Source organism: Cyclopterus lumpus, chromosome 9 (assembly GCF_009769545.1).
Source record: "Cyclopterus lumpus isolate fCycLum1 chromosome 9, fCycLum1.pri, whole genome shotgun sequence".
Taxonomy (NCBI): Eukaryota; Metazoa; Chordata; class Actinopteri; order Perciformes; family Cyclopteridae; genus Cyclopterus; species Cyclopterus lumpus.
The window spans coordinates 26,594,807-26,666,895 of record NC_046974.1 but is presented as its reverse complement, the minus strand read 5'-3'; the positions used below and the strand labels follow the sequence as shown (position 1 = coordinate 26,666,895).

The 72,089-nt window shown below is 44.6% G+C and overlaps 1 protein-coding gene across 1 annotated transcript; it reads right to left on the bottom strand.

Moving 5' to 3' along the window:
• Positions 1-34,152: 34,152 nt before the first annotated feature.
• nsmfb (NMDA receptor synaptonuclear signaling and neuronal migration factor b) lies at positions 34,153-70,427 on the bottom strand. The gene is made up of 16 exons (XM_034541988.1): positions 70,339-70,427; positions 60,717-60,778; positions 58,836-59,588; positions 58,601-58,673; positions 56,512-56,517; positions 53,754-53,822; positions 46,943-46,995; positions 46,238-46,327; positions 45,197-45,324; positions 45,005-45,088; positions 43,494-43,527; positions 42,906-42,976; positions 41,189-41,268; positions 40,828-40,930; positions 36,765-36,840; positions 34,153-34,250 (listed from the first exon to the last, which is right to left on the bottom strand). Exons 1-16 carry the CDS (start codon positions 70,407-70,409, stop codon positions 34,153-34,155), a joined length of 1,851 nt encoding a protein of 616 aa, XP_034397879.1. The 5' UTR covers positions 70,410-70,427.
• Between the last annotated feature and the right edge of the window lie 1,662 nt (positions 70,428-72,089).

The following is a 72,089-nucleotide window of genomic DNA, read 5'->3' as shown; positions in this document are numbered from 1 at the left end:
GACCCTCCCTCGGGCTTTCTAGCCAACATACAAAAAAAAATGGTGGATTTTTTTTGGGAGGGTCTACACTGGGTGCCACAAGGGGTGCTGTTTTTAGCCAGAGAGGAGGGGGGACAGGGCCTGGTCCACCTGGCCAGCCGGACAGCCACTTTTAGAATTCAGTTTGTTAAAAAATACCTGACTAGTCCGGAGGTTTTAGTGTGGCGAGATGTGGCCAGCTGCATCCTCAGACGTGCTAACAACCTGGGGCTGGATACTGCTCTGTTTTTAATGGATTCTAGCATTTTAAAGTTAAGTGGGCTGCCTCCGTTTTATCAGGGTGTTTTTAAGTCGTGGGCCCTTTTTACTCGTGAAAGATGCCCACAGTCTAACTCTCTGTACTGGTTGCTGAGAGAACCATTGATTCACAGGGCCAAGCTGGACATCAGCAGCAGCGTCACCCCTGGACTGACGGGGGCGCTGCTGAGGTCGCGGACCCTGTGCCTGCAGCAGCTAGTGGATGCAGTGGGGCCGACGCTGAGCGACCCCCCGGCCCTGGGCGCTCTGCTGGGTCTGCATTCCGTCCGGGTGGCGAGGAGGCTCCTGGAGCTGTGGGGACAGAGGCTGACCGGGAAGGAGAGGAGCCTCCTCATGGACTACAGCCGAGGACAAGTCGAGCCGGACCCTGCAGACCCTTTCCCCGAGATCTCCCTGAGCCCGGTGCTGGGGGAACTCACCGGCCCCCTGCTTGCGACGACGTGTCCAGAAGCAATGACATTACACAAAGCGGACAAAAAGACAGTGTATTTTAATTGTGTCAAGAGCACCAACAGGTCCGGACTGTGCAACAGGCCTCCCACTGTGTGGTCAGAGAGACTTGGACATTGCGGACCTGGCCCACAGTGGAGGATTTTATATAAACCTCCCCTCAAGAAACGAACGGCCGACCTCCAGTGGAGGATTTTACACGGTGCTGTCGCCTGCAATGCTTTTATCTCCGTTATTAATCCCGCTGTCCTGAGCCGGTGCCCCTTCTGTGACCTTCGAGAGACTATCTACCATGTTTTTACTGAGTGCAAGAGACTTTCAGGTTTCTTCACTCTTTTAACATTGGTTTTTAGTCTTTTTAATGTGGTTTTTACTGAGAAGGTTTTTATCATGGGAGCTGCCTACAAAAAAGCAGAAAAGGAAAAGTGGCAGCTCCTCAACTACCTTTCTGGGGAAGCCAAAATGGCCATTTATTTAACAAGGAAAAAGCGAGTGGAGAACAGGGAGGGGCAGGAGGCCGGGGCAGTGTGGCTCTGCAACATCAGAGCCAGACTCTGGCTGGAGTTCCGGTTTTATAAACACATTGGGGACTTGGATGCTTTTAAACGACGTTGGTGTTTTAAAAACCTTGTTTGTTCTGTTGTGGAAGAGGAGCTGGTGTTTGCGGAGTTTTTTATCAGATGATTTATTTATTTTTTAACAAAACCTGTGATTTTTTGAAAAAAGAAAAAAACACACAAATGTAAAATTATGAATGTGTGAATAAAGGTTTTTTCAAAAATCAAAAAAAAAATCTCTCTCTCTGTCTCTCTGTCTCTCTGTCCCTCTCTCCCTCTGTCTCTCTGTCTCTCTGTCTCTCTGTCCCTCTGTCTCTCTGCATCTCTGTGTCTCTGTCCCTCTGTCTCTCTGTCCCTCTCTCCCTCTGTCTCTCTGTCCCTCTGCATCTCTGTCTCTCTGTCCCTCTGTCTCTCTATCTCTCTCTCTCTCTGTCTCTCTCTCTTTCTGTCTCTCTGTTCCTCTGTCTCTCTGTCTTTCTGTCCCTCTCTCTCTCTGTCTCTCTGTCCCTCTGTCTCTCTGTCTCTCTGCATCTCTGTCTCTCTGTCCCTCTGTCTCTCTGTCCCTCTGTCTCTCTGCATCTCTGTCTCTCTGTCCCTCTCTCTCTCTGTCTCTCTGTCCCTCTGTCTCTCTGTCTCTCTGTCTATCTGTCTATCTGTCCCTCTGTCTCTCTGTCCCTCTGTCTCTCTGTCTCTCTGTCCCTCTGTCTCTCTGTCTCTCTGCATCTCTGTCTCTCTGTCCCTCTGTCTCTCTGTCTCTCTGTCTATCTGTCTATCTGTCCCTCTGTCTCTCTGTCTCTCTGTCTCTCTGTCCCTCTGTCTCTCTGTCTCTCTGTCCCTCTGTCTCTCTGTCTCTCTGTCTATCTGTCTATCTGTCCCTCTGTCTCTCTGTCTATCTGTCAATCTGTCTCTCTGTCTCTCTGCATCTCTGTCTCTCTGTCCCTCTGTCTCTCTGTCCCTCTGTCCCTCTCTCTCTCTCTCTCTCTGTCTCTCTGTCCCTCTGTCTCTCTGTCCCTCTCTCTCTCTGTCTCTCTGTCTCTCTGCATCTCTGTCCCTCTGCATCTCTGTCCCTCTGTCTCTCTGTCTCTCTGCATCTCTGTCTCTCTGTCCCTCTGTCTCTCTGTCTCTCTGTCTATCTGTCTATCTGTCCCTCTGTCTCTCTCTCTCTCTGTCTCTCTGTCTCTCTGTCCCTCTGTCTCTCTGTCTATCTGTCTCTCTGTCTCTCTGTCTCGCTGTCTCTCTCTCTCTCTGTCTCTCTGTCCCTCTGCATCTCTGTCCCTCTGTCTCTCTATCTCTCTCTCTCTCTGTCTCTCTCTCTTTCTGTCTCTCTGTTCCTCTGTCTCTCTGTCTTTCTGTCCCTCTCTCTCTCTGTCTCTCTGTCCCTCTGTCTCTCTGTCTCTCTGTCTCTCTGCATCTCTGTCCCTCTGTCTCTCTGTCCCTCTGTCTCTCTGTCTCTCTGCATCTCTGTCTCTCTGTCCCTCTGTCTCTGTCTCTCTGTCTATCTGTCTATCTGTCCCTCTGTCTCTCTGTCCCTCTGTCTCTCTGTCTCTCTGTCCCTCTGTCTCTCTGTCCCTCTGTCTCTCTGTCTCTCTGTCCCTCTCTCTCTCTGTCTCTCTGTCCCTCTGTCTCTCTGTCCCTCTCTCTCTCTGTCTCTCTGTCCCTCTGTCTATCTGTCCCTCTGTCTCTCTGCATCTCTGTCTCTCTGTCCCTCTGTCTCTCTGTCTATCTGTCTCTCTGTCTCTCTGTCTCTCTGCCTCTCTGTCTCTCTGTCCCTCTGCATCTATGTCTCTCTGTCTCTCTGTCCCTCTGTCTCTTTGTCTCTCTGCATCTCTGTCCCTCTGTCTCTCTGCATCTCTGTCTATCTGTCCCTCTGTCTCTCTGTCCCTCTGCATCTCTGTCTCTCTGTCTATCTGTCTATCTGTCCCTCTGTCTCTCTGTCTATCTGTCTCTCTGTCCCTCTGCATCTCTGTCTCTCTGCCCCTCTGTCTCTCTGTCTCTCTGTCCCTCTGTCTCTCTGTCTCTCTGTCTCTCTGTCCCTCTGCATCTCTGTCCCTCTGTCTATCTGTCTATCTGTCCCTCTGTCTCTCTGTCTCTCTGTCTCTCTGTCTATCTGTCTCTCTGTCTCTCTGTCTCTCTGCATCTCTGTCTCTCTGTCTCTCTGTCTATCTGTCTATCTGTCCCTCTGTCTCTCTGTCTCTCTGTCTATCTGTCTCTCTGTCCCTCTGCATCTCTGTCTCTCTGTCCCTCTGTCTCTCTGTCTATCTGTCTCTCTGTCCCTCTGCATCTCTGTCTCTCTGTCCCTCTGTCTCTCTGTCTCTCTGCATCTGTCTCTCTGTCCCTCTGCATCTCTGTCTCTCTGTCCCTCTGTCTCTCTGTCTCTCTGTCCCTCTGTCTCTCTGTCTATCTGTCTATCTGTCTATCTGTCTCTCTGTCTCTCTGCCCCTCTGTCTATCTGTCTATCTGTCCCTCTGTCTCTCTGCATCTCTGTCTCTCTGTCCCTCTGTCTATCTGTCCCTCTGTCCCTCTGTCTCTCTGTCCCTCTGTCTATCTGTCTCTCTGTCCCTCTGCATCTCTGTCTCTCTGTCTCTCTGCATCTCTGTCCCTCTGCATCTCTGTCTCTCTGTCTCTCTGTCCCTCTGTCTCTCTGTCTCTCTGTCTCTCTGTCCCTCTGTCTCTGCATCTCTGTCTATCTGTCCCTCTGTCTCTCTGTCCCTCTGCATCTCTGTCTCTCTGTCTCTCTGTCTCTCTGTCTATCTGTCTATCTGTCCCTCTGTCCCTCTGTCTCTCTGTCTCTCTGTCTATCTGTCTATCTGTCTCTCTGTCTCTCTGTCTCTCTGCATCTCTGTCTCTCTGTCCCTCTGCATCTCTGTCTCTCTGTCTCTCTGTCTCTCTGTGCCTCTGTCTCTCTGTCTCTCTGTCCCTCTGTCTATCTGTCTCTCTGTCCCTCTGCATCTCTGTCTCTCTGTCCCTCTGTCTCTCTGTCCCTCTGTCCCTCTGTCTCTCTGTCTCTCTGTCCCTCTGTCCCTCTGTCTCTCTGTCTCTCTGTCCCTCTGTCTCTCTGTCTCTCTGTCCCTCTGTCTCTCTGTCTTTCTGTCCCTCTGCATCTCTGTCTCTCTGTCTCTCTGTCTCTCTGTCCCTCTGTCTCTCTGTATCTCTGTCTCTCTGTCTCTCTGTCCCTCTGTCTCTCTGTATCTCTGTCTCTCTGTCTCTCTGTCTCTCTGTCCCTCTGTCTCTCTGTCTCTCTGTCCCTCTGTCGGGAAATTTTGGACCCTGGAATTGAAAAAGCCGGCCAGAGGGACGCAGCGTGGCGTCTGGTCGGTTCCCCAAAGATACACAACGAATGGCCCGCATGACTCTGTCAGATGGGGGGGGGGCATGTGAAATAGAGCATGAAGGTGTGTTCAGAGAGAGCGTTTTAGGTCAATAGTTAGGTAAAGAAAATATAGATTCTGTCAACGATCAATTAGATTAGAATGTCTTGTGATGTTGGTTTGGATGGCTAATTTATGTTTGTGTCCTTCTGCACTGAAGCGTTTCATAAGCATGAAAATAAGTGTGTGAGTATGTGTTTGTGTGACTTAACTAGGCCAAGAGGAGACTCTGCGGTCTGCAGGGAGGAGATCATCAAAGGTGACCTCATATCAAAGAATGAAACACAGATTGATTTTGGAGGAGGGATTCTGTGTCACTCCTGAGCGTTTCTTCCCACAGGAAATCTGATTGGAATCTCCACCAACTGACCATGTATACATTCCATTATTGGCTTTTAGTAACATTTTGGGGTTTTCTCTTCACTGGAATAATTTATGTTCAAATGTATCATCCATATGACAAACTTTACAAGTGAACACTAACATTACATGTGCTTGAATATCACACTGCTAGAATAACTAATACCTTTTATATTTCGCAGCTTCACATTACAATTCTTTTCAAATACGTAACTGAGGTGAAATGTGACCGATCACAGGAACATAAATAAACATGAATGCTTTTCCTGTTTGCAACTAACAACACGTTCTCACTTCCAAGCTTGCTCCTCGGCCCTTCGGCTTCAAAGTGTCTTTTCAAAATAAACCTCTGTGTTAACAGAAGGGTACAGATTCCACTTGTTAGGTGCATACAGGTTGTGGTTTGGATTAGAAAAGGAACGTTTGTTGTGTGAAATCCAGAAAGGAACTTTCATCGAGTGTTGATTTTGGCGCTCCCTTTGGACCAAAGTGGTATTGATTCCAAGCACCAGTTTCTCTTTAGAAAACCTCTCATTATACCGCAGCAGTCTGCATTGTGCAGTCCTGGTCCTGGTTCTGCTGGTTCTCTGGTTCCTCAAAGGGAGTAAAACAAAACAAAAAACTGCTACGTTGTAAAGCAGGTGAGTTTTGGTCTTGGGGGATAAATGGGGCCACACAAAGAGATGAGGCACATTTGTAACGACACCATTTAATAAACCTTCAAAGCAATATAGATACAATATAGATACAATCCTCACAAGCGTAATGCTGTAGGAGTGAATTACAGTTGCAGCTTACACATGTCCTAATTAGTTGGTTGGCAGTCATTACATTTTGGAATTAAAGACCATGGTATTCGATCTGCCAATACAACAACTTTGGATCTTGGAATGTTGATCAGAAGAGAAAAAGTTGAATTTGCCTCGTGAGTTACTTTAAAATCAAATATGACCATCTGTAGAACTCGTTCCAGCCACTCGGTAGCCAGGAACTGTCCGCTCATCAGTTATTTGCATGAACTCCATAAAGTAAGTCATGTGGAGGAACTGACCGACTGCTGATGTCGAGCCCCTCAGCAGACCAGCCATTCAGCTAACGGCTGGGGGGCCCCTTGAGGACCCACGCTATTCATTTGTCTCCCTGACCCTCAAAGTGCTGAGCGAGCTGAACGCCAAAGCAAACATGACTGACGGAAGGCGTGTCCATTAATGGAGATATATATAAAGTGCACAACAGTGTAAGGGAGGGCAAAGATGGAGTCCGGACAACCGCAGAGGTTGTAGAGTACAGATGACACCGCCAGCTCCCCCATGAAGCTCTCCCCCAAAGAGCTTAATCCGTATTCTGGGAGAGCTCTCAGTAGGTGTAAACGGGCTCGTACATTACGGTGGTTTTCTGTAAATGGAGCACAGACTGAGGATTTACTGGTGCGCCAATAGCGGACCGCTAAAGATGGATCGGGGCCGGCAGATTGTTGTTTGGCCTCGGTGACAGAGCCGTTTGTTATCCGCTCGGCGAAGATGGCTCGATGCCGGCGCGAGGACCTCAGCAACGGAAATGTGAGCGGAGAGTGATGAGGTCACAAATTCCCCGTAAAGTTAGTTGTTATCATTCTGTTTGCTGGTTTAATTAACTCTCATGTCATTTCAGACCTGATCATCCTTCATTCCCGTCACCTGGTTCTCATTCCCGTCTCACCTGCAGCCCATCCCTTCATTAGTCAGTATTTAGGTCCCCTCACTTGCACTTATTCTCTGCCAGATTGTCTTGTGTTTTTTCGGCCAAGCGCTCCAGCCTCCAGCCTCCAGTCTTTATTCCTGATCTGCCTGTTCTGAGCCTGCCTGCCCTGACCTTTGACCCCCTGCCTGCCCCTTCTTGGACTTGTTTGCCTCACGGACTGATCTCCCGGTTTTGACCCTGCCCGTACCCAGTAAAGACGATCATCTTTGTTACCCCTGTCTCAGAGCCGTGCATTTGGGTTCCAGTTTGTTACACCTTTACAGATGAGGTGCAGGGCGGATTTTAAAATGGCTGCAGCAGGAAGAAGATGGCGGGGAGAAGGAGAGCGAGCAAGACGACCGATAAGGTGTTTTTGCAGGTTGTCAATCAGTTGTGGCCGGGGCTTGTGGATGCACTGCACAGAGATTTACTCGTTTTTCAGGCTGCTCTCTTTTCATCTGTTGTAGCTCAGGTCTAACGTGGGATGTTTAGTATCTCCATAAACAAAGAGCGACTGTGGTGATGATGTCATCCAGAGACAAATCCTGGAGCTGATCCATAGACAGGGAATTATAGGACCACTCCAGGGCCACAGAGACACTGTGAACACAGGGACCTGGTCTGACTCCGTCACTAATTCAGGAAAATCAATAAACTCAGTAAAATCTTATGTCATTGCCAGGCTTCTCTTCAAAAGGACAATTTGAAGTTGCTTAACAGTGATAACATGTACGTAATCTACTGCGACATTAAAAAATGAATAATTTATCCTGATCTCTCTTAGAAAACAAATCCTCATCAAAATGTCCTCAAATTCAAAAAAAGATGAATACTGTTGGATGTGAAGTGTGTCCCACCTCTGGACTGACCTACATTGTAATTCATAGTGGATAAAGCTAATCTTGGTCTAGCGGGAAGACATGCAGATTAATTACTGCTCAGATTTGAGAAAATATGTCAAGTCGCCTCGAAGGAATGTCGGTGAGAGGACGTGGAAGAGAATCTTTCCCCTGTTTCAGCATCAAAGAGGGGGACGTGTGGGTCAAGCACCAATTTATGGTGGAAATGTATTTATTTATGCCTCATATTACACTATCAAATACACAACGCCATATGGTTAACGTAAAGAAATATAATGGTGCCATGTTTTGTCAACATACGAAGGAATGCAAATCAAATTAATTTAAGAACTGTCGAATGTCAAAACATTTCTGCAGTCCTCAATACGCCAGCATCTCCTGTATGAATTACAATAACCTTCTAATAATTAATACAGGAAATGAGAACAAAACAAAACGATGCCGAGTTGCACGTGGAACCTGAACCTGTATTCTATCTTAAAGGAAAGCCTTTCTACTGTCCCTGGGCCACTTGTACCTATAACTGTACCTGTACCTGTACTTGTACTTGTACCTGTACTTGTACTTGTACCCGTACTTGTACTTGTCCCTGTACATGTACCTATAACTGTACTTGTACCTGTCCATGTACCTATAACTGTACTTGTACCTGTCCATGTACCTATAACTGTCCATGTCCATGTACCTATAACTGTACCTGTACTTATACCTGTCCCTGTACATGTACCTATAACTGTACTTGTACCTGTCCATGTACCTATAACTGTACCTGTACTTATACCTGTCCCTGTACATGTACCTATAACTGTACCTGTACTTATACCTGTCCATGTCCATGTACCTATAACTGTACCTGTACTTATACCTGTCCCTGTACATGTACCTATAACTGTACTTGTCCCTGTCCATGTACCTATAACTGTACCTGTACTTATACCTGTCCCTGTACATGTACCTATAACTGTACTTGTACTTGTCCCTGTCCATGTACCTATAACTGTACTTGTACTTATACCTGTCCCTGTACATGTACCTATAACTGTACTTGTACTTGTCCCTGTCCATGTACCTATAACTGTACTTGTACTTATACCTGTCCCTGTACATGTACCTATAACTGTACCTGTCCCTGTACATGTACCTATAACTGTACTTGTACTTATACCTGTCCCTGTACATGTACCTATAACTGTACTTGTACTTGTACCTGTCCCTGTCCATGTACCTATAACTGTACTTGTACTTATACCTGTCCCTGTACATGTACCTATAACTGTACTTGTACCTGTCCAGGTACATGTACCTATAACTGTACTTGTACTTGTACCTGTCCCTGTCCATGTACCTATAACTGTACTTGTACTTATACCTGTCCCTGTCCATGTACCTATAACTGTACTTGTACTTATACCTGTCCCTGTCCATGTACCTATAACTGTACTTGTACTTATACCTGTCCCTGTACATGTACCTATAACTGTACTTGTACTTGTACCTGTCCCTGTCCATGTACCTATAACTGTACTTGTACTTATACCTGTCCCTGTACATGTACCTATAACTGTACCTGTACTTATACCTGTCCCTGTACATGTACCTATAACTGTACTTGTACCTGTCCATGTACCTATAACTGTACCTGTACTTATACCTGTCCCTGTACATGTACCTATAACTGTACTTGTACCTGTCCATGTACCTATAACTGTACCTGTACTTATACCTGTCCCTGTACATGTACCTATAACTGTACTTGTACTTGTCCCTGTCCATGTACCTATAACTGTACTTGTACTTATACCTGTCCCTGTACATGTACCTATAACTGTACTTGTACTTGTCCCTGTCCATGTACCTATAACTGTACTTGTACTTATACCTGTCCCTGTACATGTACCTATAACTGTACTTGTACTTGTCCCTGTCCATGTACCTATAACTGTACTTGTACTTATACCTGTCCCTGTACATGTACCTATAACTGTACCTGTCCCTGTACATGTACCTATAACTGTACTTGTACTTATACCTGTCCCTGTACATGTACCTATAACTGTACTTGTACTTGTACCTGTCCCTGTCCATGTACCTATAACTGTACTTGTACTTATACCTGTCCCTGTACATGTACCTATAACTGTACTTGTACTTATACCTGTCCCTGTACATGTACCTATAACTGTACTTGTACCTGTCCATGTACCTATAACTGTACCTGTACTTATACCTGTCCCTGTACATGTACCTATAACTGTACTTGTACTTGTACTTGTACCTGTCCCTGTACATATACATGTACCTATAACTGTACCTGTATTTATAACTGTACCTATACTTCTACTTTTCCCTGTAATTATACTTCTAAATGTACCTGTACCTGAATTCATAACTGTCACTGTGCAACTTGTACCTGCACCTATAACTGTACCTATACTTCTACTTGCACCTGTACTAGTAACTGCACCTTTATTCAAGAGAGAGTGAGACTTGTGAAATTCTCATCAACAATATAGATCTAACTTTAACTATTACCGGCAGAAAACACTAATTGGAAGAAGTGATATAACCGAGATGATATATTGCATTTTTCAATGCCCCATTAACCTTCTGATATGAACCCAGCAATAATGACCTCACACAGTGCAGAGGAGACTCCGTGGTGGATTGATTGTTGTGGTTAAAAGGTCAAATGCTCTACATATGAAATTAAGTTATGTAACCTTCTTCTGAAATATCAATTGGGTTCTTGACCAAGCATATGCCTGATGAATAGGATGCGGATGCTGAACAAGCAGAGAGTGTCTTTACACGCGTTCTCTCTATTATTTATTTATTTATATATATATATATATATATATATATATATATATATATATATATATATATATATATATATATACAGTATATGTGTGAATAACATAATTTACATGCACAGCAATAACATGCACATTGATATTATTTCTGAGAATAAACTTACAAAAAGGATATGGCTTGCCCGGCTCACACTAAAAGCCTGTACATGAAAGGAGCTACAATATAAACCACCTGTGTACCAGCGTGTGGCGTTGAGGTCAACTCAAATAATACAAACCTGTCAAAAAAAGCCACCTCAATATCTTGTTATGTAACCTTTCTGCCAAGCTGCTCAGATACAGGTGAGTCATTTCTTTGAAGAAAAAGATCCAACTCACCAAATTAAGATAATGTATTAAAACCACACACTGTCTCGCCTGAGAAAAGAAGAGGACATTCTACAACTATTGCGGGCTATATATATATAAAGTATATATATATATACATATATTACATCTAACAAAATATCTACTTAGAGAACTCTGGGTAGCAGATTACACAATGAGGATGATACATTTTGCTTGAACAAGTTTGAGTGCCAACTTGCAGCCTCTCAGCTCCATAACTTTGTGAACTCAACTGTGAGCTAAATGAAGCATGATGCAGTAATTGCATCCATTTCTGGCCACTGTCATTTGGCCAGAAACACTTTCAAACACTCTCCAAGACAGTAACACATTTGTGTAAAGTGTCCAGGATAGCAGTAGAGATTCAACGGGTTTGGTTATAATGTGTTATTGTCTGCATTTGAGATGAGCAGAGCAAAACCAGTGTGTCAACATATCCTGTGACTTAAGATGATACAACCCAGTCAACAGTAAAAATGTTGTCATTTCTTGTTTCTGCACCAACAATATGTTTCATAAATACGCTTCATATCAGCCTCGGATCGCACAATAACACAGGGTTAACGTTGTGAAACAATGTTTAGCTTTGTTTGGACCTGAGATGGAAATAACGTTGTCTAACGTGGTACGTTCTCACCGTGAAAACACACATTTACTGTATCATTATATATTACACATGTAGAAAAAGAATGCTGAAACACAGATATTTCATATTGTGCAGGCTCTCTGAAACACTTCTAGCCTGGCGATAATGACAACGGCATGCATTTAGTTTTCTTTCATTTCAATTCATTGTGGTTTATTGGCAAAACACATTGATAATTAAGATGAAAATAACACAACATTGTTACAACATTAGTATATGATAATAATGATATATACTGTACATGAAATACAGTATTACATTTACATTTGTTGAATGATCTACACACAGTCCCTTGTGGCATGTTGATACATATTCCAGCTACATCTGCCTTGTGTCCTTTTTCAGAGGTCATTAAACTCTTTGAAAGCTGTTATTAGTTGAATCTGTCAAACTAAATGTTCCTTATTTGATGAAATGTTTTACACTGTTGGAAGAAGTCTCTCTGTCTAAGCCTCAATATAATACATAAATATATAAATATAATTAGATTCCATTTCTATTTGTAAAATCTGTTATTACTATTTCACATAAATATCTGGATGTATTCATATACCCGAAAGGCCTTAAACTGATGTGATCCGAACGGGTGATGTGTCTGAGGGCATGTCGAGCTTTCAGTCCTCTCTCCAGCCACTGTGAAACTCCCTGAACCAGGCCGGCCCCCAGGAGTACCCCCCCCCCCCCCCTCCCCCCCACACACTGTGCCCCACTGTCCACCCCCCGCCAGCCTACCTGTCCCGCCTCCAGAACAAGCAGCCTGATTAGACACACAGTGCAATCAGGACTGTGAACTGGCAAATGGACTCAGTTGGATGGGACACTGGAGACGCTGCTTCTATTATTACATTACATAACATAACATTTCATTTAGCTGACGCTTTTATCCAAAGCCACTTACAAGTGCATTCAATCATGAGTACAAACGCAGAACAACAAGAATCAAGAAAGTAACATTTCTTCAAGAAAGCCCAAACTACAAAATACCATAAGTAATACCATAAGATAAGTAATACCATAAGCAATACCATAGGTAATACCATAAGTAATATAGGTAATACCATAAGTAATACCATAGGTAATACCATAAGTAATACCATAGGTAATACCATAGGTAATACCATAAGTAATATAGGTAATACCATAAGTAATATAGGTAATACCATAAGTAATACCATAGGTAATACCATAGGTAATACCATAAGTAATACCATAGGTAATACCATAGGTAATACCATAAGTAATACCATAAGTAATACCATAGGTAATACCATAAGTAATATAGGTAATACCATAGGTAATACCATAAGTAATACCATAGGTAATACCATAAGTAATACCATAGGTAATACCATAAGTAATATAGGTAATACCATAGGTAATACCATAAGTAATACCATAGGTAATACCATAGGTAATACCATAAGTAATACCATAGGTAATACCATAGGTAATACCATAAGTAATACCATAAGTAATACCATAGGTAATACCATAGGTACTACCATAAGTAATACCATAAGTAATACCATAGGTAATACCATAAGTAAGAGAGACTTCCTGTTGTCCCCCTGAAGGAGGACTTTATGCAGTCACTGAACACAACTTGCACGTCTAGGCTCCATATACTTTAGGATAATTGGTTCATGGATATTATGGGACCTTTACTTTGGGAATTCAATCGTCTGACATAAACGTCAATGTGACTGTACGAGGTGATCTGGTGCTGGTTGTCATCACAGTGATTCCACCATGAGGTTACCAAGCGCATTACTGTCCACCTGGTTGACTAATGACCAGCCTGTGGAAGCAGGAGAGGAGTTGAAATATTGAGACTTTTTTTTGATTGCACGTTTTACAGCCAATATAGAATAATTTTACCGGAGACCATTTGTGGTGTGATTACATCAGCCGCAATGGCAAATCTGAGCAGGGGGAAATGGCCCCTCCCCCATAGACTGTGTAGAAGAAGTGGACGCAGTTGATGTGACTCATTGGGATTTGAAGTGCTCTGTTGAAACCTTGAGTTCGGCGTTTTGACCATCGCCATCTTGGATTACGGCCGTCTCCATCATTGCTTTTTGCAACCACTGTAAAGAGCGTTATGGTCTTTGTAAATAACCTCATGGAAGGTTTATTGTTTTGTTTTTATTGCCTGCATTGTATTTGCCTTATTGCCTTTGACGTATGCATAGTTATTGTATTGTTTGAAGAACATTTAGAGGCTTTATGCTACTTCCTCTCTAATAGTTAAATTTGACTTTTATTTTGAAAAGGTTAAAAGAAAACGCAGTTTTGTTTTACGTTCGAATGCGAACTTGACGGTACGACTACGGAACTTGTTACGGACCAAGAAAGTGTAAAAGTTTAATGGACCCGTATGAGGCTAAAGCTCTTACGGTGGTGATAGTTTACACGTTTAATGAAAATATTGTGACCCAGAAGAAGAAAATAAAAGTCATTTCACCAGCAGTAAGTGTCATGCCACTTCATATACGGGGATCCGTTACTGTCTTTTTGACTCTATAGGACCATAAATGACTAAATAATTGAAATTAGAGATTGAGACCATACACTCATGATTGTAATGTTTACTGAGGGAATGAATTAAGAGAGATATTGGGTCATTTTCTCATAGACTTCTGTCCTATGCGTGTCTGTCCATGACTTGACCGTCTGTCTGTGCGTCATGTCCGTCTGTGCGTGCGTGGGTGACTTGTCTGTATGTCCGTCCGCGCGTGATGTGTCCGACCGTCCGTGTCTGTGCGTGACGTGTCCGTCCGTGCGTGTCTGTGCGTGACGTGTCTGTATGTCCGTCCGCGCGTGATATGTCCGACCGTCCGTGCATGTTGTGTCTGTGCGTGACGTGTCCGACCGTCCGTGTCTGTGCGTGACGTGTCCGTCCGTGCGTGTCAGTGCGTGTCAGTGCGTGACGTGTCTGTATGTCCGTCCGCGCGTGATATGTCCGACCGTCCGTGGATGATGTGTCTGTGCGTGACGTGTCCGTCCGTGCGTGACTGTGCGTGACGTGTCTGTGTGTCCGTCCGCGCGTGATATTTCCGACCGTCCGTGGATGATGTGTCTGTGCGTGACGTGTCCGTCCGTGCGTGACTGTGCGTGACGTGTCTGTGCGTGGCGTATCTGTGCGTGACGTGTCTGTGCGTGGCGTGTCTGTGCGTGGCGTATCTGTGCGTGACGTGTCTGTGCGTGGCGTGTCCGTCCGTGCGTGACGTGTCTGTGCATGCCGTGTCCGTCCGTGCGTGACTATGCGTGACGTGTCGGTGTGTGCCATGTCTGCCATAAATGAGAACAGAAATAGAGCATCCATAATTACAAACATTACCTGTAGAAAGTATTGAGAGAGCAGAAACAACTGGGTTGACATGTAGAACTCAGGTGAAACAAAAAGATCACTTTCATCCCCTTTTTAAATAAATCATAGAAGTGCACTCAGCGCAGTTATAGAGCCACAGCAGCAACTACATGTTCTTAGTGTAAAGTGAAGTGTACCTGAAGAGCATACTTCGTGACCACCATTCCCACTGGAACCATGTTCATTAAAGATGTCTGCCCTGTACATGTTGTGCATGTATTGTGATTTATTTTTGATGTATTTTTACTCTGTGAAGCCAATGGCAGATGTGCAATATTTGAAGTATAACTTGCATCAGGGAGATGCTGAGGGGAATCAGGTTCTAAACATTGAACCTATCTCAAGAAAACCAAACAATAAGAACGATGGACTCAGCAGAGGAGTAACAGACCAGCAGCTGAGCTGATCCTTCTCCTCACACCATCGCTCTCTCTCTGTGCTCGCCAAGGTCAGATGAGGAGCAGTGTGGTCAGTGAGGAGCAGTGATGAGGAGCAGTGTGGTCAGATGAGAAGCAGTGTGGTCAGATGAGGAGCAGTGTGGTCAGATGAGGAGCAGTGATGAGGAGCAGTGTGGTCCGTGAGGAGCAGTGATGAGGAGCAGTGTGGTCAGATGAGGAGCAGTGTGGTCAGTGAGGAGCAGTGATGAGGAGCAGTGATGAGGAGCAGTGATGAGGAGCAGTGTGGTCAGTGAGGAGCAGTGTGGTCAGTGAGGAGCAGTGATGAGGAGCAGTGATAAGGAGCAGTGTGGTCAGTGAGGAGCAGTGATGAGGAGCAGTGATGAGGAGCAGTGATGAGGAGCAGTGTGGTCAGATGAGGAGCAGTGTGGTCAGTGAGGAGCAGTGATGAGGAGCAGTGTGGTCAGATGAGGAGCAGTGATGAGGAGCAGTGTGGTCAGTGAGGAGCAGTGTGGTCAGATGAGGAGCAGTGTGGTCAGTGAGGAGCAGTGATGAGGAGCAGTGATGAGGAGCAGTGATGAGGAGCAGTGTGGCCAGTGAGGAGCACTGTGGTCAGATGAGGAGCAGTGTGGTCAGTGAGGAGCAGTGATGAGGAGCAGTGTGGTCAGATGAGGAGCAGTGATGAGGAGCAGTGTGGTCAGATGAGGAGCAGTGATGAGGAGCAGTGTGGTCAGATGAGGAGCAGTGTGGTCAGATGAGGAGCAGTGTGGTCAGTGAGGAACAGTGATGAGGAGCAGTGATGAGGAGCAGTGTGGTCAGTGAGGAGCAGTGATGAGGAGCAGTGATGAGGAGCAGTGTGGTCAGTGAGGAGCAGTGATGAGGAGCAGTGTGGTCAGTGATGAGGAGCAGTGTGGTCAGTGATGAGGAGCAGTGTGGTCAGATGAGGAGCAGTGATGAGGAGCAGTGTGGTCAGTGATGAGGAGCAGTGTGGTCAGATGAGGAGCAGTGTGGTCAGATGAGGAGCAGTGATGAGGAGCAGTAATGAGGAGCAGTGTGGTCAGTGAGGAGCAGTGTGGTCAGATGAGGAGCAGTGATGAGGAGCAGTGATGAGGAGCAGTGTGGTCAGATGAGGAGCAGTATGGTCAGTGAGGAGCAGTGATGAGGAGCAGTGATGAGGAGCAGTGTGGTCAGATGAAGCACACTGAACAGCCAAAAGAACAACAGTGCTCTTTTCAGCTGGAATGCAATTTTTCGAGAGAGCAACATCTAACGAGCTGGCTTCATAAATTAAAAATTAAATGTAACTAATATTTGTATCAATGGTTAATAAACAAATCCCAACTAAATCAGGCCTTTACATGTAACGACTTTATTTTTCAGACCCCGATAGTGACTTCTGTCTGAGTATAATAAAGAATCAAACATGAATCAGTCGTACTACATTGTATTTGTATAGCACTGTTTACAAAACTGCATTTCTTGAAGAGCAGTTCACGGATTCCATCGAGGGCTGCGGCGATTCCTCGATGGAATCCACGTCATCGATTACAGAAATTCACCGTGTGAAAGACGTGCAAAAGCCATTGCCACATATTAGTATGCAGATATATGTAAATGATTCTCTCTTTAGCCCCTCCCCTCAAACCCTTCACGACAAAACTGTGATAGATGAAAGTTGAAACTGAAAACAATTCTCATTGAAAACTTGAGCGACATCCATCCATCCATCCATTATCAGCTGCTTATCCGGGGTCGGGTCGCGGTGGCAGCAGGTTCAGCAGGCCGACCCAGGCTTCCCTCTCACCCGCAGCACTTTCCAGCTCATTCTGGGGGATCCCGAGGCGTTCCAAGGCCAGCCGGGAGATATAATCCCTCCAGCGTGTCCTCGGTCTTCCCCGGGGCCTGCTACCAGTTGGACGTGCCCGGAAAACCTCTAATGGGAGGCGTCCAGGAGGCATCCTAACTAGATGCCCGAACCACCTCAGCTGACTCCTTTCGACACGAAGGAGCAGCGACTCGACTCCAAGCTCCCCCCTGATGTCCGAGCTCCTTACCCTATCTCTAAGGCTGAGCCCGGCCACCCTACGGAGGAAGCTCATTTCGGCCGCTTGTATCCGAGATCTCGTTCTTTCGGTCACGACCCAGAGTTCGTGACCATAGGTGAGGGTTGGAACGTAGACCGACCAGTAAATGGAGAGCTTTGCCTTCCGGCTCAGCTCCCTCTTCACCAAGATGGACCGGTACAGCGCCTGTTTTACTGCTGCAGCCGCACCGATCCGCCTGTCGATGTCCCGCTCCACCTTACCCTCACTCGTGAACAAGACCCCGAGATACTTGAACTCCTTCGCTTGGGGTAGGCAGTTTGCCCCAACCTGGAGGGAGCAATCCGCCGGTTTCCGGCAGAGCACCATGGCCTCAGATTTGGAGGTGCTAACTTGAGCGACATGTGGGAAAAAAATCTGATGATTATCATTGAAACACACTTTAGAATGCAAACTGATACCAAAATAAAATAAATGTAAATACCTGTGTTTTATTGTTTCAGGGCCAGTACCACTTCTTCTTCTTTCCTCCAGTCCAGTTGTTGTTGTTTCCTTTTTCAGTTCAGGCTTCGTATTCAATCCCATATTTTATTGGTGATACATTGAATGCCGCTGTCGTGGCTCCATACACACACATGCGAGAGAGGGAGAGTTCAATGGATTAGGCCGCCAGTTAATTGGAATGACTTTAACATAACATTTAACGCTGTTTCCATTTTGTTGTTCCATCAGTCCTTCCTGTGACATTGCAGTTACATCAATTCCGGTTCTACTATTGGAGAACGTTGGGAGCCATTAAATAGAGCAATACCACAAAATCTTAATAATAATACAACATTTGAAGAATTGTGAATTCATACATAGAGACACCTGGGGCTACATACTTGACATTCCTACCTGTGCAGAAAGTTGAAGACCAGCCGAGCAGGCCAACGGGGGGCAGTAATCATTCCTAGAATCCGAACAGGGCGCTGATACAGAGGCTACGTAAGCATCACAAGGTACACTCACTTGTGGCATCTTGGTCAAAAAAAGAAAGAAAAGAATGCAATATTCGGCCCTCACTCTGCAATAAAAATAACCACAGGGCTCCTTTTAGTGTGTTGCCCACCAGCATTATTCAGCATCCATCACAGTGCAGCACCCACAGAGGGCGATGCTACTGGGTGGACCTTGTTTCTGTAGCGTTTGGACCAGGTGTTCTTTGTGGGCCTTCTACTCCAATTTACAGGCCTGATGTGGCATAATGGTCTTATTACCATCCTAATGATGAGTGCCCCCTCCTCCACCCCGTCACCACCTCGTCTGGTCCAGGCTAATCCAGATGGATGCCTTTATCTGAATGACGTGCCACTAAACACCCAGCGTGATGCAAGTGTACTTTTGGTTGCAATACCCTGTTAAAATATGGAATACCTATACCATACATATAAAGACTCATGTCTGCAGTTTATTTCTCACAGTCACTCTGGTGCTTGCCACATCATCACAGAAAAACTGTAATACTGCCACATACATCTCTGGGCACATTTCATTCTCACAGCATCAGACATCCTTTTGGAATTTGGTTCCCAAAGATGTTCATTTGAAACCATAAAAGGCTTTTACCAAGCCTCGGAAACTGAGGGTCATAAATAAACTTTGGATTTCATCAATGTGGTTTTCTTGTCTTGGCCATAGACTGTACATTAGAAGTGGACGTCACCCATTGGTTATAGACTGTCGTTTTGAAGCCTTGAGTTCGGCGATTTGTCCGTCGCCATCTTGGATTTCGGACGTCGCCATGTTGTTTGTTGTTTGTTGCAACCAATATTAAGTTACCATTTGGAATGTGGAGGAGTGACGTAGTGACGTCCTATACGGCTCCGGTGAGAAGTAGGGTCAATTTCTCAAAGACTTCTATACAACCAGACTTAATTTTGCAACCGGAGGAGTCGCCCCCTGATGGTCAGTTGAAAGAATGCAAGTTTTAGGTTTGCTTCACTGAGCAGAACCGGAGGTTGGCGCCTGTTCTAGACTCATTATGAGTTTACATTGAAGTGACCAGTGGGAGTGTGTGGTTTACAGTTGGGGTTATGCACAAGAGGTCCGGCTGTGGTCAGCGATGAAGTTGAGGTTCACGCTGATGTGTCAGTGACGTCATGTCAATAATAACCTCACACACACACACACACACACACACACACACACACACACACACACACACACACACACACACACACGATGATGTAAAAGCCCTCTGATTGATCTTAACTGTATGATCTATGCCCGGGTCTCAACCCAATTAACCTTTTCACAAAGTCAAAGGTGGAGCTGAAGGAAAGCTACAGAGAGATAGATGGCTGACACGGCAAAGACGAGACCGCAGAAGATAACAAACAAGACAAAGGTTAATCAAACCCACAGTATTGATGGTTCTTCTCATGTCTTACAGTCAGACCTGCAGGGAAGTATAGCTCAGTCTGTGACTAGAACCAGGAGGGTCAGTTACACGTACCACCAGTAGCGGCTGGTGGAATTATTTTTGGTAGGCCATCCGATCAATTTCAGCAAACAAAATGACTCAATGCAAAAAAAAGAAGCAAACACGCATTACTAGTTAAATATTTATTACATTTGTTCCAACACTGACATAATAAGGACATATTATTCATACAATTCAGTATATATATATATATATATATATATATATATATATATATATATATATATATATATATATAAATTACCATTTAATGTAAATATTCAATATACATATCATACATACATTAGAATAAAATATAAATATTGTATAATATAAAACACATATATATATATATAATATATATAATAGAACATAATATTAAGATGCCCGTATGAACCTTGTTAGGGTTAAAGTAAGCCTGTTTTGATCCACCTCCTCATTGTGTTTCTTCACCTCATTGTGTCGTCCTCCAGCTGGTAGTAGTTCAGCTTGCCCAATATGGCAGCTTGAGGAGTTCTCATGTGTGTCCTGGTGTTCTCATGTTCTCATGTGTGTCCTGGTGTTCTCATGTTCTCATGTGTGTCCTGGTGTTCTCGTGTTCTCATGTGTGTCCTGGTGTTCTCATGTTCTCATGTGTGTCCTGGTGTTCTCATGCTCTCATGTGTGTCCTGGTGTTCTCATGTTCTCATGTGTGTCCTGGTGTTCTCATGCTCTCATGTGTGTCCTGGTGTTCTCATGTGTGTCCTGGTGTTCTCATGTTCTCATGTGTGTCCTGGTGTTCTCATGCTCTCATGTGTGTCCTGGTGTTCTCATGTTCTCATGTGTGTCCTGGTGTTCTCATGTGTGTCCTGGTTTTCTCGTGTTCTCATGTGTGTCCTGGTGTTCTCATGTTCTCATGTGTGTCCTGGTGTTCTCATGTGTGTCCTGGTGTTCTCATGTTCTCATGTGTGTCCTGGTGTTCTCGTGTTCTCATGTGTGTCCTGGTGTTCTCATGTGTGTCCTGGTGTTCTCGTGTTCTCATGTGTGTCCTGGTGTTCTCATATGTGTCCTGGTTTTCTCGTGTTCTCATGTGTGTCCTGGTTTCGATTCGGCCCCAGAGCAGCTGAGACATGCAGACAGGCGTGTCTCAGCTCCAAGTGGAGGACGTGGAGGAAGTGGAGGACGTGGAGGAAGTGGAGGTAGTGGAGGACGTGGAGGAAGTGGAGGACGTGGAGGAAGTGGAGGTAGTGGAGGAAGTGGAGGACGTGGAGGCCGTGGAGGAAGTGGAGGACGTGGAGGAAGTGGAGGAAGTGGAGAAAGTGGAGGAAGTGGAGGACGTGGAGGAAGTGGAGGACGTGGAGGACGTGGAGGAAGTGGAGGACGTGGAGGACGTGGAGGACGTGGAGGAAGTGGAGGACGTGGAGGACGTGGAGGAAGTGGAGGACGTGGAGGACGTGGAGGACGTGGAGTTTTGTTATATATATTTTTGTTGCTCAAGGTGGGTGGGGCCAGGCCCCTGGCCCTCTATTGGCCAGCCGACACTGTGTATCACCTATTGTATCTGAAGTATCTGGCTAAATCTCTCTCTGATTTGTTTATCTCATCTGAAAACAAACGTAACTACAAAGCAGGGCATCTCCGTCTGTCTACGTGTCTGTGTGTACTTCGTACATCTCGAGAACCGCTCATCTGATTTACTTCCTACTTGACGGGTGTATTGCTGGGGACTCCGCGGGGTGCCTTTATCCCATTTGGTGCAATTTGGACCCGCGACATATTCAATAACAGTAAACTTTGAATAAACAAGCAAGACTTCAGTGCGGCAGCAGGGGGCGGAGCTGGAAAACGGTAAAACACTCATGGATCAGTGCAACTCCAATTGTGTATGTTTTTGAAATCTCTCTTTTAACGTTTAGCATAAGAAAAAGAAATCAACTTAATAAAGCCATGCTCTATTCAATTCAATTCAGTTTATTTTGTATAGCCCAATATCACATATTACAAATTTACCTCAGAGGGCTTTACAATCTGTACACATACGACATCCCTGTCCCAGGACCTCACATCGAATGAGGAAAAACTCCCCAAAAATAACCTTTCACAGGGAAAAAAGGGAAGAAACCTTCAGGAGAGCAACAGAGGAGGATCCCTCTCCCCGGATGGACAGAAGCAATAGATGTCATGTGTACAGAATGAACAGCATTTACAAAGTTACATAAACACATTACATGAATATGACAATGTATGAATGGAACTCCAATCCATGAAACAGAAGGAGGTAGAGAGGAGGGGGCGGGGCATCAGCAGGGCCAAGGTGGGAGGCCGGCTCACCAGGCATCAGACACCTCCAGGTCCAATGGACCCTATGAGACGTGAAGTCACAACGACTCCGGGGAGGAAGCAGAGTTAATAAGGTGCAATGGAGAGATGTAAATTCATCCATAAGGAGAGAGAGAAGAGGAGATAGGTGCTCAGTGTATCCTAAAACATCCCCCAGCAGCCTATAAGCCTATAGCAGCATATCAAGGGACTCGACCAGGGCAAACCTGATTCAGCCCTAACTATAAGCACTATCAAACAGGAAAGTCTTAAGTCTATTCTTGAATGAGGTGACTGTGTCTGCCTCCCGGACTGAAAGTGGAAGCTGGTTCCATAAAAGAGGAGCTTGATAACTGAAGGCTCTTGCTCCCATCCTACTTTTTAGGACTCTAGGAACCACAAGTAGCCCCGCATTTAGTGAGCGCAGCTCTCTAGTGGGGAAATATGGTACTACAAGCTCCTTAAGATATGATGGTGCATCACCAATCAAGGCTTTGTAGATGAGGAGAAGAATTTTAAATGTGATTCTTGATTTTACAGGGAGCCAGTGCAGCGCAGCTAATACAGGAGTAATGTGATCTCTTTTCTTAGTTTTTGTAAGTACACGAGCTGCAGCATTCTGGATCAACTGGAGGGATTTAAGAGACTTATTAGGGCAGCCTGATAATAAGGAGTTGCAGTAATCTAGTCTGGAAGTAACAAACGCGTGAACCAGCTTTTCTGCATCTTTTTGGGACAAGATGTGCCTGATTTTTGAAATGTTACGTAGATGAAAAAATGCAATCCTTGAGATTTGCTTAACGTGGGAGTTAAAGGACAAGTCTCGGTCAAAGATAACGCCTAGATTCTTTACAGTGGTGTTGGATGCGAGGGAAATGCCATCTACAGAAACCACATCACCAGATAATTGATCTCTGAGGTGTTCAGGGCCCAGTAAATTAACTTCAGTTTTGTCTGAGTTTAACATCAGGAAGTTGCAGGTCATCCATGTTTTTATGTCTTTAAGACATTCTTGAATTTTAGCGAGCTGGTTGGTCTCCTCTGGTTTGATCGATAGATATAATTGAGTATCGTCTGCATAGCAATGAAAGTTTATGCAGTGTTTCCTGATAATATTGCCCAAAGGAAGCATATATAAGGTAAATAAAATTGGTCCAAGCACAGAACCTTGTGGAACTCCGTGATTAACGTTGGTGGTCATTGAGGCTTCAACGTTTACAAATACAAATTGAGATCGATCTGATAAATAGGATTTAAACCAACTTAGTGCAGTACCTGAAATGCCAATCGACTGATCCAGTCTCTGTAATAGGATGTCATGATCAATGGTGTCGAACGCAGCACTAAGGTCTAATAATACCAGTACGGAGATGAGTCCTTTATCAGCACTAAGGTCTAATAATACCAGTACAGAGATGAGTCCTTTATCTGATGCATTAGGAGGTCATTTGTAATTTTCACCAGTGCTGTCTCTGTGCTGTGGTGTTTTCTAAATCCTGACTGAAACTCCTCAAATAAACTATTCTGATGTAGGAAGTCGCACAACTGATTTGCGACTACTTTCTCAAGGATCTTAGAGAGGAAGGGAAGGTTAGAGATTGGTCTGTAGTTAGCCAACACCTCTGGATTAAGAGTGGGCTTTTTCAGGAGAGGTTTAATTACAGCTACTTTGAAGGAATGTGTTACATGGCCTGTTAGCAAAGACACATTAACAATATCCAACAGAGAGGTGCCAATTAAAGGGAACACGTCTTTAAGCAGCCTCGTTGGGATGGGGTCTAAGAGACAGGTAGACGGTTTAGAAGTAGAAACCATTGAGGACAATTGGTCTAGGTTAATGGGAGAAAAGCTATCCAAATATACACCAGGGCATACAGCCGTTTCCAAGGCCACTCCTCTTGATGACAGATCGGTAGTAGTTAAGGGCAAGAGAGCATCAATCTTGCTTCTAATAGTTAAAATCTTTTCATTGAAGAAGTTCATGAAGTCATTACTACTGAGGTCTATAGGAATACACGGCTCCACAGAGCTGTGACTCTCTGTCAGCCTGGCTACAGTGCTAAAGAGAAACCTGGGGTTGTTCTTATTTTTCTCTATTACTGATGAGTAATAGGCTGCTCTGGCATTACGGAGAGCCTTTTTATATGTTTTAAGACTATCTCGCCAAACTAAGCGTGATTCTTCCAGATTGGTGGAACGCCATATGCTTTCAAGCTTTCGTGAAGTTTGCTTTAGGTCGCGGGTCTGAGGGTTATACCAGGGAGCAAACCTCCTTTGCCTCACTGTCTTTTTCTTCAGTGGGGCTATCAAGTCTAGTGTCATTCTCAGTGAGCCTGTAGCACTATCGACAATATGATCAATCTGGGACGGACTAAAGTTAGCACAGGAGTCCTCAGTCACATTGAGACGTGGTATTGAATCAAATGCAGAAGGAATCGCTTCTATAAATTTAGCTACAGCACTGTCAGTTAGACATCTGGTGTAGAAACTTTTGACTAACAGTGTACACTCCGGGAGTATAAACTCAAAAGTTATGAGGTAATGGTCTGACAGAACAGGGTTCTGTGGGAAGACCTCCAAATGCTCAATGTCAATGCCATATGTAAGAACAAGGTCGAGGGTGTGGCCAAAGCAGTGAGTGGGTTTCTGTACTCTCTGACAGAAGCCAATCGAGTCCAACAATGAGATAAATGCAGTACTAAGGCAATCATTGTCAATATCCACATGAATATTAAAATCTCCTACAATAATAACCTTATCAGTTTTAAGGACTAAACTTGATAAACACTCAGAAAATTCAGATATAAATTCTGAATATGGACCTGGTGGCCGGTACAGTATAACAAATAGAATTGGCTGTAATGTTTTACAGGTTGGATGTGAAAGACTAAGAACAAGGCTTTCAAATGAGTTGTAGTTTAGTTTAGGTTTAGGATTCATTAATAGGCTTGAGTCCAAGATGGCTGCTACTCCACCTCCTCGGCCGGTGCCTCGAGGAATGTGAGTATTAATATGACTTGGAGGAGTTGATTCATTTAGGCTGACATATTCTTCATGGCTCAGCCAGGTTTCAGTAGGACACAATAAATCAATGTGATTGTCTGATATTAAATCATTTACTAATACAGCTTTAGATGACAGAGATCTAATATTTAGGAGTCCACATTTAATTCTCTTCTTTTGTTGCACTGTGGCAGTAGTGATGTTAACCTTTATGAGGTTATTTTGTATGACTCCTCTTCTGGTTACTTTTGATTTAATTAATTTAAGTGGCCGTGGGACAGACACAGTCTCTATAGAGTTAAGGTTAAGGGTGGGTAACTGCTCGAATGGAAGTGCAGAGAAGGGTGGAAGACTACAACTCTGCTTCTGCTTCCTGATCTGAACTCTGGGTCATGGATTAAGTCCGCTATTCAACTTCGCCATGTTCACAGAAATGAGACGCGCTCCATCCCAAGTGGGATGAATGCCGTCTCGACTCATCAGATCAGGCTTTCCCCAGAAAGTCTTCCAGTTATCTATGTAGCCCACATTGTTTGCTGGGCACCACCTGGACAACCAGCGGTTGAACGACGACATGCGGCTATACATGTCATCATTGATCAGATTGGGGAGAGGGCCAGAGAAAACTACGGTGTCCGACATTGTCTTGGCATAAGTACATACCGATTCCACATTAATTTTAGTGACCTCCGACCGCCGCAGTCGGGAGTCATTACCGCCGGCGTGTATTATAATCTTACTGTAACTATGCTCATCTTGAGCCAGCAGTTTTAAACAAGATTCAATGTCGCCCGCTCTGGCCCCCGGGATGCATATGACTTTGGTCCCTGGCTTCCCTATCTTCACGTTTCTGACTATGGAGCTACCTATAACCAGAGTGGGTTTAAATGAGAGTTGTCCGTGGAGAGGAGGGGGCCAACAGGGGGGTTGCAGTTAAGTGTGTTGCATCGGCTTCACTCTGCAGAAGTGGAGGTTGTCTGCAACCTACCTCAGAATCTGAGCCATTTATCGGGGTTCCCTGGTCATAAAATGATAAGAATATGTGCGTACTGTGGTGGGTACCTCCAAGTTTAGTGCCTTCAATCATTGCTTCAAGTGCTCTTCATCTTCATCTTAATGCACTCTGACCTCCTTGGTCATTACATTATCGCTGTAATAATGTTCTCCTCTTAAATTAAAACTGAACATATTTCAGCCTACATGACACAGTAGCTTTCATTTATGGGTAGCTAACTTAGGTCTCATTCACAATATGTTTTTCCTACTGTGACGAAGGCATCACCACCCTACGTTGTCTCTGATTGGCTTACCCTGATATTCCTAAACTTAACCAATCCAACTAATGAAAGCCACGAGTACGGTAAGACCTTGGCCGTAGAGGGTTTCTAGTTGTGCGTCCCTCTCTGCCGGAAATGCAATGGAGTCACTATGAAAAATAAGGTGAATATTGGAATAAAACATCTCTATCAGGAAATGATTTGACAGTCAACCATCATCTCTGACTATGGAGATGAGCCACACCCTCATGCTGCCTACTGTTCCTTAAAATAACTACATTCTTCCATTTATATTCATAAAGGTAAATGCTAAATGGACATGGATAGCGCTTCAACACTACATGTCACTCACCTATTCATACACTGATCAGGATGAACTAACATTCATATCCAGCCACCGCCTGCAAGCTGGTGCCTTGCTCAAGGACACATGGACATGGACAAGCGGAGCCAGGGATCAAACTTTTTAAATGGATTTGGCAGCCAATTAGTAACTATACAGCATTTCAAATGCCAGTAAATGTCATGCTGATAAATAATATAACTATTAGTGTATGCTACCTGTGGTTTTATAGAAGGCTTCTTTAGAGCAAGCGTTGACAAATGTTGAAGGAACACTAATGCTAGAACAGCCTGTGCGGTTTATATACCATATCGTTATTAATACTCAGGTTCTCTGCATCCCCCACTGAATGCATGTAGGTTCCCATGGTGATGCATACAGTTTGCCCTACTGTACTTACACGGCAATTTGCATATATGATGTTTTTTCCTCAGCTGAGACTCTGTAATGCTCATAGAACGTATTGTTCTCTAAACACTCGCATTCTTGTTTTTGGTTCTTTATGAATTGGGATAAGAGTTGTGCATTATGTACAATAAAACATGTCCATGGTCAGATCTGGTTCCAATCAGTGTGTCTGCAAATGGAAAGGTTTTGGAGAGTATGACACTTTGGGGCTGAACACGGAGATAAAAGATGGTCAGAATTCCCTCAGAAGTTTCCTCTGTTCTTGATTCTTCTCTCCTGCTCTCTGTCACACCAACTCCACTCCTAACCCTCCTCTCTCGCTTTGTTACTCATCAAACGGTCCTCGATCGCCCCTCAGCCTCCCCCGGCCCCGCTGGGTTGAGGACTACGTTTGTTTCTACGCTCTCATGGTCCAGTGTTGGTGTTTGGTCTGTACCTGTAGCCAGTCAGAGGGTTTCTGCATGACTCGAATGAATCCTCCATCTGGACGTCCTCCCAGCTGAGTGCTAACAATGCACTTTCAGCCTCTGCACATATGTTACTGCCATCTGTTTGGCTAATAATGAGACTTGATTCTCACAGTGGGCTAAAACGTGCAATAATATCTGCATATATATATATATATATATATATATATATATATATATATATATATATATATATATGGTGGTACTGCAGAAACAAGGTCCCGCCCACAGGCATGCCCCAAACCAATCGTGAGACGAGGTTTAAACATACATCATGTATTTGATGTGCACTTTGATTTTGTTGTCTGGCCCACGACCCATTCACTAACAAGGAGGGGGCGGGTTTATGACCTATAGCGCAGCCAGGGAGCTGGCTGCGCTAAAGTGGTAAGCTGTCAGTTTCATTTGATGAGTATTCTAAATATTAATGTTTTTACTCTAGACTAATCTTTTTGTGGCAAGGATATATGAACTAATCAAGTATAATTTAATGTAATCCCCTGCATGAATGGTCAGGGGGAGATTTCATACAATTTACATACATTAATAAGTTGGATAATATATTGGCTCTCATCCAAAGCGCTCTGCAGCTTCATGTGCACGTACATATTTACAAGTGTTACTGTGGATTTCCTGCCTGCTACCCACCAAGCTACATTGAGAATAGAACCTGAAGCCTTTCTACTGTGTTCATGTCATCACTCAATCAATAACACAAGGAAACATGCTGTGTAGACCTCAGGTTTAATGGGGGGGGGACCCGCTTTATTACCAACATTGTGCAATGCAACAAGATTTCTTTGTTAGTAGTTCAGACACAGTTACTTTGGATTAAAGTTCCATCTATAATGTCTATTCTAAGGAAGAACCCAAAAGCTCAGGAAAGCTACCCAAATATATTAACTTTTTTCTAGTATCAAAATCACCAGATACACAGTAATGTTAATTGCTCTTATACCTTTTATATGAACAAGACACATGGATGATCAAATGTGTTTTTGAGCGTCGGTGTAACATCTATCACTCCTACAGGCACTGCTGTGCGTTAGTCTAAGGAAGCGATTCCACAATGGAGCACTCATATGTTATATGGCCTAGGAGTTGATCCAGAGTGAAGCAGACGTTACATAAACACATTATTTTCCACTCTTCCCAAAATACAATCTCAGCCCGACTGGAGGTGTCAGGGCAATCAAAAGCGGCATCAATCCATCATCCTCATCAAACTCAATCAAGCTCCCAACTGAGTCCTGGCAATCTCCATGGGAACCGGCAAGAGCAGCGGGGTGGGCACAACAATGCCTATTAACAATTTGAAGTGTTTTTTTTTTTCCAGCTTCATTTGGAAAATAACGTGGGGGGGGGGGAGTTGGCGTTCAAAGATCAATCTCTTGATTTGTGTAATGATGTTCTCAGAAAATGGAAGTGGGGGCTCCAGTGAGCGAGCACGACAAGCCGCAAGTGTTGCTCGCTCGCTCACCTGCAGTGTGATCTACTTCATCTCTAATATGTATATATATAAGACGAGTTGTTGACTGGCTGAGGTTTGTCGGCTGTCTCAAAGTTGTCGGCCCCCAAAAAAGATTGCCAAGACTATCCTTGTGTCACCCTCTGCTCAACTCCTTTAATTTGACAAACAAACGTGATGTTAGGTCTCCTGCTTTCTCCAATGGTCATACAGTAGTTTTAAATGTGAAGTTGTCAATATTTTCACGTCAACAATAAATGGAATGACTGTGTATTGTGAAGTCTTTCATTGTGACGAAGCTTTGTGGTTCCTCTCAGATGGAAACAGCTACAAGAAGGGTGAATATTGGACTTGGGTTGCCCAAAGCTTGGAGCTACGGCTAATGTTGCTCTCTACGTCCTCTCGGCCACATCGAAGTGTTGACGCACCACCCGGTCGCCAGAAAAGTGGTTGACATTATTCATTTCAGCAAACCACGGATACATTGAACGTCGACGTTTCTGAACCAAAACTACTTTTCATATCAGCCTAAAAATCACGCTTTTAGAACATTCAATGACACATAGTTAACAATGGTTATGTTATGCAACAAAACTGCTTGGTTATGGTTGGAAAGAAGGATCATCAACGGGTTGTAACAACATAATGTGACAACCGTGAATAAATAACTGCTTTGTTTCTTGTGTGAAAGTCCTGTGTTTGTCCTTCTTTTTGCAGCATTATTATTATGCTGTACTGATGGATGAATAAAGAGATGTGGACACAGCGTTGGAGGCGAGTAATAAAATGATCTGGATCTCTCGAAGATCTTCCGCATCTAAGGGTCCACAGAGCGAGCTCAAAACTCTGTTTCAGGTTTGTTCGAATTAACGCTAGCACGAAAAAAAATTGAGGACCTAATTATTTACAAAAGGGAACCTAGTTATATTATAATTTCATGGTTTTCCTGTAAAGCCAGGTGCTCTTTTTAGACATAAACTAGTTACTAGTGATGCTTTGCGTTTCAGCACAGGAGCTAATGTCCCATGTGATCACAGTGATCACTGCACCAGATAATGGATCTCCAGTAATGTAAGTACGGTCTTTGTTTCCATTGTGATCAGAAAATCATTAGAAATCCATTACGCTTGTGTCAATTCTTTTAGCACAACTCCACTTGCACTTAACCATTGACTTGAGATGCCGTGACAAGCGCGGAGCGGCCATGTAATCAGGGTTTACTAAAGCTCACCGCAGAGGAGTCCTGTATGAGCGGGATGGGGGCAGAACATTAGAACACAAAGGAGCCGAGCAGGGAGCAGCTGTCCATCAAAAGTCATTCAAATCCATAGGTATTACAGACAATGCCTTGAACTGTGCCCCCTATCTTGTATATTTTACAACTCTAAGTAAGCATACAGTAATAATCATATTCAGCATATTGCTACAGAAGAAAGGTTTTGAGAGTAATGTTTGAACAAGTGCACATCAGCATGAAGCAAACGCATGAATGTGCAACAATTACAAAGGTGAGATCCTACAGCACCTCTCATTCAGCAAAAGACAGCAAAAGCTGTGAGGTTGAAACCAGCAGTCGGGATACAATGTTTGAGAAATGTAAGCTCAAGCAAAAAGATGAAGTTCTGTGATCTGACACAGATGGGTGATTACATTCATTTTGAGTTTGGCGAAAATACTGCGAACACGCAAGATGATCAATAAGAGTGGCAGCACATACTGGCTATTAATATAAAAAACATGCTGACTGCATGGTGTGAATTACCTGTAGTGGGACATTATGTTCATTTCCCCAGTATTAACTCCACGAGTACTAAAACAGCATTTAATTGCTTCTACCTCTACTCTGCCCCCTTTTTTTGGGGGCGCTCTTAATTAGCCGACCGTACAATGAATATGATGGATTATGCATGTTGAGCTGCTGGGAGGCTTTTGATGTGACATGTTGGTGCAGGAAGTGTGGAGTTTCACCGGCGGCAGCTTAAGCACGATAATAAAAGAAATGGACAATAAAACGGCAAAGCGGAAATCAAAGAAACAGATATTCCTGTCCAGAGTGCAATGGAAATATCCTTCATTTAGTTTCATTTTAGTGAGCACAGAAACAAATGTGTTTGTATTAATAGCAAATACAATCAACAACCAATTAGAACAGGGATACATCTTACTAAAATATGATAAGTTATAAACATGGGAAAAAAGATGTAAAGGCCTGGCTCTCTGAAGTGTTATATGTGTGTTCTCTTTCCAGCACCAACCAGGAGGAGGGTTCTATCAAACCTGTGCTGCTATTGGGGTCTGTTAGCATATTGTGAACAGTTATTTATACCCCTATTTTCTTAGTTGTCAACAGTAATTATACAAAATGATTGCAATCAATTTGTGAGGGATGTAGTGATGTACATGCTACGTTGTGTTGCGATGAGGAGACGTGGAAGCCTGTTCATGCAAAACACATTTACAGTAATACAATCATTTACAGAAGAAAGACTGCCTGTTCTTATAATGAGAAACAGATCATTAAAAAAAGAATGGGTCTCAGTCTTTCATCCACCTAAAGGGCTCCAGTCCAAAAACCTTTTCAGTCATTTTAGATAAAAGAGTTGAGCCTTTCGTGTCACCCTCTTCCCCAGCAGTGATTATTTCCCTTTGCATGAAGCAGTTATACTATCAAACAGCTGCAGTGCAAACACAAACCAACTTCATAAAGCACAATCCGAATCAAGATTTCCCTCTAACACAGTAAAGCATCAAGCTTATTAATCAAACAATAGGGTTGGATCGGTGCTCGGTACCAGGCGATCTCTAAGGCCCAGATATAGGGACCGAAGAAGTTGGATCGGTGCATCCATAGGAGTAACTAACTTCCATCACATTTAACAGCATGTTTGACATCCTCACTGGCCATAAGGAGATGTTCCAAATGCTTTACACGTCCCACCTTGGACCCAAAGCTCTTCCTCTAGAGCCCCTATACGTCCTCGTGGATGCATTAAGATCAATAACGTTGGCTCCTGAGTCCCCATCCCGATTCCTCAAGCACTCCAACGCAATGAACACTTCCTCCAGCTCGGGTTGACTTGCACGGTTCAGGAAGCAACAACAACAACAGCAGCAGCAGCAGCAACAACAACAACAACAAGACATACATGAAGACAGAAGCAGTGAAAGCGCTCAGCCAGCCGTGGTCATGACGCACACATTCACAGCGTGCAGGGAAGCTTGGATATAAAGTTAGGAAGCATATGTGGACGTATTGTATATAAACTATGCTCGAAACTCCTCCCCTGAGTCGCTCCTGAACGCTACTTCAAGGACACACACATGTACAGTGGGTTTCACCATGTATGTACAAGCAATGCAAAGGTCCCTCATCCCATCTGAGATGAACTGCAGTCACTACCGATACCAGCGAGTACACTGATCCGAATATGACGTGAGCTTTAAAAACAGCATTCTCCCCGTTAGACTTTTAACGGAGCAGGTAGTTATGTATCATTAGGGTGGATAGTGTGCAGCTGCACAGTACAATGGGGTAAAGCCCTTGCTTTGAAAAAATAGAATTACTTTTTATTAAACGGGTTAGGCCAGTAATGCAGCGTCAGGCTAATACTGGCCTTTGTTGTAAAATGGGTTACAAGTTTTAAAAGGGCACTCTACCAATTCATTTAGTGCACGTAAAGATCACCCCTGATGATGTCATAGTGGCCGATGATGTCATCTGGGCTTCCCAGGTTGGGCTTCAGGCATGTTCTATAAAAAGCCTGAGCAATAAATGATGGAGTTCCGAGTGTGAAAGACACGGTCGCACAACAGGCTGCAAGGGTAATAAAAAGATGCGATCCAGTTGCATCGTGGGAAAAGTAGATGATGTTTTAGAAATTGTACCCATAGATCGCAACGTACCGGAAGTGCAGTACTAAATTGCAGAAGTACGCTTTAAAAAAACGCTAAAATACACAAAATACACGTAATTTCAACCCTAGCAAAAGTATCCTGATGTTTAAAAATGGATATTAGAGATGAATTGACCACAGCACTGGTTTTCTAAGAATATAGTCTAACTTTAACAACAATTGGTTGGTGGAGGAGACAAAAAAAATAGCTCTGGAAAGTACCACCGATACCACTCCGTTGCTACTTTGAGTGATTCAAGTCTTACATAATACATTATTATTTACTCCGAGAAAAGTGAGTAAATCAAGAGTTGAAATAAATTGAATATACAGAATGTATGTCATCAGTATGTATCTACTAACGTGAACACACACATGCAATACAAACACGCTAACGAGGATCGGTTCAGCCGGCGGCTGAAGAAAGGACAGCTGAAAATGGCGTGAAACATGCGTGGAAACGTTTCTCAGTTCGGCTACAGTTGACTCGAAAGACTATATGAAAATATCGGAAAAAAGAACCTCCGCCCTTCACACACACGTTAAAACACGACATCCCTGACAGTCCGCTGAGGATGACTGTGTGGCTGCGAAGGCCTTGGATTCTGCTCTACAGTGTGTTGCCAACAGCGAGTACAATGCTTAGTATCAAACAAGGGATTTCACCTGAGTTAATACAACAGTCTGGACGAAATACTAGTACATTTATTCGTAAAAAAGAAAAGAAAGCTGTGTTAAATAGACAACTCTAAATTTGAATAAGTCTAGATTTTCAGCGTGGAGAGAGATGCTGTAAATCTATTCTCGAAGGCTCCAGTAAGCACTTGTTTATTTACATATGCGCTCTAATCCACTCCATCGTAAAGGAGCAGATAGGTCGGCTAAAGGCAACAACAACAAGGAAAGGAAAGGAAGAGTCTTTTCTGTTCTCTGCTGACACTCTTTCATTTAACATCCTTCCTGAACTCAGGGATCTAACTCTGAAGTTAGCATCTTCTGACACATTTAGGCTAAGATGATGAGTCCCTCGCTTCCTGCCCTTTTTCTCATCCCCTTCTCTTTCTCTTTTCTCCGAGAGATTGGCAGAAAGTGGAAAATGGATAAGGGAGAAAAGGTACACGGCTGGCTGGATCTACTGCTCCTGCTCTGCCGCAGAGCCCCGTCCAGGAGCCTCACATGGGGGGCCCCTTCAACCAAAGGCCCTGTCACCGTACAGTGGGCTCAGACGTGAGATAACCGCTCAAAAGGCATCAGAACGCGGGTCAGGTCACAGGAGGTCGTCGTAGTCCAGCAGCTTGGAGTGCTGGCGGCTCTTCCACAGGCGGAACTGACGGAAGTCAAAGTACATCTCGATCATCTCTTTGCCTGAGAAGAGATGAAGATTACACAGCGTTACCCTACTGGGAGACCCTGAGCTCAGCAAGCACCACCCATTAGACCCTATGTGATTATCCTTTGCAGATTGTTACTTTACATTTGTTAAAAGGACCATATCAGTGTTTTTGCACGAGTGATTTAGGAAGACGCTTCAGACTCGGGCCCACCTCCTCCGTTGGACCCCTTGCCAGTCCCGAGTTGGGGGAAGTAAGTAACGACTGAAACTGTGTATGCTAAAGATGTCATCAGGACACGACTGTGTTCATTAGTTTGAATAAGCCCAGCACCAATAACCTCAAGGTAAATATTTAGGTATAACTAACTTATAAAGTTAGGTAACAAGACGTTAATCAGGTTACGTTAGCCAGTTACGCTAACGTTGTTAGCACGCTAAGGTTAACGTTAATTCCCCAGCTCAAATTTCAAATAACGTTAACATTTTTGACTCAATTTCAATTATGCATAATGAAGTCTGTGGGCAATGCTATTAAAGAATCCTGATCTCAATATTGACCAGAATAATCAAGGCTTTGATTTTTGCCATGAACTTTTCTCTTTGCTGTTGTGCTAACGTTGGTGTTGGCTCGCTAACGGCAACATTAGCACAACGCACGTTATTTGCTGCTTATTGTCACAGTTACGTTGAAATATTAAGGCTGTGCCGTTCACCTTGGGGATATCGGTGAAGGTCGTGGTGCTTGATATAATGTCTCAAATATACATGAAACAATAAATAATGAAATACAGAGGCATATCAACAATATTTAGGGAACACACATGTTTTTCCACCTCAACACAATGGTAATGAAGATGAGGCTGTCGCTCTTTAGCGGGACGCCATTGGATTAGATCACAGATCATGTTTGCAGCTTATTATTAAAATACAGTTCATGTTAAAGACGTGAACCGTGCATCAGCTAGCTAACCATCCCAGCAAACCATGTGTGCTTTTTGTGTGTTGTTAAAGTCAGACCTGTTTTCTATTTAGGTTATGATGTGGGATCAATACAAAGGTGTACTCGGTGACCGTGAAATTATTGATGGAAATGTACGTGTCATCAATTTTGCTGACAATACTGTGATCGTGGCAGGAGCAGGATCTGGGTCATTGGGCTTGGGTTAATGGTCTGCCATGGCGTCATCAATCATGGCATTGGTCATTTTATAAATTAAGGACATGCTTGCTTATTTTAAGAGGTCATCCATTTGTTCAACATGAAACGATACTGCTGCTATAATTAGATTTGTATATATACTATGTATAAACTGTCATAAAAGTTGTCCTCTATGACTAGTTTAGTCATATAAATGACTATGAGATCAGAAAAGGCACTAGTACCATAGAGCAAGAAAAGAAACATAATTGAAAACAAACAAACAATGTGATACAACAATCTCAAATCCATTGAGTACAGTTCAGTGTTAAAAGATCAATATACAAATATATACAAACTTGAGGAAAAGGAAAGACTAAAAAACAAGCCTACATAATAAAGTGTGGCACAAAAAAACAACATTTGAAAACAAAGCTTCAACCATGAATACTGACAGTTTATAAGGAAAGTGAATCTTTTTAATATTTGTGATAATTTATTTAGAATTACAAGCTCCATGAGTCTAGGAAATATTTCCACTCCATGATGTCTCGCCAGACATTCATGGTTCACAGATGATGAATCCTACTGACTTTGGTGATCCCTGATGTTTCACCAGCAGGTCAACAGTTTTCTCTCATCCAGTGAAATATCTCTTGGATGAATGGTAAAAATTGGACAAATTCATAATAATGATCTCTGACCTGTAGAATTATAGATATCTTTTTTCATTTCTAATTTTATCTATTAGACTATATTTTTATTGGCTCCATGTATATAATATGATGTAATTCATTCATTATTTTACTCTAAGCCGCTCTTCTTTGGAATCGTTGGTCTGTCCAAATTCCAAAGTTTGAGTATATTTAGTTATTGCTGCTGGTGTTTATTGTGTGTCTGACACAGTTTGTAATGCTTTGCATGGAGTTGATCTCTCTATTATATGTTGCTCATTGCTGTGATTATTTTAGCTACAGCCCTTTGAGCCTGTGTGATATTGAGCTCTAATAAACTTGACCTGACCACATCCAGCACAGTGATATGAATATAAAATATACGTTGCTGATTGCTTCTTCACAGGTTGCATATGTGGAGAGAATCCGGAAGAACCTTTGCTCAATAGAAGCACGCGGAGGGCGATAATGACATTTTCATGGGAAAACAATTAGCATTGCATCGATGGGTGTCGGGAAAATGAGCGATGCCGAGTTTACACCTGTGTATTTGTTCATGTTTCCTAATGTGCTTTCTCCACGGCCCACCGCCATTGATTAATGGTCGCTATTAACATCCAGCGAGCGTACATGTGAAGCTGCATGAATGTTTCTTCTATGTGAGATAAACAGACATGTCTAAAGATGAAAGAAATCTAGCACGCAGCTTGCAACTACAGTTCAGGTGCGCTCACCCTCTGCAGACAGCTCCAGTGGGGACTTGAAGTCAACCGAGGAGGGTCTCAGCAGCCTCTTCAGAGTCTGGATCAGCTGAGTGGAGAGAGAGAGAGGGAGAGAGAAAGGGAGGGAGGGGGAGAGAGAGAGGGGAGAGAGAGGGAGGGGAGGGAGAGAGGGAGGGAGGGGGAGAGAGGGGGAGGGGGAGAGGGAGAGAGAGAGGGGGGAGGGAGAGAGGGAGGGAGGGGGAGAGAGGGAGAGAGAGGGAGAGAGAGAGGGAGGGAGAGAAAGAGGGAGGGGAGGGAGAGAGGGAGGGATGGAGGGGGAGAGAGGGGGAGAGAGAGAGGGGGAGAGAGAGGGAGGGGAGGGAGAGAGGGAGGGAGGGAGGGGGAGAGAGGGAGGGAGGGGGAGAGAGGGAGAGAGAGGGGAGAGAGAGGGAGGGGAGGGAGAGAGGGAGAGAGAGGGAGAGAGAGAGGGAGGGAGAGAAAGAGGGAGGGGAGGGAGAGAGGGAGGGAGGGAGGGGGAGAGAGGGGGAGAGAGAGAGGGAGGGGAGGGAGAGAGGGAGGGAGGGGGAGAGAGAGGGAGAGAGAGAAGGAGGGAGAGTTACAGAGGGAGAGAGAGAGAGTTACAGAGAGAGGGAGCACCAGCTTTAGCTAACCTAGCTTAGCACCAAACACTGGAAACAAGCTCTGACTAACAAGGTATCAGAATGTGCCTTCCAGCTCCGATATGTCATGTTGGTCACATGGACACTCTTATCGTCACTGTGGGGTTGCCAGGCAACCAGCCGGTCTGTATAATTTTGTATCCCTTAACATATGGAGGATGACAGATGTTTAAGCCAAAAAAAAACTGGTGGGAAGAAAAAAAGAACATTTGTGAGAGACAAAGTGTGCATCATCTGTCATATTGTAGGTGAACTGATGTTACAGCTGTGAAGGTGGACCAGGCTGATGAACACAGACCTGGAGCTCAGTAAGAAGCTGGGCCGGGAGCCTGTAGAAACCTTATGAGAGCAGTGAATCCGATCCTGTTACCCAAGGAGCCCATCTGGTGACATTTGTGATTTCTTTTCCTGCTTCGACTTCATAATATATATATATTTTCTAATAAATGTCAACAGGCGGACTCCATAGGAACCGGTTGAGGTGTACAGGAATGTCCTCATATACCTGCCACCACTGGATAATTAAGAATTATTAGGAACTATTTTCACTGGCTTCTCTAACTTATTCGGCGCTCGTTCAGCGGTCAGAAACCATCTCACATGCTCAGTCAATCAAATATGAGAATTCTAAAAAGCATTGCGGCTCGAGTGAGATTTACACACACGAGGGGAAACCGAGTAGTGGGAGAATAATACGTGAGTCAGAGAAGTTATTGAACATGTCGTTCTCCAAAAAGAGAACGACATGAAGAATGGAGATAGTTTTTAAAGTAAATTCTGCCCACTGGCAGTTTAAAACCAGTGTGTCTCATGTGTTCAGAGACCATTAAAACATGTTTAAATATTCAAGCACAAATCTGTTGAGCAAACGTATCGACTCACATCCGAAAAATTAATCTAAGAGCCCAATATGATCAGAATCCAAACACATTCATTCTCTGTTTAACAAGGATGTTAATGGAGAGCGACACAAAGTTCTCTCCTTAGAAGATAATAAAATAAAACTTTGGCTCTCTTGGTTGACATCCCTTCACACCTTAAGATGAATGAATGAGTCACTTGAGTTCATTTTTATAAAGCTGTCTGTGATGTGTTGTGTTTTTTAAATGCAGCCCTTATTTTACTTGAAATGAGAGAACATTCATGTATTATTTATAATGTGTTCAGTTCAAACTAGTTGTCTACATTAATACAACGGCTAGGCAAACTGCTATCAATATGAATGGGATCCTAACGCGTCCATCATGCTGTGGGACCTTAGCATAAGGAAACTCTCTAACTGGGCCTTGTTGAATGAATTGAATACGCATGATGTCTAGAGCGTCTATATTAACGTCAGTCAAGAATAGATTTCCATTTGTTCCAAAAACTAAATAAACTTGTTTTTAATATTTTCATGAAGAGAGCCCGGTTGTCTCATACAGAGGCTAAAGGGTACGTCGGTACCAGACACTGGCCAAGCATCTGATTTGAGTGAGAAAAGGTTTGCCGATACCAGCTGGACTCACACTACAGACGACGATAATCTGTTGCGGATTGTCTTATCTTTCTTTTCTTTTTTTTAAAGAGGGCCCATCCCTACATGTTGTGGCTATTCATAGTGTCTCTCCAGCTGAGCTTGCAGCCTCCCTGCTCGTCCCTGAACGGAATCACTGTGGAGAAGATGCCAAATGGGACTTCTTACCACCTGGAGGGCACAAGGAAACAATGGCTGTTGCCACCATGTTTTCGAGGGACACAATTTTCCAATGAAACACACGGTTAACGATGTTATTTAAAACAATAGATATAATTTTTATGTTTAGGCAACAAAATGGCTTGTTTGTTCCGTCCTTCTGTCTCTAATCTTGGTCTCCTGGGTGAAAGTCCCGTGTTTGTTTGGCCCATAGACTTCCTATGATTAGAAACCTTTAAATAATCTAAATCTCTATTACTAACATACAACATGTGGCACGTTTATCAGTCTTTTAAACCCAGAGTAATGTTTCCTCCTGACAGCCTCACGCTGCATTAAACAGTTCCTTTCTAAGCTTCGAGGTGGAGCGCGACACAAGCATACAATATGCATGACATGGCCTTCGCCCCGCATCGTTCTTTGATGTCTCACGGCTATTTTCTCATTTGGGCGCTTTTGTGACGTGTAAAAAGGAGCTCTACATTTTGACCGCCTGAGAACAAGGGCCGGTACAGCGGTAAGCAACAAGGACGCAGCGGTGCACGTGGCTGGAGGAAGGCCTGCGTGAGTCAGTATGAATATTTCAGTGAGTGTTGCTATGCAAACGTGTGGCTGCATATAGCAAAGCATATATATATATATGTATATATATATGTGTGTATGGGGGTGTAGGGGGGGGTCGTGACAGGGCCAGCGGAGGAGGCACGAGTGTGTGAGTGTGTAATTGCAGCGAGGGGCGAGTGGGTTTAGCTGAATTGAGTCAAGGACTCTATTCTCTCTCATCCCCAAGTGCTGCCCGTGTGTCTGCATGTGTGTGTGCGTGTGTGTCCGTGTGTGTGTGTGTGCGTGTGTCTGCATGTGTGTGTCCGCGCGTGAGTGTGTGTGCGTGTGTATGCATATGTGTGTCCGCGCGTGTGTGCGTGTGTCTGCATGTGTGTGTCCGTGCGTGTGTGTGTGCGTGTGTCTGCATGTGTGTGCGTGTGTGTCTGTGTGTGTGTGTCTGCATGTGTGTGCGTGTGTCTGCATGTGTGTGTGTGTCTGCGTGTGTGTGTGTGTGTCCGCGCGCGTGTGTGTGCGTGTGTCTGCGTGTGTGTGTGTGTGTGTGTCTGCATGTGTGTGCGTGTGTGTGCGTGTGTCCTTGTGTGTGTGCGTGTGTCTGCGTGTGTGTGTGTGTGTGTGTGTCTGCATGTGTGTGCGTGTGTGTGCGTGTGTCCTTGTGTGTGTGCGTGTGTCTGCATGTGTGTATGCATGTGTCTGCATGTGTGTGCGTGTGTCTGCATGTGTGTGTGTGTCTGCGTGTGTGTGTGTGTGTCCGCGCGTGTGTGTGTGCGTGTGTCTGCGTGTGTGTGTGCGCGTGTGTCTGCATGTATGTGAGTGTGTGTGTAAGAGTGTGCGTGCATGTGTGTGTGTCTGCATGTGTGTGTATGTGTGTGAGTGTCTGTTATCTTTCGCATGCACAAATAGAACTGCTCTCTCTCCTCAGTTGCAGAACGTGCACCGGCTTTCGACTCGAAGCCAACCGATCGTCTAAATGACTCCTCTGCATGCTGCATGTGTGTGTGTGTGTGTGTGCATTGAGATGTTCTGCTGCATGGAGACATTTAGGTGAACCTGTGCACCAACCAGAGGAGTGTGGGAGTCTCTGTTTGTGTCGGCTCGCCAACAAAGAGCCCTCTGAGGCACGTTTGCGATTGGTATATTTGGGCGATACAAAATAAATTGAATTGAATTGGAAAAGTACCTTTTCTCCATTGGCACTCCCCAACACGTAGCAGCCCATGATGTGGATGAGGTTGGGCTTCGGGTTCAGCTTGCTCATCAGCCGGCCGAGCCGCCGCCAGAACCTTAGGCGCACGGGAGAGAACCAGAGGTTACGGTACACGACGAGAAGATGGGCGAGTTGGTCAGAAATAATTCAACTTCTGGTTAAAGATTTCCACCAAAAGCTTTTATAGCACCTGTAATCATTCAAATGTAAAATCCACGCGTGAAAGTGAACGATGTGTAATGCATGTTAACGTTACGAGTGTCTATCATAATGGAAGAGTTATGAAAACAAATCCCCGCAGATTTCTGGTTCCACCCACACAGCCAAGTCTTACTGGATCATGTCATCTTCCTTCTCCACCTTTGCAAAGGTGGCCACTTTGTTCTTCAGCAGGTAAAGATGGCCCGGACCGCCCTGGGGAAAGGTTCGTGAGTTACTATAGTTAGGGATCAAGGTCATTTATATGGTATGGAAATGATATGAAGAGCTGATGGTTGTGGATAGAATTGAAACACCAGACATGATTTTGTTGGCCTCAGAGGGCTTTACAATCTGTAAAGCCCTCTGAGGCCAATTTGTAATTTGTGATTTTGGGCTTTACAAAATAAACTATGCATGTGTACCGCTGGCTTTCCTTCTCAGCAAATGATATCAAGAACCCAAAGAGTATGAGTAACATTTCAGTTCATCACTCAGATCCGTCAGCAATTTCTCTTCCATGTGCACAAGAACGAGGCGGTACTGATACCCCAGATTTCAGCTGACCTGGATGACGCAGCACCCCTAACAGAAATATTGTTTTATAAGAAAAATGCAGATAAACAGGAAATAATTGCTATTGTTTTATGTTTGTTGTGTCTGTCAAGAGACTACGGATGCAAATTAGCTGTAGTTACAAAGTGGTACAGTGCATCAAATGTTTATTTATAGAGCACAATTCATACACAAGGCAATTCAAAGTGCTTTACAGCTACATCAAATTACAAAAAGGCAAATAAAATCATTCCATAAAAACATAAAAATAATAATATATTAATTATATTAAAAGCGAAGAGTGCATATAAAATACTTTCAGTTGTCAAATAGAACCAATGGTGACATTTATGTTTTAACTGTACATGGTCCCTTTTGAATAAATATGGAATAATAATAAACCAAAAAACACAATAAAGCCGGTTATCATTAGGGACGCACCAATATCACTAATATCTGCCCTGAGGTAAGATGTCTTTTGACGACATTTCAGCTTTCCAAGAAGTGACGTGATCTCTACCGCTTCCTGGTAGCTCGCTGTAATAAAGGTAATAACCCAAAGGTAATGTTTATAAGGCAAGTGTGAAGGAAATATATTTGTTCTAAGTCAAGAAGGATCAGGAAGGTCCAAATCAGCCTCAGTCAGAAAGGTTGAGACAGCAAAGAAGTCTCCAAAGAGCCTGAAGACCCAGGATCTACATAACACGGAGGAAGGATCAGGTGGACCTGAGTGTGCACCCCAAAGTCGCCCTGATTGGCCTTGAGGGGAAATGCACCAAGCTGCTGTCAACTCTGAACTAGCAGCCAGTCCCCACAGCCTGCACCCTGAAGGGGATCTGAGTAATCCTCCAATCAACTCCGGGGAATTGTGACATTCAGCCAAATTGAATTGAGAAGAAGGGAAATGACAGTATTGATATTGATTATGCCTAATCTATTTCATCAAGGCAGCATCATGTGTTACTTTATGCAACAGGACTGTGAATGAGAGCAGCATGCAAGTGGGATCACCATCAACAACAGTATTGGTTGAAACTCAGCTCATCATGATGAAATGCTATTTCATATTTCGTATTTTTTTTATAATAATTTTCTAATAGGCCTGTTTATTTAAATAAAATCCCTTTGTTGTATGTCAATGTTTTATATTTCATACTTGCATTTCTTTGTAACTAAATAATAATAATAGTTTATTATGCTTCATTTTTTTATCCATAAATACTAGTTAGACAGAAGTGACTTATTGCAAGCCAACTCAATGTGTCACAATATAGCCCCGTCTCTCTCCTGTCACTCACCTGGCAGAAAATGAGCATGTTCCAGATTTTACAGCCTTTCCTGTAGGCAGTCAGCTTCTTCTCGATCTCCTCTGGGCGAGGGACACGCAGAGAGAGAGAGAGAGAGCGAGAGAGACAGAAAGAGAGAGAGAGAAAGAAACAGAGAGAGAGAGAAAGAGAGAGAGAGAGAGAAAGAGAGAGAGAGAAAGAAACAGAGAGAGAGAGAAAGAGAGAGAGAGAGAGAAAGAGAGAGAGAGAAAGAGAGAGAGACAGAGAGAGAGAGAGAAAGAAAGGTGTCACTTTTCCCACTCAGCCATAATGGTGAGACACATAAATTGGCTGACACACTATATATATATATATATATATATATATATATATATATATATATATATATATATATATATATACACACACACACACACACACACACACACACACACATAAACACACACACATAAACACACACACATAAACACACATGGACAAAACAATCAGTCATCTCTGCCCTCCAGTAAGATGAAACTTATTCCACTTTTATACAAGGAGAGTCATTTTCACTTGAGAGCTCAATAATGAAAAGAAAAAACCCACAGCTGTCACACTCACCGAGGATGTCATCAAATGTGGCATGTTCGTGGTCCTTTAAATGGAAAATTAACACAGAATTATTATTTCATGAAACCCTACTGAGCAGAAATGAAATGAAGTTGAATGAAACCGCTGGTTTTCTACACAGACGGCTCGATCATTTACAGCCAATAATCAGATTTGACTTCTGATATTACGGTACATTTTTTGACCCTTTTTTCAGCCCTATTTCCTAGAACAGTGGTTCCCAACCTCGGGGTCAGGGCCCCCTCCATGGGGCCACGAGGTGAACACGAGGGTTCATAAGGTGATTAACGAGGTAGGAAAGTCAAAAGCGATTCTCATCCTCTGGGGACCATGAACATCTCGACCAAATTTGAAGGCAATTCATCAAACGCCCAGCGGAGACATTTCAGTCCCGACCAATGTGGTGGACCGGTCAACTGGAAGTCCAAGAGACAGACTACAGCGTACCATCTTCAGTACGGCTAGAAAGGTTGAACCGCTGCCCTGAAGTGATAATGACATAATCATTGTATTATGAGTTTGGCAATGCTTAAAACGTGTAGTGCCGTGTTCTCTTTTCCTGGAGAGAAATACTAGCAACAGATTGTCTTTATATTTCCAATAGACAATAAACATCAAAGCCAATGACTGACGGTGCTCTTCAGCCCTCAGATGGAAATGAACAATCCCCCCCCAAAAAAATGCTGTCTGTCATCTCACTAATTCCGTGAAGTCTGAGGTATCCGCGTCAGTGTCCTCGTAGTTTGATGATCGCAACGGGTAAAACGTCCGGACGGTTAGGTTATGGTTATGCAAGCCGTCGTGCGCCTCCGAATTTTTGGAACGAGGTGCGATCGATCAGAGCTTTTTGGACGTGACTGTCACAAATAGTTCACGGATGACATCACGACTTACATGTCAAGGAAAATTCCTTTTTTAGATACTTTTAGAAAACCAGAGGTCTTAAAAAATCCACATTTGAGTTTATATTTTGTAGCCAAATCAAAATGTCCGTATGTATTTTACATTTGTTTCTTTATAAGACATTTAACACTCTTTACAGGGCTTGTATGAAGGGGACGAAGTAGGCCATGCATATGAGATACGAGTTCAGTCAGTTGCCATTCCTCCTCTGCATTGTGGAGGTCAGTATATTAGTTGTATTGTCGGTTACGCTCGTTGCCTTAATTGATTCTTCAAAGTACATTTTGTTTGTACGCCCTCTGGCTTTTTGGAAAATAATGCAACAAATAATGCTTTAGAGGAAGTCACACTTAAGGAAGACGTACAGCAGTGCTCAGGTTATGACGCACTAGCATCCAGCTCTCCTCCAAGGTTTGAAGTCCCACGGGGAGTGGCTCAGTGACAGCCTTCTCTCTGGCACCACTATGAGGCCACGCTGGTACCTCGTGGTTGAGAATGTTAGAATATCAGATTGTATCTTCATCGTTTCTTTTCTTGATGGATCAACAAAGCAGAAACAACCTTACATCTTAACAAAGGGGGGGGGGGCTGCTACTCACATAAAGGATGGGGATGATGGAGGGGTCGTCCCTACGAATGATGTTCGGGACATATTCAGCCTTTGGGACCTTGGAGGATACCAGCTGTGGAAGGACACACGCAGAAGAACCCTTATACCCCTGTCTGCGTGACGGAGAGATTTCAGTTTGACTTGAAAATCAAATATGTGAATTGAATGCCGAGATGCGCACCATGATTTTAGGTGGGATGAAGTCTTCTCCTTCACAGGCCGCCCTCTCCATCTCCCTCTCCTCCTCCCAGTCGGCGTCCTCGTCCGGCCCTTCATCTAGAGTCCCCGAGGAGCTCTGAAGCTCGCCACCTGGCACACACACACACACACACACACACACACACACACACAAACAGGAACAAAGGGCGAGATGAAAGGATAACACAAAAACGCAATTAGAGGAGTGTGCTGCTTTTTAAAAGCACTTGTTTTTCCAGCCTGGAAGGCGAGTGACAGAGGAGAGTTCTAATCAGACGGCAGACGAGACAAAGCGACACAATAACGCTCTCCTGATGCATCCAGACGGCAACGACACGGCAACAGGCAGATGGACAACCGGGTTGGAAGATGGGGGTGGCTGAGTGGATGGGTGGCAAAAAGATACGAGTGGAGACATTCAGATCAACTGCAGATACACAATGACAGCCGTACAACAACAGTCGAATAATAGTTAGAGGGTTCCTAACTGACGGAAATGATGTTTTAAGTGTCAAGAGCTGGTCAAAGGGTACTTCAAAGTACCTGATGTTTTAAAAAGTATCTTTCTTCTTTCTAAAATAAATAACATTTTTCAATTTCCTAATCATTATCCAGAAAAACATTCTAAATGCTGAGAGGTGCTTGGAAAGATACTTCATTGCTTCCTTTCCTATCCCCTTTAGCATAGGGAAGGAAAGGAGACAATGCCGTCCCACAATTCCTTGCGGCAGCAACGTTCAAGCCAAAGCACCAATCGGCCCTCAACAACATCCTACGTCGCGGTTTAATTCTATGGATGAACTGAAAAGACGGATTCTCTTAGCACTGCAGGTTGTCTTCTCCTCAGTCCGTAGGAACTCTCCTCATATTCCGTATATTCTGTGATTCAGTACATGTTATGTTGATTTACTACATTCAGTACATGTCATGTGCTTGTGTGTTCACCCGTGTGTATAAGTGTCTGTGTCAAAGCGTGTATATTCTCTGCAGTATTGTATTCTACATATACAGAGCGTCCACTCACTGTCTCTGGAGTCATGCAGCGAGTCGGGCTTGACGGGTGTCGGGTCACTCCATGAGCGGCTGAAGCTCTTGGTTCGGCGGTCGGCAAAGGCTGATGGAGTTGGGGTGTGGGGGGGGGGGAGGGGGGTCACACACACACACACACACACACACACACACACACACACACACACACACACACTCTAAATGATCATCAACCCCAGTGTAACAGCCCCTGTTAATTGGCCTTAACATGGTTGACATTTTATTTATTATAGTGTGATCAGGCCAAACCCAATCCCAACCACCAGACAGACTTTATTTGGAAAGCACTTAAATGCTCCATCAAGTTCACTCAAAATCTGTCTCCAACCCATGTTGAAGTCTCACATTAGAAAAGTTGATGCAAAAACATATATATATATATATTTTCACTTCTTTTTTTTTCTGACGTAGTGAACATTGAACTCTTTCTGGTTATGTATTGCTTGATTGATTGATGGCAGATTACAGAGTCTAGCCTTTACTTGAAACTTCTGACAAAACAAGCACATTTTGTTTGTCTGTAAACGAAACAGAGACAGAGAAGACCCACAGATGTGCCGTTTCCTGGCAATTCACCAGCGTTATATCAAATGGCAATATCATAAAAATGACATGAACGCATGAACATGCACGATATCAGCGTACTGTACACACATGCATGCTGACCGACTGGAGGACTTACTCTGGACCTTGATCCTGCGGCTGCCCACCATCCTGAGGTGCTTGCGGAAGTTTCTACCATTTTAGGGAAGAGAAGAAGAAGACAGAGCAATCCATAATGAGGAACAGAGCAGAGATGGGGAATTAAAGAAAGTTTCCAACGTACAGACCCAGACGTGTCAAAAACTCAGGGGCAAGTCTAGCCAGAGCAGTGACAAGAAGATTGGTACTAACATCTCCAGTAGCACATGCTAATGTGTTAGCATACATTATGCTAAAGTCTACTACCTGATGTTTTAAAAAGTATAGATTATTTTCTAAAATAACTAACATTTTGCAATTCCCTAATCATTTGCCAGAAAAACGTTTTTCATCTGATGTACTTAAAAGTGTTTTTTACCCTTTAACCTTCTTTATTTCCTGATCCAAACAACAATGTTAGCTGAAATGAGGTGCGTCCTTTGCCTAATTCATATAATGTGAACCTTAAACATTTCATCATCAGTTATATGTGTCTACAATACATGAATGTAACATACTTGTCACACAATACAAGCAACAGGATAGCAAACAGGATGCAACTTGTAAAACCAGCAGGTGGAATCATATTTGTCATCCAGATGGGCTTGAATGTTCCTTTTTTCCTTAAACCCAATAATAAATAATTACAACAATAATTAATTAGCAATAAATATTGCTAAATAATGTGTTATTGTCTTTAATTGTCTTTTCACCTTGACTTGTTTGGATTGCTGGTATTGTAGAATACCAGCAGTCCTTGTGAAAGACCCCTGTGATCTGATTGGCCAAACCTCTGGAGGAGGTCACATTGTGACTACATTGAGTACTTTGAGTTGGACAGAGCCGTCTGGTCTCAATGCGACACATATGAATACCACTTGGTTGAATCACATCTGGTCACATATTAATAAGAGGAGTAAAGTCTGCCTGCGGTAATCACTTTACATGCTGTGTGCTAACATGTTAGCATTCAAAGAGGACCAAACTGATAGTGAGGTGGTTTTGGTGCCAATCCTTTGGTTATACATCTCCAGAAGCCAGTAGAGTGCTTGACAAAGTGTTTGAAGTTACTCAGACGTGTCATATCCAGACGTGCCATATTTCACTATCTAAAGGACAAGCCGTTTAGGACTCATTCAAAAGGTTATTGTATTCAATGCAGGTTCCATCCAACTGAGTTATTGTCTTTTAGTTGTCTCTTTTCCATCTTCATCTTCTCATTCTCTCCCCACCTGATTTTTTAAATATATTTCTTTGCATCAAAAGCATTGTATGGTTCATTCGTACCGCTGGAGAAAGAAGAGTGGGACAACGAGAGAAAGAGAAAGAGAAGGAGAAGCAGGGCAGGAAACGGAGTGGAGAAGCAGCCCTAAGTGGAACAAGGTGTGGCCTAAAGGACAGCTTTTCATTATTCATCAAGGCTTGTCTGACTGTGAGGGTTCAGCAGGGTGCAAGTGGATCATTTATACCCTGAATATATGTTCTACTATGTATATCTTCATATATTAAATATCTGTATATTGATATTTCATATTTTCACTCTTTCCTTCGTACTGCCACTGCTGCACAGCAATAAATAAAGTTACCGTATATCTTATGTTTGGCACTTTTGAAATGAAGCTACAGTAAACCAAGAGCTTCTTGTAGCAAAAGCATGATTTATCTTTTCTTTTGGATGTTGCACAATTTATTATTTCAATGATAAATAACTCTAAAATAAATCATATCATCAATAAATAAAGTATTTATTTGTTACATTTGTCATTACAGAGTTAGTAAAGCTGCATTTCAGTATATTATTAGAATGAATGCCATTCTCTTCCACAGAGTAAGGCATACAGCGTATTAATTAACCACTGGTATCATACCGGTATCAGCCGATACAAAGAGCTGAAACAGTCAGATCTGCACATCCCTCTTTATATTATGTAAAAACAAGAACCTTAATGGGAAAGTTCACCCCAAAATCAAGAATATTTCTTTTTACATGTATTTCTATTTCTCAATCTAGATTGATCAATCCAGATTGATAAATAGATACATAGCACTGTTAAGTTGCCTAGTTTTGGAGAAATCTGCCGTAGTGATGTGTCAACCAGAGCGGGCCAACTGGGATGATATATAAGCTTGATACGAGAAACATTTACATTTCATCTGCAAAGCAAATTCTATGGGACCCAAGACAGAACCCTGAGGCACACCGCAGGAAAGAGCAGCAGTTTTAGACATGGAGGGACCAAGTGACCCAGAAAAGCTTCTTATCCACTCTGCCTTCCAGTCAGGATGCTGTGATCTACGAATGCACTCAGGTCCAACAGCACACATCAGAAAATAAAAATCATCTTGTCTTTGGAGACTCTGAGAAGAGATTGGAATGTATCTAACATGTTTTATGCAGTCAAAGTCAGCAGAGAGCTGTTCTGCAACAATGAAAATCCTATAGGTTATGGAAAGAAAATTTCACGGTTTGTGTTTGTTTTATATTTAGTTTATGTTTTCAGAAGAGGCTGAACAACTGTATATTTTTTAAATATGTGGGACACTTCCAGATTGCAAGGGTATGTTTATTAAAGATATCAGGCACGGACCTGACATTTTGAAATATCAGGTTGAAGTCAAACACAAACAGCAAGAATAAGTGATATTAAACTATTAAACTGAAAACTCTTCTAGTTGAAACACCTGGTCCTGACAGCTGTGATTGAAAACCTATACTTTTGGAATATGCAAAACGGCCTTGAAAGTGGTCGTTTTGAACACAACCAAAATATTATTACATTTCAATCATGTTTTAGTCTTGAGCCTTTATTCTTATCCTATTAGACATGTGTGTGAAAATGTCAACATCATGGCCAAGGTCTTTGACCACCATCCTTCCATTCATCCTTGAGTCCAGGTGGACATCTGGCTCTCTGAGGCAAATTATGTGATTTGTGTCTTTGGGCTATACAAAATAAATGTAATTAAATTGAATTAGTTCACATAACGGACGAGCAGACAGAAGGACAACCAGAACACATGATGCCAGGTTGTTACTGGACAGAGAAAGATAAGATGACCTATTTGGCTAATTAGAATCCATCAGGTCAAAGTACAAGACATTTGAATTGCTTCTCTGATGTTGTCGGACCCAATTAAACAGCAGGCGACGGGAGCTCTGAGGGGAATTAAAAAGATGTGAAACAAAGCCGTGAGAAACTGTGATGAGGTTCGTGATGACTGATACGGCTGGTCCACAAACCCCACCGCTCATTATTTTTAATAGGACCCACCTGCAGTCAGTTATTACAAGCTTTCCCCATGCAGTCCCTGTCGTTGTGCCACTGTAATGGACCACATCCCTAAGTGTCATCACCAACAAAGGGCGGCATCGACCTGATGGTATCGGTGAGAATCCGAACCAAACAGCAGCACGGCCCCATCAAAGTGTCACAGTGACCTCCCACGTGCACTTCGGTCCAGAGTTCAGTTTGGAGGCATTCCACAAAAAACCCTGTTGACATGTGAGCGTTGATCGCAGGAGTCGTGAGGGCAGAGCCGGAAAGAGAGGGATGACTCAGAGCATGGGGGGGGGGGGGGGGGGGGCAGCGTTGTATTTTCGTTCTGAGTGACATCTTTTAAAATCCCTAGCACCCCGCACATCAAGACTACCGAGTCAAATTCATGCCAGTTTGTGTGTGTGTGTGTGTGTGTGTATGTGTGTGTGTGCGCGCTTGAATACGTGAGCACGCGAGTGTGTGTCTGCAACTATCTCACCCAACCCTCTCAATCTGGCTGTGACCTTTTCAGTAAAACATAAAACACTGAATGTCTTGCTTATTTAAACATGCATAATTTGATTTGGGGAAACTAACTGAGATGTACCTTTCTATTAAAATAGAAAGGTATTTCTGAGAGTATGTGTGTGACACACACACACACACACACACAAATATATAAATAAATACAATTCACACATAGGCACAGGCTTGAACATCGAATGGCATGTCTCAGCCTTGCTGGATGTGAGGTTGTTTGCCAAATATTGATTGATTTGTTCACTTGGAGTGCTCACGGAGCAGTAATAGACCCCATGTTGACACTTCAGTGTGCAGTGAAGAACACTGGTTAACCCTGCAACCAGCTACACACACACACACACACACACACACACACACACACACACACACACACACACAGGAGTTGTTAGGAGAATTGTGGTGTTTTTTCCCTGTAAAAGCACAGGAAGTATCCACCAATATTAGGTGGCAGATGAAAAAGGACTTGATGAAAGAAACCTGCCTTTAACATGACATCATTTCACTTTGATCAGATCTCAAGTTAAGCTTCATTTAGCAGCCTTTCTCGTGCCTGTTGGTTATAACGTGTTCTTGTATCCCATTGCTGGCTATCAGGAGGTGTTACACACCAAATTACCAACAGTGAAAAGTGTGATGCTTGTAACAGTGGATTGTTCTGTAGGAGGAACCTTTCATTCAGCAGCCACTGAAAAAACCTGCTTTGAATGTTTATCAGCCTCACACGCAGAGTTTCACCAGGCAGGTTCCAGTGGGCAGGTTCCACTGGGTAGGTTCCACCGGGCAGGTTGTACTGGGCAGGTTCCAGTGGGCAGGTTCTTGGTGGGTAGTTTCCAGTAGGTAGTTTCCACTGGACCGGTTCCACCAGACAGGTTCCAGTGTGTAGGTTCCACCGGGCAGGTTCCAGTGTGTAGGTTCCACCGGGCAGGTTGCACCGGGCATGTTCCACTGCGTAGGTTCCACTGGGTAGGTTCCAGTGGGTAGTTTCCACTTGGTAGGTTCCACCGGGCAGGTTCCACTGGGCAGGTTCCACTGGGTAGGTTCCACCGGGCAGGTTCCACCGGGCAGGTTGTACTGGGCAGGTTCCAGTGGGCAGGTTCCGGTGGGTAGTTTCCAGTGGGTAGTTTCCACTGGACCGGTTCCACCAGACAGGTTCCAGTGTGTAGGTTCCACCGGGCAGGTTCCAGTGTGTAGGTTCCACCGGGCAGGTTGCACCGGGCATGTTCCACTGCGTAGGTTCCACTGGGTAGGTTCCAGTGGGTAGTTTCCACTTGGTAGGTTCCACCGGGCAGGTTCCACTGGGCAGGTTCCACTGGGTAGGTTCCACCGGGCAGGTTCCACTGGGCAGGTTCCAATGGGTAGGTTCCACCGGGCAGGTTCCACTGGGTAGGTTCCACCGGGCAGGTTGTACTGGGCAGGTTCCAGTGGGCAGGTTCCACTGGGTAGGTTCCACCGGGCAGGTTCCACTGGGTAGGTTCCACTGGGTAGGTTCCACCGGGCATGTTGCACCGGGCAGATTCCACTGGGCAGGTTCCACTGCGACCAGTGCTTTTGATTTCACCAGACGTGACATACCGTATTTCAGCAGAGCGTCAGATTCAACGATCCTAGTCTAATTTGGCAATTTAATCAACTTTTTTTTTCTATTAAATTAAGTAGTTTTATAGGTTCCACTGGGTAGGTTCCACCGGGCAGGTTCCACTGGGTAGGTTCCACCGGGCAGGTTGTACTGGGCAGGTTCCAGTGGGCAGGTTCCACTGGGTAGGTTCCACCGGGCAGGTTCCACTGGGCAGGTTCCAATGGGTAGGTTCCACCGGGCAGGTTCCACTGGGTAGGTTCCACCGGGCAGGTTCCACTGGGTAGGTTCCACCGGGCAGGTTGTACTGGGCAGGTTCCAGTGGGCAGGTTCCACTGGGTAGGTTCCACCGGGTAGGTTCCACCGGGCAGGTTCCACTGGGTAGGTTCCACTGGGTAGGTTCCACCGGGCAGGTTCCACCGGGTAGGTTCCACCGGGCAGGTTGTACTGGGCAGGTTCCAGTGGGCAGGTTCCACTGGGTAGGTTCCACCGGGCAGGTTCCACTGGGTAGGTTCCACTGGGTAGGTTCCACCGGGCAGGTTGCACCGGGCAGGTTCCACTGGGCAGGTTCCACTGGGTAGGTTCCACCGGGCAGATTCCACTGGGCAGGTTCCACTGCGACCAGTGCTTTTGATTTCACCAGACGTGACATACCGTATTTCAGCAGAGCGTCAGATTCAACGATCCTAGTCTAATTTGGCAATTTAATCAACTTTTTTTTTCTATTAAATTAAGTAGTTTTATAAAAGAAATTCTAAAATACGTTCAAATATTTGACGGAGACGTCGGCAGTTGCACAGAGCAGATTGAGCCAGGCAGGAAGTGGTACAGCTACAGCAGCCAGTACATTTAAAAACCCTTTGCTCTGTTTGTATCACATCACTATGGACAAAGAAATCTTTCATAAATGGACTTTTAATGGTATTTACTCATTTACCTAGCTTATTGGTAGAACCACAAATATATCTGGAAGTCTAGCAGACGGAAGGCTCCCAATGTGGTATGACGTCGTGAGGAGGAAAGAACTGTGCCCCGTGAAATCCCAGTGTCATATATATATTAGAAGGTTAGAGAGGGGTCGATATCACCTATTCACAAGGTTGATCACCAATACAAATAGATGAAGAACACTCCAACCTCTAGTGGCCGTGGCAATTATGACAGGAGTAAAACACAGAGTTTAATGCGGTCGGTTGAAACAAACACAGGATGTTCACCCAGGAGAACGCTGTTCTTGTCCCGTGTGAAACCAAAAGTCAACGGTGACTTATCTTTTGTTCCGTAACTTACGTCCTAACAGACGCCAAGTTACATAACAAAGGTACCCTTTTTTTAATCCAAATAACAAACTTTTCCTGGACTTGACCAAGTTTCTTTTGACTGTCACAGGGACGGTGAAGCACCACACAGGACAGGACAGGACAGCGAGGACACGGTACCTCTCCATCATGGTGGCGGCCTCCCGCTCTCTTTTCCGCCTCTTTCTCTCAGCAATGCCTCGGAAAGCCCTGCCAGGACGTCAAAGCGTTAAGTGGATTCCGTGGGGAAATGAAATTCTACGTTTTCTTATTTTATAGCTGCGCCAAAAGAATTTTGGCGGAACCCAAACTGACCCAAGGGGTAAAAAAACTCTCTTTAGAAAACGGATTTAGCTCAGAAATCGTTTATCCTGCAGTCCGAACACTTTTAGTTTGGAGCAACAGTGTTGCTTTGTTTTTTACTGAAATGCCACCAAGTCGAGAGACATTGAGCAGATCCAAACCCTTTGGGTCCAGTTGGGTTCGGGCATTAATTTAAGGTTCCAGTTAGGTGTGGCAAGAGGGGTTTAAGCCCATACCGTTAGTGTGGGGGGTTTAGAGAGGTTAGAGATAGCAGCACAGGGACGTTGTATCCACCAGGACATGTGGATAAAGAGGTACACACACACACACACACACACACACACACACACACACACACACACACACACACACTAGGACCACAATGCAAGATAGGGATCCACAGGAAGGGACACTGAGGAGTCACCAAGAAACACACCCTGCATCTCCAACGCAAGCCAACTAAATTATTAAGTGAGTAGCCGACCAACTCCTGTACGATACCGAAACCCTGATCTCACATACGGGCCCGTCCCGGTGTCTCGTTACTTCTCATTCTGTCGGTGTGTAAGCCGGTCGGCCTTAGTGTGTCTTTCCCACAGGGGGCGGCGACACTCTTGACAGGATGTCAGACATAATGAGAGTCGTCCGTGACAACGTATGTCGGAAATGAAGTCCCGTCGTGCAGCCCGCTTGTGACTGACAACGGACGGACAGCTGACAAGTGCTTAGAGTGAGGAACAATAGGCAAGTCACCGGAGTCTGTGCAGAGCTTATTATCCGATAGCTCCAGCATCTGCACTGCTGGGGAGGGTGGGGGGGGGGGATGTTGAAACTGAGAGAACCTCTAAATTAAACCCGGCGGTAACTTGCAATGTGTTTAGAAATGATGCCACAAGGTAATGTTATAACTTCAACTTATTGAAAACACGAGGTTAGCTCACATTTACTAAAATACTAAGATATGGTGGTATATTACATTACTAAGGATTGAATACTACACACAAGATATAACGGTCAGATATAGTTATATGATATATATATATATATATATATATATATATATATATATCTACACAGTTAGTGGTAATTGCTTATAATAAAAAAATTGTCTCAAAGTGCAAATGTTTTTATATCTGAGTAATGATAGTGCTGTCTAATGTTAGCTTTACATACGCATAAGTGTATATATGTGTATATATATATATGTATATATAAATATATACATATATATATAAATATATATATTAGTAGTTGTTATTATATATTATAAGCTGTTAAAGACTTAACTGAGAACTTTAAGAGGTCCCTCTCTAATATTTATTTCATATTGCTGTAAAAACATATCCTTCAAACAAATTACTTGTTGAAGTAGTTTCTCGCCACAAACAAAATTTGACATATAACATTTGAACACACCGTGCTGTAAGCTAGAATCGCCCAATACTAATATTTACTGAATAGCACGTGAATCCATCCTAATGTATAGCTCAATGCAACCTCGCCTGAGGCTGTATGAGAGGCATTTACAACCCTGGAACTGGGATGGGGACACCTCCATTCATCACGTGAGCCCGACCACTGTAGTTCTCCACCTTCCACTTTTCCAAGAGTAGCGCTTTGTTTCCCGCATTTTAAAGAAACCATCTTTGGCTTATCGTGATTAGTACAGACATCAACATGCGGAGAACTCATCAACCAGATAACAGCGAGCAGCTTTTAGCGCGGAGAACGTGTTCAACTCGGCACACGTGCTCACTAAAAACTCAGCAGCTGTGCACGGTGCTGCAGAGATATCTACTGAGAAGAGCGCGCTAACCAGCTAGCCTCGGCGCTAACCAGCTAGCCTCGGCTCGTTGTCATCCCCCAACAGTGAGTCCCGGTCCGTCGAAGCAGCGGCGCTGAAGCTGAAGCTGCAGGCGTCGCTTATTTACTGGATTAAATCCAAAGCAGCAGAAACAAACCAACAAAAGAAATGACTCGCACCCTCGCCTCCTCGCCTCCTTACCTCCTTACCTCCCCCGCTGCCAGGCGACTACTTCACCTGGAGCAGATCCCCAGTCAGCAGTGAGCTGGAGACGGGTCCTTCTATCGCGTCTGCCACTTTGAATTTAGACCAATGAACAAACAGGCTGACTCCACATGTGAAGATGCTAACCGGTGTCACAGCAGCGTTATTTTCAAACAAATTTATAATTTTTTTATAAATTATTAACTTTAAAAAAACTGATGGATGTAGAATGTATGGACCCAGTAGTGGAGGTGCTGTGAGGAACCAGATCGTACACATCGCACCTTTCATCAACCGCCCCCAGTCACATCCACACTTTAACTTGTCATCGGTGAATTTAGTATTGCTGACTGCACTCACACGGTACGCTACCTTCCCTGCTGACTGACTCTAGAACTTCAAACACCCGGTCCAGCAGGTACTGAGGTCAGGGGGGGTAAGGACACAGCAGACTGAAGAGCACACCACAAAGGTTGAAGATATGTAACCCAACCGACAGAGTGAGGGATTAATAAAGAAAGAAAGAAAAAGAAGAAAGGAAGAGCGACGAGGAAGGAACAGTGGGTGGCGGTTGAAGGAGTTACTCACGATATTCTACGGTCGTGGTTTGGAAAGCCGCCACGTAGAGAGTGAGAGGAAGAAGAGGAGAGGACGAAATGAAAGAGAAGTCAGCAACAGGGCACGTCAGTTATTCCACACGCACACACACACACACGCACGCGCACACGCACGCACACACACACACACGCACGCGCACACGCACGCACACACACACGCACGCACACACACACACACGCACACACACACGCACACACGCATGCACACACACACACACACGCACACGCACGCACACACACACACGCACACGCACGCACACACACACACACACACACACGCACACACGCACGCACAGACGGAAAAAGGCATTAAATATCAACTGAAGATATCAGAGAGCGAGGACGGAGTGAGAAACAGTACAAGACGGAGGATGAGAATGCACACAGCAACATGTGGGGGGATCAGTCACACTGTAGCACACTGCTTCATATTAATCAAGGGCCAGTGTCGGGGGGCCATGTGTCAGGCTGACCCCGAGAGGGACGGGTAGAAACAGATGGAGGAAGGGAGGCGCTGACATGTGGGGGAGGTGGGGGGGGGGGGGGGGGGGGGGGGGCGTGGGAGGGACGAGTGGGAATGATCACAAGGGGTGAGGAGCTTTGTCTCTTTGAGGGCCATAATCATGAGATCTGGGTGATAGGTGATAATTAGCTAGTCACGAGGAGTGGAGTGTGTGTGTGTGTGTGTGTGTGTGTGTGCATGTGTGTGTGTGTGTGTGTCTGTGTGTGTGTGTGTGTGTGTGTGTGCATGACTAACACACATTCTCTACTTTCTAAATCTGGTCCTTCCCAAGATTTTGGACGGAAGTTGACGCGTCCATTGTTCTGTTTGGATGTCTAAATGGACCGCAGTAAAGAACCGGTCACCGCAGCCTTCGACACGCCACCATTTTGTGAATAGAGAATAAAGAGTGGCGACGCTTCCCGTCGCAATTTAATGTATTGCTGTTGTACACGCCTTGTGAACATAATCTCAGTTCCGTTTGGATATATTTTGGATACACGGACAGGAAAATTGGACGTAGACGTTGGAAAGTGAAGCGATGTGGTCGCTCGTCAAAGGGAGTTTCTTCCTCGTAAATATTGGTGATATTAATACAAGAGAATGTCTGAGTTTTCTTGTAAATATCCGTTAAAAAAATAAATAATATATAGATATAGTTTATATTATGACTTCGACAGGAAAACACTGTTAGCTCTGTCAGCGCTGTTGGCGTATTGTGCGCTGTTAGCTCAGTTAGCTTTTGATGCAATTGAAGCGCTTTTTAAGTTTAGCTCCTCTAATTTCTTCGGAATATTAACCCTGTATTTGCATTTTTGTTTTTACTATTAGGCCGCAATAGAGCAAATAGTTTGCTGAGAGTACGAGCTTCTACAACCAAATATTTCACTAAGAGGACAAATTGTTCTGATGCGACCAGGCCTTTAATGTGGGAGGAGCCAGTGAAATAACATTAATGTCGTCACCTGAAAACTATGAAAAAAATAATGCTGCGCAATAATGTGCTATCTGTGAGGGGGAGACGGGATCAGATGTTGGTGCCCATACATTGTATAAAAGTGCCAAGTGCACTTTAGCATTTGACTTCAAGTTATGTCTTGAATTTAGATCATTTCAAATTAAAAATGAAAGGGGATTTCTCCCAATCCTCTTTTGAGAAATCTTCCAAAGTCGACCATTATGAAAATGAGCATGAAAAGAGCCATTTACATGCACTTCTTCATTAGGAATGTGCTACAATCATTCAAATCCAAATGTAGTGTGAGTCTGTTATTTGGATTTGAAGCTTAGGTTGCACATTTTCAGCGAAATGAACATAACAGTGACTCAGAAATGAACATAACAGTGAAATGATAAGAAGTTATAAAGGATTCATATATTGGTGAAACCAACAAGTGAGAAATGTGTGAACGCTCATTAAAATGTTTTGTAGTAGAAACGCTACATTGCACGTCTTGGAAGGAACAGGCCGAGCCACTTCCTGCCAACACGGCGTCGGAGCAGTAAGACGCTGATGTACAAGAGTGGGAGGGGAGGCGGTGTTCCATGCCATACTCACGCCTGCATGGTGGTGGTGGCTGTCTGAAAGCTGAACATATTCTCTTTGGGGAACCAGCTATTAGGATTGTCCTCTGCAAACACGGAACACAAGAGCAAGGCGTGGTGCCAGCGGTACAATTAGAGGTGGAGACTCGAGTGGGGAATGGGCCCAAAAGAAGACCTCGTTTGACCTCGTTTCACACCTTCTACTTTACATATTTACATAATAGTATATACGTATTGTCTTTCTTTACCCCTGTCATCAGTCGGCGCTCTGTCCTCGCTGTACATCCTCTCCAGTTTCTTGCGGGGCTTCCCTCCATCCTGCGGTGAGGGGTCCAGGTCCAGGGAGCGCTGGCTTTGACACGGAGCCCGGATGCAGGCCACGCAGTCCGGGGTGTTGTCCTCCCGCGACCCCCCTCTCCTCATCCCCCAGTCCCGGATGTTGCTGGCGCTCCCCGAGCTCTGCAGCGGCTGTGACGCTGCCGGTGCGCCCCCGTGATGGTGGTGGCCGTGGTGATGGCTGCTGCGGTGATGGCTGCTACGGTGATGGCCGCCGCGGGCGGCCGCGGTGGCCGGCTGGCTGGTGCAGGACGGGTCGTGGTTGGCCGGAGCCTGGGACGGATGCTGCACCCTAGAGCCTTTCAGCACCTCCAGCTCCAGGCTCTCCTCGCTGCCTCGGCCCCCCAGGGTCATCCCCCCTTCCCTGGTGATGGTGTACACCCCGGCTGGCTTCACCACCGTGTTCTCCTCAGGTCCCCGGGCCCCTTGCGGGTCCTCCGTGGAGAGGCTGCGCTCAGCAGAGACTCGTCGCTTAGAGGGGCACAACGGTGCCTGGAGGGCTTTCGCCTGAGGCTGCAGATGAGCACTGGGATTGGGCTGGCTGGACTGGGTGGGTTTAGCGATGGGTAAGCTGTGGATCTGTGGCGTCAGATCGCTGTCATGCAGGCGGCTGACGCACGGAGAGTCACAGTCCTGGCTGGGGAAGGTGTCGGACAAGAGGTGATCTGGAGATAGAAAGAAGACAAACGAAGAAGACGGAGATCAATGTTCACGTCTGTAATTCATACGGATAAATAGGTGAAGTATAAAAGAACAGAGAGATCGTTTGTTTGGGATTCAGAGCTTTGGCAGGAGAGAGGTAAACATTAGCGAGCCAGCAAAGCTTCTGGGAGGAGGAGAAAGGAGAGCGGAGAGGTGGCTGAGAGATAATAAAAAAGCAGGTGAGCAGGATGAGCCGAGAAATAAAAACCCCTCCAGCCCCGCAGGGTCGTGGAGCTCCTCACGCTCCTCCTCACGCTCCTCCTCACACACTGAGCAGCTGCCATGCTGCAGGCAGTGGGTGTTTTCATGCTCTCTGTGCTGTGGATAAAGAAGTTTGGGACCGGAGTGGCTCAGCAAAGTTCATCCGTGCATCCCTGTGCAAAACCAATGTCACTCGACTGGCTCATCTCCACACACGACGCCTGAAATAACCACGACTTCTAACCCATCACGTGCCACGAGGGGGGCTTTGTGGACGGGTGGGTCGAGCATAGGACTTTCGCCCTGCTGTTCGTGTTACGTTTGAAAGTCAAAGTAGACTTATTTTAAATCACGTATGGGCTACAGAAGTAGAACCCACGCTGCCACGGGGAGAACATGCAGACTCCACACAGAAGGACCGCTCCGACCAGGAATTGAACCCACGGCCCTCTTGCTGTGAGGCGACACCACCGTGCAGCCTATATATATATATATATATATATATATATATATATATATATATATCTACAGCATACATACATTCTATATATTACTTCTCATTACGCATATACATTTACCACATTGATATTTCCATATTTTTTTAATTGCCTGTGTCCACCACAAATACATTATTTCATATGCTATGCTCTAAATGATAGATTCTCATTTTTAGGTATTGAATGAGTATTGTTGGAGGGAGCCTGAGAGCAAAGATTTTCATTGCCAACGGCTGTATTCGGATGAGGATGTTTTGCATATTGAAAGTGTTGCATCATTTGTTGGATGATATTTACCTAATAGGCAGACATGTGCCACTGTACTTGCAGACATGTGCCACTGGCTGTGCCGGTGTCACGGTGTGAAGAGGACGCTTTGAATGGATCACCTACCTGCTCCGTTGCGGTTCTCTGGGTTGGCATTGGACAAGTATTCCCCAAAAGCTCTGGCTGCTCTGTGGAGACAAAACAAGTGCAGCAGTTAACCCTCGAGCCCCACAAACACAGAGTCACGAGCCTCTCCACACAGACAGGCCGTCATCACATAATACCAGGCAGCGCTCTGTGAGAGTGAATCCACACTCTGGAAGCACAGCTTGGGTGACAGCTTGCCTCCCCTGCACAGCTGATGGGCTTCATAGGGGACTGTGAGTGACTCTAGCATAAATATACAATACATATACGTGATTAAAAGAACACATATTTGGCAGGAAGGCTGAGGAGCTGGCGCGGTATGTGGCAGACTGTACTTCATAGATCACGAGGGCTCTTCTATGTCTCTCTCTGCTGCTGTCAGGCTTCAGACACAAAGATGGTTTCATGGATCCTGTTTGCATTGTCAGCGTCTGCACGTTAGAGCAGCACATGTGTCCTGTTGAGGTGGAGCCACGTCACAAAGAGGGGACAGCGGTTTCCTTCTAAAGCCCCAAGGAACTGCTTTCATACAATATATTGTCCCGGAAATAATTGAGATATTATTGTCATTTTAAGACCATTTAATGCCACCGATATAATGACATAATAACAGCATAATAATGCATACCCTTTCGAAGAGCAATGGATATTTTATTCTTCAGTTCGAAATGTCTTACAAACAGAACGCCTCTGAATGATGTCATGAATCACCAACCAGCAGGGGGGAGGGGCTTCACGAGGTCAAACTGTTTTACCCTCCATTGAAAAGTGGAACATGACTCACAATAGCTGCAGTATCATGACACTATAGTTTATATTTTATTGGACAAAAACTAAGGAGCCCTCGAATGTCAGTCCAACCTTTCCTTGAAGAGTGAAATCCACTCTTTAGTTCACCGTAACTGGCAGGAGATCACTGTTGTACTTCATAGTGAGATACAGACTTCTCCTGTAGAAACACCCACACACTTATAGTACACACACACACACACACACACACACACACACACACACACACACACACATACGCCTATAGAGAAAGAGTTCGGCCTGTAATCCCTTTTCCTCCCACTCCCTCCGACCTGGCATTCCTGCCATCTGCACACGCCGATACACAGACAGACTCCCACAATGTCAGAGTGTGCATGGAAAAATGAAAAGGAAATATGAAACGGGCTGCACACTCTCACACATTACGCTTTTCTACATGCACACAGGTCTGGATCTCAGGGGGGAAAGTGAAATGGAACTGCTGTGTTGTTGCTGTGGCCTACATGGCCGCCTGCTACAACACTCTAAGTAATTAAATGTTAGGCGGCTCCCTGTGAAACATTCCGCTCCCAGCCTAGATGATGAAGGAGAGGAGGAGGAGGAGGAAGAGGAGGGGGCCACGTTGGAGAAGAAATGTCTATCAGCTTCAATAAATATTACATACGCTAAGCTGCGAGTAAACGCCATGTCACTGTTTGCAGAGGACAAACAAAAGACTGCAAAAAAACCCTGTGAAACGTAAATCAAATAATTATTCTTACATGGTTTTATAAGCTAACTTACTGAGAGTCATTCATTTTCACAACATATGATGTTCAATAGTTGTAAATTGTACATGTTAATAATGAAGTATTGTAGGAAATGTCCAAGGGGAGACCATCGGCCTTGAAAAGTGAAGCCAAGTTCCTGAAAGGTACAAAATCACAAACTTTACCAGTTTATTTGTCATTCATTTGGGAGTTTCAAGTTTTTCTTCCTTGCAAAAATGTATGATTTCTTTATCTCAGAGATCATGTATATTCGCCACTTCAGAAAATGTTCAAGTTTTTTATTTATTTTTATTTCTCTTAAATTTCTAAGTACGAAATAAATATTTTTTTTCTCAGCCTTTTTCTTACCCTGCTCCCCCGTTCCCATGATCACTGAGAGGAGTATGCGAAGGTCAAAAGGTCGTTTCCTGTGTACTTGATCGTGTGTCCTTAATGTCTCTGTTTTTGAGTGTATATGAGTTTTCTTTCATGCACTGTGGCTGAAGCACTTAGTGATGGCCCAAACCTCCTCCATGTGCACTTTCTGACAAATCCCTGTTGTACAAGCAAAGACCATAAAGCACACGATAGGAAATATGACAAACATTCAGAGCTACCGTCACATTTCATGGAGAGGAATAGCGCAGCACAACCGTTTCTGGGCATTAATAGATTCCACTTGGGTGAAAATGGGATTTCATGGCCTCTCTCCCTCAAGATCGTTTGACCAGCAGCGACCCCACCCCCACCCCCACCCCCCCCCCCCCCCCCCCCCCCCCCCCCCCCGTCCCCCCCCGTCCCCATCACTGCCCGGATTAGCTCCAGCCACGGTCCAGTGTGTCTGTTATAAAACATCTGGGCCATTTAGGTTATATTTCACAATCACAATAATGGAAAACCATAACTGAGACTTAAATAGATATGTGGGGCCCGTAATTATGTTATGGCATGCTGGCTTTATTACAGCACTTCTTTATTATTTGATGCAGTGAAGAGAAACCTTAAAAATGAGTGAAAAGAGAGAGCGAGAGAGAGAGAGGCCTAAGTTCTTACACTGAACCCATGGGTGGAAGGGTAGAGAAATAAAGTTGGTGGGATTGGATTCACTATTTATTGGAGGTGGACAGTTTCCACACACAGGGCAGTCCCAACACGTTCTCTCTGTGTCCATCTCTTGTAAAGCACTTTGAATAGCCTTTAATTGGGTTAAAAGGTGTTAAATAAAACCAACTCGATTGATGGATTGATTGGAAATATGATCGTGGGTCATGCTCGTTCCATGCTTAGTGTCTTTTCAAAATAAACCTCCACCGTAGGTTCACTTGGTTTTTATGTTGACTGGGCAACATGTTTATGCAAATACTTAGTATTGAAAAAAAGATTTGGGGTCAAATACGTCTGCTTGTTACAATAACTGATGTTATTTAATGACGTAAGTAACACAACTACTGAACTGTTGAAGTGAAGGCCGATGCTTTCTTGTTTTCCTAAAGATCTCCGAGGTCATCTTCCTTCTTCCTTTGTCCACTTTCTGCAAGGCGCCACAGCAGAGCGGCCTCAGAGCACGATGCTACCGCCGGTTCTCCTCATTCATTCTGTTCTCTCCTGTGCTTGGTGTCGTGTAATGTTCAATGGTTGAGGGTCAATTCATTCCTTCGTACAATAGCCGACAGGAAATAAGGTGAGTGAGAATACTTGCAGCAATATCGTCCATATTAGAGAGAAATGTTTACTACACCTAGAACATTATAGCACCTTAAAGTAACCCCGAGGTAACACGATTAACAGCTGTTTGAGGCATTTAGGTTGTATTTCAGTTCTTCTCCAGACTTACAACTTTCCTGAACAAACATCTGACATTGATTATTATTGCAGGAAAAGTGCCTCAATGAGTCTTCTGCTGACCAGAAGGACGTCTGAATGAAGCCCCTCCCCCTTCCTGATCCTCATGGATCCTTACCTGCTATTGGTATTGCAATTAAGGTCATCTAGTGAAATAGAGCAGAGCTCAAACTAAAATGTCTAGTGAGGAGGTGGTTTGGGTTTCTTCAATTTCCTTCAACACAAATTGAGTGAGTGTGTTCAGATGAGGGAGTTTGGGAGCATCTTGACTCATAACCCGCCCAGCTGCCAGAGAACAGTATGGTCATATAGTATGGTCATATATTGTAAGTCGCTTTGGATAAAAGCGTCAGCTAAATGACATCTCCTGCCAAAGGGCAACAAAGCTCTTCCTTAAATAAAAGCCAATCTGATCCCGAGGCCGCTACAGCATCATCGTGATGAGATACTTTACTTATGTTACTTGTGTTTCTCTCCCTCCAGTACCGTTTGATGAGCCCACTTACAGGCCCTTGGGAGATATGAGTAATTGCCTGACTCATGGCCTTTGTTGTCGGTGGAGTGGAGCAGAGCAAGTGTCCCTTAATGAAGTCACCAACCCTTCACAGGCAGATAGCAGGCCCGACGGGCGCTGTGTGGATCCTCCTAGTATGGTTTCACAATATACATCCATCCGCTAAATTGATTTATTATTCAGATAATGACATTATTGTTACATACATTATTAATACAATATTGTTTTTCAACAATGCAACTTAAGATCTATAGCTTCAAGATAAGCGAGACGTAAAACAAACGATTCCCGTGCCATATTCGTAATACTTTATTTGACCTTCTGTTCAACCATTTCTTTCCTTCTCCTTTATGGATTTCTCTTCCCCTCCAGAGGGCAAAGCCGGTTTTCTTTTAATAACATAACTATGTAGGCAATAACGATTCCCTGTTAGTGAAGCACGGAGGTGAGCGGTAAGATGGCCGTGCAGTGCCCTCACTGATCAGACAAATTATGGTCTGTACCACTGATCAGCTCCCAGTGAGCGGATGGAGCATGGAGGGCACAGCGGGGTCGAAAACAAATGGCGGCGCTTGCTCGCTGCACTCGTCACAGTGAGGCCGTCCGCCCACGCTTCTCCATGATGACACAGCATCACTGGAAAGAGACATCGCTGCTGTATCAGCTATAGTATATTGCTTTTACGATACATTTGGGCTGATGTGGTCTTTTTATTGAATATTAGACCATCAGTGTCTGGTATGATTGATGTTTCTGCAGTGCAGCTACTAAAATAAACAAAAACAGTCTTGGAAACCCCTATATACTGGACATTTGGGTGTATTATTTATATATATATATATATATATATATATATATATATATATATATATATATATATATATATATATATATATATATATATATAATATGTTGTTCATTCATGTATGTCATTGTCTATTTGAGGGTTTTAGGGGAATGAACTCCAGTGCATCACACAGAGCTCCCCTGATTGTTGATGAGCCATGTTGGCGGATACGGCCGTTCTTTTGGTTTTGTTACAGCAGCTGGTCGGCTCCAGAGTACGTTCTTCCCCACCTTCATTTTGAACCGTCCTGAAGTCAGTGTAAAACATCAAAAATAGAAATGATACACCTGAGAATTTGTTGTCTTAATTGTGGACTATAAGCTGCTTGTACTTAAACAGGTCTCGATTCCTTCTCTAATATCTATTTTGTTTTGCTGTGAAAACATCTCCATCAATTATCTGCATCTATTTCAAGTTTCTTGCAAAATAAACTTATTTCACAAGATAAATTTGACAACATTGTAATCTACCTTTGCCCATTACGTAATCTGTCCTCCCGCCACTTAGCCGCCACCGACGTGTTTACTTTGTTTTGGGGGGCGTCACGCAGAAAACACACGGGACTTGCGGGCGAAGGCAAAAAACCACTCAGTCAAACTCAAGGAGGACGCATGTGTTCTTGCATCTGTGCCGGTGAGGCTCCTCCCCCAGCACCACCAGTGTGCCATGAGGCGTGGTCGTGTCCCCAGGCGTCTTCACCCCGCATCGTCCCTATGGGCCTCACATATACAGTCATCATTCACACACACAGAGAGAAGGGAGGAGGAGAAGCCTGGCACCGTGACATCATCTAGTTTCTAGACCCCCCCCCACACACACACACACGTACACACTCTCTTTACTCTTTCCTTTTACTTATTATGCCTCCCTTCATCATTCCACTTCCCACTCTCTCCGTACTTTCTATTTTGGTCTTGTGAACACATCTCCCTCATGTCACTGTGTTCTTTATGTCACATGTCTGAATCAGTGCGGCGGGATGAAACTCGGCTGCGTCCGGGGGGGCGGCGAGGTGAGGCGAGGTGAGGCGAGGTGAGGCGAGGTGAGGCGGAAGCCGTGCGGAGCTCAGTATAGGCTGAGATGTATAATTCACGTGGAAAAAACTCTTCGAGACGCAAGTGCAGTGGCGGCTTGCCAATAGCCACGGGGCTTGGACCCCCCCCAAAAAAAAATTATTATATAGAAAAAATTATTATAATACTATTAATAATATTTATAAATTATACAAATTGTCAATATTATACCCAGTAAAATTTGTAAAACACGATATCTGCGCAAAATATATGCTTTTCCTGTACCTCCTGCACCCCCACTCCGCCTGTCTGCGTGTCTCAGCTGCTCTGGGCCCAAATCGTTCTGGCCCAGAAGAGGCGGGTCTAAGAAGCAGTTTAGCCAATTACTGATTAAAGATATAAATGAGTGATATACAATGTAGCCAATCCGCGTCCTAAAATAGGTTCAGCTTTGGGCCAAAGTCATCTGGCCCAAAAGCTGCGCGTTGATACTTTTTTTGCCTTGAATCATGATGTTTGCTGAAATTGATTGGATGGCCTACTGCTTAAGTGTGACGTGTTTTATACGCGTTTGAAAAAGGAGGCGACAAGCCACAATAAAGCGTGTCCGGGAGCCGCGGCGGCCTGAGGAGCTCGTCCAGCATATTAGATCAGCGTGTGAATGTGAATGTACTGCGCTTGGGGCTGTTTATTACCGAGGTCTTTTCAGCATCATTAAACCTCATTGCTGCTCCACTTTCAGGACCCAGGTGTTGTGCCCTGGCACGACGTTGACACATGAAGTTTACCTGCTTACTAAACAGTCTCAATTGAATGCTGGTGCTGTATGACCTACATGAGGAAACGAGACATTCAGCGACCAAATTGACTATTTCTACTTAGGGAGTACAGAGAGCTTATAATCCCTTTTACTCCACGCACCCCATCTACTCTGCAGACTTTCATCTGGACTCACTGGACTCTGACTAATTGTAATGGCATTTATCTCGTATGAGTCATGCCACGAAAGGTCCCGGGTGTAGGATCAGCGTGTCGTCCGTCCGGAGGCCGCGGGGTGACTGACGCTCTCTGGGAGCAACCAGCGCACCGCGGACAGACCCAGGACCTGGAGCTGCAAGCCGGATACATAAATACATATATTTTATTGGAGAGGACTCTAGGGACATCCATCCATCCACTCAGCCTTCCATCTATCAATTCGTCCACTCATCCATCGATTCACCCATCCATCCACTAATCCATCCATCAATCCATTCATCCATCTATCCACTCATCCATTCATCCATCTATCCACTCATCCTTCCTCCATCCATCATCCACTCATCCATCCCTCCATCCACCCATCCACTCATGCCTCCATCCTTCCTCCATCCATCCATCCACTCATGCCTCCATCCTTCCTCCATCCATCCATCCACTCATGCCTCCATCCTTCCTCCATCCATCCATCCACTCATGCCTCCATCCTTCCTCCATCCATCCATCCACTCATCCATCCATCCACTCATCCCTCCCTCCATCCATCCACTCATCCATCCCGCCATCCATCCATCCCCTCATCCATCCCTCCCTCTCCCCAGTCAACTCTAAGGAACTAGTTCACCATCGTCTGCAGTTCAACAGCATGTGTGTTATGTGGCTTTCCCGTGACAGTTGGACATTGTCCCTGTCAGTCTCTGTAACTATGGTAACGCAGCGTGTTTGGAGTGATGTCCTCTCAACGATGGGTTTAGTGCTGAGCTGAAATACAGGACTGTGTGTCGTCAAAGACAGAAGTAGTTTGTCTCCTGCTTTGCGGGACACAAAGAGAACATGAAAGAACAAGCGTATGAATGTTTCAGGACCTCCGGTTCGCTCATGGACCTCTTCACCGCAATAACACCACTTTAGGAGCCCAACACTCAGACAGCTGGCTGGTTTCACACACAATAGCTGGGAAGTCACTCGATGGCCTGACTGCACTAAAAACCAATGTGTTCCTTATTTAATTTCAGTTTAATGACAATATTCAACCGGAGAGAAGGGGTTGGCCTGTTTCAAAATGTTAGCCCAGCACCAGAGGCATGTCTTCCAATCCTGATTATCTCAATTATCTCCCAGTAAGGAAAGGTGTTCGCCAGTGAACTCTGCACAGCAGCTGTGTGATTCAATGCGGTCGGCAGGAGAGACAATGGAGCAAGAATTCCACACAGCTTTCTCCGGAGAGAGAGCTGTGAAGGAGAATGTTTGGATTACACTTGTGACTTCTCGTTCACACTGACGCCACGCTTCCCTCTGGACCGTCAGGTTTACAGAGCGAGGTTGGATTTAGTTTTACGATCCGAAGGCTCAGAAATGTCACAAAATGTCTTGTTCTTGGTTTGTTCTAGATTAATAACGACACAAGACCGGTGGGCCACCGGTTCTCCTCTCATCCCCGCTTCAGCTCTCACCGCTGGCTCTGACCTCTCCTCGTTCTCGCCTGTTGGAGGACCAGAGGGCTCATCATGGTCCACCTCATTAGTGTCAAAAGTAGCACCGGGATCCCTTTTTCCCTTTTTTGGATCCAAACCTGCTTTTCAGAGGTGCTTTTAAAAACTGGTGCTCGTCAGACCTGCATCCAGCCGACCTGAAGCGGTATCTTCGTAGCATTGTCAAGTTATCGCTTCGTGGAGGAACGGCTGTCATGGCAGGCTTCAGGTGAAAAGGAGAAGATTCTGTGTCATCCCTCCACTGGCGTTCTGGCACATGACTGACAACGCACGCGTTTCGGTCGTCTGCGCTGTGGCCTCTGAGGTCAGAGAGTGTGGGCGACGCAGAGCGTCAGTCACCCCGCGGCCTCCGGACAGACGACACGCTGATCCTACACCCGGGACCTTTCGTGGCATGACTCATACGAGATAAATGGCATTACAATTAGTCAGAGTCCAGTGAGTCCAGATGAAAGTCTGCAGAGTAGATGGGGTGCGTGGAGTAAAAGGGATTATAAGCTCTCTGGCTGCAGACATACAACAACAGGACAACGCTGTTCCTCAGGCCATCATTCTGTACGGAGCAGTGGACATCTTTAAAAGTCTTTGTGTAGAGGGACATGAGCAGTAACAACACGGGAATGGAAACCCGCTCCCTGTTGCTGTGCTTAGCCACCTTCCAGCCCAATTCAATTTAAATCAACATCAGATTTGATCAAATGCAATATTTTACAAAAGATTATCTTTTTTTTTTTTATGCGTGTTAGCCAAAAACTAATTAACATACTTAATTATGTTTTGCTAACTACTGATGATTATTTTCCCTATGGAATCATCTGCCGATAATTTAATAAAATATCTGAAACAATCGACAAACATGTCCATTTCCCAGAGTTCAAAAGTATTGTTTTGTCACATAATGAACCAGACTATTAAGACTAATAAAGATATTCCTTATAATATAAAACTAATACATAACACACAGGAATCATAAAGCTTCTGAAGAGGTTTTCTTTGAGACACATGCCTGGAGTGTGAAAGGACGATGCCGTCTCGTACTTTCAGGGAAGATGAGTGAAGTCTATATTTACCTCAAAGAATCCGCGGAAGGAGAACAAGCGTTTGGAATCAAAGCAGGAAGCAAAGTGAACCTGTGCGGCCAGGACTGTGTGCCGATGGAGGAGGTGTTGTGGGAACAATGTCGCACTGAATATGTTATACAGAAGAAGCTATTTGTTAATCTTCTAGTACTTTCCCCTTCACGTGTATAGTATAGTTTGGAGGCAGCAGACTCCTCTCTGAACTCCAGAGCGCGTTAGACCACTCCGGGGGGGCTGCGACCACATCTCTGGCGCACACACACACGCACACACACACACACACACACACACACACACACATACACACACACTCACCTGACTTTTGCGGCCACGGAAGATATCGCGTCACTCCTCAGACTCTTCCTTTTGGACACCGCAGTACCCATGCTGAAGTGGAAACGACCCCGGGGAGAAAAACGCGGACCATTCCACAGACTGATCGGCGAGAACCAAAACTAGAGAGGAAAACAAAGAGCACCCGTATCCACTGAGAGAGGAGACTCGTGCTTATTTCACATTGATCACCATCGTCTCTGGGAGGCAGCAGCTGGATGCCGGGCAGAGCGTGTGCAGCGCGGCGCCGCTGGAGGAGGAGGCTGCGCTGCGCTCCTCATCCAACTGAGGCTTCCAGGAAGGAAACAGACCATAAAAGGGAAGGCCAGCACGCCCGCCTCCTGCGCGGCGCCCGGGCTCATTACATGTGTGTGCGTGTGCGTGTGCGTGTGTGCGTGTATATATAGTGGCTGCGAGGAGGTGTGGACACTTGAGTCCACAAGTAATCTCGCAGTTTATCATCATCTACCAAGCTGTAAACAACGCCTTGTCCTTCACGTGGGCACCCTGGGAGATACAAAAGAAGAACAGTATTTTATTTAGGAAGTGGATGGCGATCAGATACGTCATTAGGATTCATCCACTGGGGATCACAAAGGTCTCTTTATAATGTTTAAATGTCTATCCATCAACTAGTAAATGTCTGTCCACAGCGAAGACGTCCATGGTGACGTCACCCATTGGTTTGTGGACTGCCTCTATGAAGGCAATGTTGGCGATGCCATCTTGGATTATGGCCATGTTGGTTTTTTTTTCGCAACCATTGAACAGAAATGACCATGTTTGGAATGCGGAGGATTGACGTAGAGACGGCTTATAGCGTATGTCTCTGAACCCTGTCAATCACCTTGTAGCCCCGCCCTAAAGCAAACTCTTCTTTATGGTCTGTTTGACTCTAAATGGACCATCATTTTTCATGAACATCATGCTGTATTGAAGAAGACTTGAAACTAGAGGTTGAGACCTTAATAAATATGAATAATATATAATAAATTAAGTTAGAAGGAGAGTCATACAATCAGACTTCCACGCAATTTCTAGCTAGGCTTTGAGGATGTCGAAATGTCAAAAGATCCAAACGTCATCACGGTTCCTCTTCCTGTCGTCCAACCGTCTTCTCTTAAAGGAATAACCAAGACTCAAATAGGCTCAATGAGGCTCAATGAGGCCCAATGAGGCTCAATGATGCTCAATGAGGCTCAAAGAGGCCAAATGAGGCCCACATGATGCTCAAAGAGGGTCAATGAGTCTCAATGAGGCCCAGTGAGGCTCAATGATGATCAAAGAGGGTCAATGAGGCCCAATGAGGCTCAATGAGGCCCAGTGAGGCTCAATGATGATCAAAGAGGGTCAATGAGGCCCAATGAGGCTCAATGAGGCCCAGTGAGGCTCAATGATGATCAAATAGGCTCAATGAGGCCCAATGAGGCTCAATGATGCCCAATGAGGCTCAATGATGCCCACTGAGGCTCAATGAGGCTCAATGATGCCCAATGAGGCTCAATGATGCCCACTGAGGCTCAATGAGGCTCAATGAGGCTCAATGATGCTCGCCGGTCACCACTGAACTTCGGGAAAACACTGCTTACCCAGCTGTCCAATCACAGTGGAGGAGGGGTGGGACAAATAGCTTCACAACGAAAACACGCGGGATCCAATGTGTTTTATTCTGAGTATGTTATGGTCTTATTGTGTGTTGTTTTTATTGATTTCACTGGGAGGTTTGTGTGTCC

What these genes read in the sequence shown, in the direction of transcription:
- nsmfb (XM_034541988.1), bottom strand. Translation starts at nt 70,409, where the DNA reads ATGGGTACTGCGGTGTCCAAAAGGAAGAGTCTGAGGAGTGACGCGATA. An exon ending in CCGCAGGATCAAGGTCCAGA is followed by an intron (nt 46,328 to 46,942) that starts GTAAGTCCTCCA and finishes CAACTCCATCAG; the next exon opens with CCTTTGCCGACCGCCGAACC. An exon ending in CCATCATCCCCATCCTTTAT is followed by an intron (nt 43,528 to 45,004) that starts GTGAGTAGCAGC and finishes TTCCATTTAAAG; the next exon opens with GACCACGAACATGCCACATT.